Source organism: Boleophthalmus pectinirostris, unplaced genomic scaffold (assembly GCF_026225935.1).
Source record: "Boleophthalmus pectinirostris isolate CB_2022bp ecotype Guang Dong unplaced genomic scaffold, ASM2622593v1 HiC_scaffold_15, whole genome shotgun sequence".
Lineage (NCBI taxonomy): Eukaryota > Metazoa > Chordata > Actinopteri > Gobiiformes > Gobiidae > Boleophthalmus > Boleophthalmus pectinirostris.
The window spans coordinates 13,375,013-13,447,101 of NW_026571070.1; the positions used below are offsets into that span (position 1 = coordinate 13,375,013).

At 38.3% G+C, this 72,089-nt stretch overlaps 2 protein-coding genes across 2 annotated transcripts in view; both read left to right on the forward strand.

Annotated features, from left to right (window-relative positions):
- Positions 1–5,344: 5,344 nt before the first annotated feature.
- Positions 5,345–48,941, forward strand: ptchd1 (patched domain containing 1). Its single transcript, XM_020936655.2, has 5 exons — positions 5,345–5,692; positions 24,936–25,635; positions 41,034–41,436; positions 41,575–41,722; positions 47,835–48,941. The coding sequence occupies exons 1-5, from the start codon at positions 5,345–5,347 to the stop codon at positions 48,939–48,941; spliced, it is 2,706 nt and encodes a 901-aa protein (XP_020792314.1).
- Positions 48,942–63,281: 14,340 nt separating this feature from the next.
- Positions 63,282–72,089, forward strand: part of LOC110171013 (adhesion G-protein coupled receptor G2-like) — a 61,590-nt gene continuing 52,782 nt past the window's right edge. Inside the window, exons 1-2 of the mRNA XM_055151253.1 lie at positions 63,282–63,354; positions 63,618–63,910. The gene's annotated coding sequence lies outside the window, so the exon portion shown is untranslated. The remainder of the gene's footprint in view (positions 63,355–63,617; positions 63,911–72,089) is intronic.

Here is a 72,089-nt window from a genome sequence, read left to right on the forward strand (position 1 = left end):
TGGCCCAATGAAAGGTAATGAAAATCCCGGACATTTCCATCAAAAACAAAAAACAGGACACCCTACGTTAGCGGCGCATTACATACATCACGACCAAATAGCAGCGATTGGTTAAATTTAAAAAAAGTACCCACCTACCGTTGAGCTGTGTTGGGAAGGTTCCTTTTAAAATGTATTCCCCTACAGATTACATATTACATACCCCAAAATGTAGTTTGTAACAGAATCCATTAAATTACTTAAAGTGAGTAATGTAATCTGAATACTTTGGATTACTTGATTTGCTGTAGAGAAGCAAAGATGAGGATATCGTAACATAAGATGTTTTGTCTGATAAAAAAAATGAAAAGCCCAGACTTTACTCAACCAAATTAAAAATATTATTGATAGAAGACGAGGAGACACGGTCCACACGGCATGGTTTAGTCCTGTTAAACCCTGTTTGAGACATAGTTTAGACCTGGTTTTAGTCCTGGTTTAGACCTGGTTTAGACCTGGTTTAGTCCTGGTTTAGTCCTAGTTTAGACTGAGTTTAGTCCTAGTTTAGACCTGGTTTTAGACCTGGTTTAGACCTGGGGTTAGACCTGGTTTAGACCTGATTGAGTGTCTGGCAATGAGTGGAATTACCGAAAAAATCAAACAAACAAACAAAAACCAAAAAAAAAAAAACAACCTCTGTGTAATCCATTTATTTCAATAAAGTAACTGTAATCCAATTACAACTCACTGAAATGGTAACTGTAACCGAATACAGTTACTCATAATTTGTACTCTGATTACATAAGTCTGGTACATGTAATCTGTTACTCCCCACCACTGCCGTCGAGTGAATGAATCCTAATGCGGTTTCCACAAAGTGACACCGTCTGATGAATCAGACTACCTCTGTCTACAAGTTATTAAAACTATATTAGCCTCTCTGTGCAACAAACCAAATTCCATGTTTAACGAACCGCTCTGGAACACTGATACTAATAAAATAAAAATAAAAATATACCCCATAAAATATTCAATAGGCCTATAATCTATAAAAGGGGTCTGTTCAGTAAACTGTTGATTCACTGGATGGAACATATTCTCAATTAGACACGATCTTAGAGGGGTGCTTTACATTGGCTGCTTTGGGTAATGAATAGGGCTGGTCTTGTTGTCAGTGGATGTGCGGGTGCCATCACTTGTGGCGCTTGTTATCATCTGCATTGGAGCGGCGCGAGGAGCCCAGAGGCGGGGCTGGCGCGCTGCTCGTGAAGGCGGCGCTAAGCGGAGAGAGAAAGAGAGAGAGAGATAGAGGTGAGAACCGGAGAGAGGATCCAACAGTGACCGGGAGGTGGTAATTGAAAGCCGGTATCCCAAAAGAGCAGCGCATACCCGGCTTGCAGTCACCGGAGGAAGCGCCACTGGAACCAGTCCGGCGCTTTCCTCCGCCAAAACGCGCGGACGAGAATTCACAAACCAGAGCGATAAGATCATTTCTACAGACAGATTTTTGGGGTGACTGGAAGAAAGCAGGGTCTTGTTTTTGGTTCATACTGCGCACTAGGTATACGACCACCGGGTGAATTGTTTTGGGGACGCAGGGCGGAGCAGAAGCCGGCTGAAGAGCGCATGATGACGGGTGATTTCTCTCCGCGGTGGTCCCATGTCTCTACGTAAAGGTATGTGGGGAAAAAATGTGGTTTCAAGTTATGATTTCAGCCTGTATTCTGAGTTTCATTCACAAATTAATAGTTGCATTCAAGTCTGACTGCCTGGATGGGGCAAAACAAGCGTAGTGTAGCATATATTACGCTACTAACATGCATATTTTATTTAACCAGCAGTCTTGACACAGAGCAGTGCAGTGAAAATGTCTCTTTTTGTAATTAAAAGTGTTATATGTAGGAATACTGTGAATAAAATATACAAGATTAGTTTAATTAATGTATGTATTGATCTTAAAGGGGCTATATTACACACAATTGACTCATCCTCTTGTGAGCTTTAAGTTATTTTAGAATGTTTTTTTTTTAATCAAAAACAGACCTGGAGTTGTGTTTTGTTTCATTCACACATGTTTGAGTAATCCTTTATTATCAGTCTGTCTACATCTCCGAAGCTCAGAATGCTCTTTTACACCTTGTGACATCACAAAGCAGTAGTTGACAAGTTTACACCTGCATTTTACCTTTTAGTGCATTAGAGATTAGCAATTCCAGGTCTGAAATCATCTTAATGAGAGTGAAGGAGTTTAAAAACACAGTGGAGCACTTCGAGTATTTCCACATGACATCACAAGGTGGAATAGAGGGGTTTCTGTACAGAGAAAAACTCGGCCTAGGAGTTAAGGTTGTGCAAAAATATTTAAATATCAATATACTGTATTGTTAAATGCAGGGATCTTCAGCCTTTTTCCTTAGGTGAGCTACTTTTACAAAACAAAAATGCCAGAGAGCTACGAGTTTAATGGTCACAAGAAACTGAGTAAATATAAGAGCCATGGCGAGCCTTAGATGAGGTACAGTTAGATGCCTGTAAAACATAAACCTTTATCCATTTAAAAGTGTACGAAGTTAGACATCAGAATGATACATGTACAGTGGTAAAAGGCATTTAATTAATCAAATTTTACTTCTTCAGCACAATATGTGTAATTCAGAAATCCCTTGGCGAGCGACTTGGTTTAATGTGATGATACAGTATTGATATCGTGGGCTGCTGTATTGATATATCGCCAAGAGTATTTTTTGGTATATTTTACTAAATTATTTTGTTACAGTGCTACAGTTTTGTTGCTTGTTTAGTGAAAGGAAACTTGTTTATGCAACACATTTGATATTTTCACTGTTTTGCTGATTAAAATGTTTGTGTTTCATATTTACTTTGCACAAGAAGTGGTTTAACAAAGACTTTTAGTGTCAGAGCCATGACTTAGCCTTTATTTTTTATTGAACTGTATCAAATTGATTTGAAATGTATTGTATTGAATCGAAAGTGCACTGTTTCGAGGTATGTCTCGTATCGTGGTCTATGTATTGAGGTATGTATCGTACCGTGGCCTATGTATCAAGGTATGGGCAATTTCTTAATGATGCCCGGCCTTACTAGGAGTGGTGTGTTAAACATGTGTTAAACAAACAAAACACAATTCCAGGTATATTTGTGATGAGGAAACAACATTCATACACATAACAGGAAATATAGTATAATATGGCCCCCTTAATTTTATTTTGCCGAATGAAAATGAATGTTCCAGTAGCTCCAGTTTTCTGCAGTCATCCCTGAAATCCTGAAGCCACCGTTCTCCAGCAGGACCTTATTTGTCGCTCTGTGAAGGTCCAGGAACACGAGCCCATTATAATGAGTCATTCTCCCAGATAGACCTCATCAGAGAGCACTTTCAAACTATTTGCTCCATTTACACCTTTTCCACAGCTCCCTCGGCTCACACTGTCATTCATAAATATATATCGGCGATTCGGATTCACTACATTTTGTATCTGGATTTTTCAAAGAAGCTGAGTTACGCTATTTTCTGATCTGTGTTATAATCAATCAAAAACATGACAGGAGTGTTTTGTTTTGTTTCATTCACACATGTTTAACACACAAGCCCTGCACATTTAGGATTTGAGAAACACGAAAACACTCTGTTCCACCTTGTGATGTCATGTGGTAATACATGAAGTGCTCTACTATGTTTTTAAACTCCATACACCTTCACTAGAATCATTTGGATAATTTTAGCTCTGCAATGCGTGACAATGCAATGTAACAATATCTGAAATATCATGATATCGCATTGTCAAAGTTCTCACAATAATATCGTGGATCATCACAATATATCGAATTACAAGTCCCTGTGTTTAAATTAAGAGTTATGGTGCAGCAATAGCTAAAAAAAACAGAAGGAACTACATAGACCATGATCCTTTGCTCCATTGCAGTGCAGACTAGTACAAGAAATAACAGTTCTAAGCACTTTTAAGTCTTAGTTCTTTGGATTAAGTCTTGTCAAGGCATTTTAAGAGGAAAAAGTAGCATAGTCACAGTTTTGTCAGCCTCCACAAAATATTGTAATAAATATCTTATCGTGAAGGTGTATATTGTGAAAATGTTGTACCGAGAGATTTGGATATTGTTCCATCCCGAATTGTGAGCCTCCCCACCATATCACAATAAATATCGTACCCTGGGGTTGATACCGTGACAATATCGTATTGTGACACTTGGATATCATTAGACCCCTACATCACATGGTGGAACAGAGCGTTTTAAGCCTTGGAGACAGACCAGGATTATTTAAACATGTGTGACTGAAACAAAACACAACTCCAGGTATGATTTTAATGAGGTAACAGCATTATAACATGGCATAAATCTCACAAGAGTCAATTTTGCGTAATATAGGACCTTTAAAGATGCATTTTCTTTTCTCATGGTGGGTCCATCACCTGCTTATTTCTATGGATATTAAGGGTGTGCAAAATATTTAAATATCGATATATCGTATCGTTTAATGTGATGATACAGTATTTATGTCATGAGCTGCTGTATTGTTATATCACCAAGAGTATTTTTTGGTATGTTTTACAAAATTATTTTGTTACAGCACTGCAGTTTTGTTGCTTGTTTAGAGGAAGGAAACTCATTTATGCAACACATTTGACATTTTCACTGTTTTGATGATTAAAATGTTTGTGTTTCATATTAACTTTGCACAAGAAGTGGTTTAACAAAGACTTTTATTATCACAACCATGATTTAGCTTTAATTTTTATTGAACCATATTGAACATTTTTTAATATATCGTATCAAATCGAAAGTGCACTGCATTTCTTAGCGATATCCAGCCCTAATGGATATGTCATTTCTCTGGAATGTTCCACAGTATGATATGAAACAGCTCTGCCTTTATATTTTTTCAATTAAAGATGGTTTTATAGCTCACAAATACCTGAAAAAATCCCCAAATCTGACCTGTAATTTGGTCTGGTTTGGTCTTCATGAAGATAGAAAGGTTTAATACTGTGAACCATCCCAGACAAAGCAATAACATCTCCACCCGAAAAGTTACACAATGCACCTATAAAATTACATCAAAATCTAATCTTGTGTGAATTCTGTTTTGCTCCATCTCTGATATACAGTATGTCTCTTCTTGTTTACAGTGAATGGCTTCTTTTGTTGATTCGGGGCGCGTGTGTGACTGCCCCCTGTGACCTTGGCTTTCACCATCCGTCGCCACCTGCCCTCCGCCCCCCCGCCCGCCCCCCCATGCCTGCTCCAGCCCCTGATGCTCCGCAGTGTCCCGGGACGCTGCTCGGGAGGTCGCTGGGAGAGGCTAGAGCCCGCCCCGCGCGCTAGCATGCTGCGTCAGGTGCTCCACGCGGGGCTGAGGACCTCCTTCCACGCCCTGGGACGATTCGTGGCCAGTCATCCGGTGTTTTTCGCCTCGGGGCCGGTCCTGCTGGCGATCCTGCTGGGGTCTAGCTTCAGTCGGTACCGGGTGGAGGAGGGCGTGGAGGGGCTGCTGGTGCCCAAGCACAGTTTAGCCAAAATCGAGGGGAATCTGGTGGAGAGTTTGTTTCCGATCAACAGGTCCAAACATGCGCTGTACTCGGATCTGCAGACGCCGGGGAGGTACGGGCGCGTCATCATCACCACGAAGAAGGGCAGTGTGCTGGACCCTCTGCACATGGACGCCATACTCGAGGTAAACACTCGCTCCTTCTGATTACACTTTATTATAACTACTTTTTAATTAAGCATGAACAAATACTGAATTCATAATGAACACATGATTTATTAAGAAAGATTCAGGCTCAGTAGCTAATCAATTAATACAATTTTTTCCATGATGTCTTTGTTAATGTTTTATTATATCTACAGAAAGTTGTAAATTTCTGTTTGCTAGATATTCAGATTTATTCAAGAATATATATTTCAAAATATATTTGAGGTAAAGACGGGTTGGTTACGGGAAGTTAGACAAAATATTACAAAAATATGTTTTATTGAAGAAGTATGCCACTTTTTTGTCTTCATATAGAGGTGTTATTGCCTGGTCAAGGTTTATCACTTGTAGATCTACTACAGTTCTCATCTTAGTCCAGTCCTAGTCTAGTCTGAGTCTTATCCAGTCCTAGTCTAGTCTTACTCCAGCCCTGTTTAGTTCTAGTCTAGCCCTAGTCCAATCTTAGTCCCACTCCAGCTCTACTCTAGTCCCAGTCTAGTCCTAGTGTAGTCCTAGTTAAGTCCTAGTCTAGTCCTAGTTGTATTCTCGCCCTACTCTAGTCCTAGTCCAGTCCTAGTCTAGTCCTAATCTAGTCGTAGCCCTACTTTAGTCCAAGTCTAGTCCTAGTCCAATCCTAGTCTAGTCCTAGTCTAGTCCTAGTCGTATACTCGCCCTACTCTAGTCCTAGTCCAATCGTAGTCTAGTCCTAGTCTTATTCTAGTCCTATTGTATTCCTAGTCTAGTCCTATTCTAGTACTTGTGTAGTCATAGTGTAGTCCTAGTCCAGTCTTCGTCTAGTTCTGGTCTAGTCCTAATGTAGTCCTACTGTAGTCCTACTGTAGTCCTAGTCTAGTCCTAGTCCAGTCCTTGTCTAGTCCTATTCTAGTCCTTGTGTAGTTCTAGTCTAGTCCTAGTCCAATCCTAGTGTAGTCCTAGTGTAGTCCTTGCCCTAGTCCAGCCCTAGTCCAGTCCTTGTCCAATCCTATTCTAGTCCTATTCTAGTCCTAGTCCAGTCCTAGTCCAGTCCTTGTGTAGTCCTATTCTAGTCCTAGTCCAGTGTTAGTCCAGTCCTAATCTAGTCCTAATACAGTTTTAATCCAGTTTTAATCCAGTCCCAGACCAGTCCTAGTCTACATCTTTGGTAAATCATGTTTTCAAAAAAGAGATGAGCCTTTAAAAGTCTTGGACGTGCACTGCGGTCTGCACTTATCTCAAAATAACAGACTTTCACATAAATATCGTGCGACTTTTCCCTTTTAAAGAAAACCAAGAAAACAAATAATGACTTTTTTTTTCCCTTTTACAACAAATGTTTCACCAAATTACCTCTAAATTGATTCAATTGTGTTATGATTCACCCAGTATATGAAAACAAAAACACTATGAAGTTACGATTATGTTTTGTCTATTGTGCGTGTCTACCCTGGAGCTATAATGTGCATCTTCTCTGTTGTTTTCTCGAAATAAACAGCAGCTAATCAGTATTCTAGGTTTCTGAGCCCCAAAAACTATTAGCATATAAAGAGAAATTATTTAAGATTTGCCGGTCTATTTTTGTATTCTCTGTCTTGTTAGCCGAGGAGTGTGACTTTTTCCCTCAGACCTCAGATAATCACTAATTAAAGGTGCGGCGTTGTAAGTGTGGACTAACTTTGCTGATTGAGGAAAAAAGCATTTCGTGTTCTTCTTTGATTTCCCTGTAGAGAAGTTTTGTCAACAAACCCTCCAGAAGCAAAATGAGCCATCCCTAGACAGCAGTGCTCGAGCAGGTACAAGAGTCAACGATGTAAAACTTTATTACAAGCTTCGTTAAAAAGCTGTGTAAGCATCTATAGGCCCGGCGGTCACAATAATCGCTATAACAACAACTCTATCGTCCTATAAATGAAAGGAAGAGTTTTCATGTTTATGGAAAGTTGTATGCTACATTTTGAGTAACTTTTTCTATTTTTTTTCTTGATATTCTAATTTTGTATATCTCCAAAGCAGCAATTGTTATTTTATCTATGTTTATATATCTCCCTCTAATAGCATCTTATAATTTAAAGGTACACTGTGTAACTTTTGGTTGGGGGTCTGTCACTTGCTTGTTTCTATGGATATGTCATTGATCTACCTTACATTTATTCATCCTATTCTAGTCCTACTCTAGTCCTAGTACAAATCCAGTCCTAGTCTAGTCCTAGTCTAGTCCTACCCTACTCCTAGTCCAAGTCCAGTCCTATTCTAGTCCTAGTCTAGTCCTAGCCTTATTCTAGTCCTAGTCTAGTCCTACCCTACTCCTAGTCCAAGTCCAGTCCTATTGTAGTCCTAGTCTAGTCCTAGCCTTATTCTAGTCCTAGTCCTAGTCCAGTTCTAGTCTAGTTCTACTCCAGTCCTATTCTAGTCCCAGTCTACTCCTACTCTAGTCCTAGTCTAAATCCAGTCCTATTCTAGTCCAAGTCTAGTCCTACCCTACTCCTAATTCAAGTCCAGTCCTATTCTAGTCCTAATCTAGTCCTAGCCTTATTCTAGTCCTAGTCCTAGTCCAGTCCTAGTCTAGTTCTACTCCAGTCCTATTCTAGTCCTAGTGTAATCCTATTCTAAATCCAGTCCTATTCTAGTCCAAGTCTAGTCCTAGTGTAATCCTATTCTAGTCCTAATCTAGTCCTAGTCTAGTCCTAGTGTAATCCTATTCTAGTCCTAATCTAGTCCTAGTCTAGTCCTAGTGTAATCCTATTCTAGTCCTAATCTAGTCCTAGTCTAGTCCTAGCCTTATTCTAGTTCTAGTCCAGTCCTAGTCTAGTCCTAGTCCAAGTCCAGTCCTATTCTAGTCCAAGTCTTTATGTTTATTAGTTTTTATTTTTCTGTTTAAATAGTTGTATATATGGGGGGTATTGACATTTTTCTGTTGCATGTGAAGCACTTTGTGCTACATTTCAAATGTATGAAAAGTGCTATACAAATAAAGATTGATTGATTGATTGAAGTCTAGTCCTAGTGTAATCCTATTCTCCTAATCTAGTCCTAGTCTAGTCCTAGTCTAGTCCTAGTCCAAATCCAGTCCTATTCTAGTCCTATTCTAGTCCTAGTCTAGTCCTGGTACTTTTCCATGGAGAAAAGTAAAGAAAAAGAAAAAGACATTATTTTTTGCAGCAAATTTTGACAACTGCTGTTATTGTAACTTGAATAGCAGTCTTTTTTGATGTGATACAGACTATAGCTGTATTAAAGCTTCTGGCTCAGTCAAACCTGCTCCAAATGCAACATGTTGAATGATCGACGTTATTGTCCTGTATCTGTGTGTCTCTGCTCCATATCAGCTTTGAAATTTTTAAAGAGTATATTGAGAGAAGAGTTTACTGCAAGTGGCATTTTCAGAAACCACCATCAATATTTCAAAAAATTGTGACTGACAGGCCAATACGCACCTCACTGCACTTTAGCAACCAGGAGATTTGCTTTGCACAGGCCTGTCACAATCACATCTTCTGAAGTGTGATGTATTGTTGAAGAAAACAAACAAAAACGATAAAACTGAAACTAATCTATTCTACTGTTCCAACTATGGTTTACTGAATAAGTCGAATTTATAAGTATTTTTCGTGACAGGCCTAGTCTTACATGTAGCCCAACAGTTGAGAACAGTTGAAACCAGAGGGGAAAAATGTAGTACTCCAACTACAATTTTAGTAAATCATGATCCTGGTGGATATTCACTTTTCAGCACAGAAAATGGAAGTGCAGTTTCATTTCTGTTCGTCTGAATTGTTGGCTCTGTGAGACTCTGTGAGGCTCTGGGAGCCTCTGGGAACATGAACAAATATGATGTATTTTCCAGCCAGAAGCCTCATCACAGCGCAATCTCAAACTGTCCTATTTTGTTCAGCTGGAAAGTAACATTTTTCAGATTGGACGAGGATTTTGGGGGGAACGAAGCCTCTAGCTGGAGTGATGGGTCTTACTTCAACTTTCTTTTTTTATTCTCTCAGGAAAATTATACATCAGTTAGATAAACACATTTCATGTCTTCAGCCCTTTTTGCAACTTTTTTCTTATGTGCTAATCTGAATTTGCCTGGGATCCTGAACACACACTTCTTCTATTCAACTTATTCAAGAAGATGCCGTGGGCGCTGCCATCGTCTTTGGGGTTGTATTCGTTTGCTTGGGGCAGCCGATTTCACAAAGACTTTTAAAGTCTCCCAGAGAATCGGTCCAGTGTTGATTTTTTGGACACAGAAAAACTCTGCATTTTACACAAAGAAACCCAAATTCGCCATTGAAATGAATGGGATTCTTGCTTAAAGGTCCCATATGACACAGAATGGATTCTTGTGAGTTCAGTCATGTTATTGTCATGTTGTTTCCTCATCAAAAACTCTAATTTCTAACATAAAACATGTGGCAGAAGTGCTCCACTGTGTTTTTAATGCATTTTTAAACTCCATACACCTTGACTAAAATCATTTGGATAATTTCAGCCCTGGAATTTCTATTTTCTCCAATCTGAACAAAAGGTATAAAGGTGGCTGTTAACTTGAAAAGTACCACACCTCATGACATCACAAGGTGGAACAGAGCATTTTGATCTTTGGTGATGTAGACAGACTAATAATGAAGGATTACTCAAACATGTGAATGAAACAAAACACAACTCCAGGTCTGTTTTTGATGAGGTAACAACATTATAACATGGCTTAAAGCTCACGAGAGTCAATTTTAGGTAATATCAGACCTTTAAGCTCAGTACTTTAACAATAAAATATTTATAGTGTTTAACTAAATAGACAGTGAAGGACAAATGGGCTGCTATAATCATTCATAAGCAAACGGGAAGGCGTCAAAAAATGAAGTTCTTTTCTGATTAATTGCAAAATAAAACGTGTATTTATTACTAATGCCCCATCACTGGACCTTTCTCATTACAAAGCACATTTTAATCATATTGGATTTTGCTGAATCTGCAGCCTGTTTGTATTCATAAACCGACTGCCCCGTAAGTAATTGCCCCAATGAAATTATGCAAACTGAATGACAAGCTGAAAGGCGCTGGTGGGCTCAGATTTAAGATGTGTCCATATACAGTAAGTCCACAGACACTCACAGTGACCCATTTTCTCTGACACAGCATCGGCCCACAGAGAGAGGCCACTGGGACGAGCTGCTTTCTGCTGGAGATGCAAAACAACACTGCCTTTTATAATCACCCATATATAGGACTACTATTTGATTTTAATTGGCTAACATTTGGATATGGTCACCAGCTTGTTCCATGGAGACATTATTGATTGATATGTATGTAGTTCTTACTTTGGTCAGGCTCATCTCTCCATTTATCTGCTCTGTAACTTGTCTTGGTGGTTTCATCTGTTCGTCTCCAAGGGTATGGATACATTTAAAGGGACAGTCCAGAATTTTGGACCTCATTTCCAAGTGAGCCAGAGTGTTGGAGAAGCGTGGAGACACTTTTTAAAAATATTCCATCCAGTCCTGATCACTGGTGCTAGACTTGCGCATGTCAATGGCCATAGTTATCCTGCCACTAAAAACAGTCTTACCCACTCCACAAAACAACAGAAGCAAATGTATTATTACACCAGACTGTGGATGTGAATGTTTGTGTTGATAGAATATTTGAAATAAAACTAACCTTGCATTTTTGAAGGATTTATGTCTGAGCAGCAGCAGCAGCAGCAGCAGCAGTGAGTTGTACTTCCTGATAGAAAGATCGGCAGCGGCGGACTGATACATGAGAAAATAATCTCTCAACATGCGACGATTCATGTGATCCATGAACGAGAATGAAAATACATATACTGAAAATTTGAATAGCATAAAAAAGTAAAATATTTTTGGTCACTCATTTCAGAAAGTCAAACCGAAATAGTGTATCACATACAGACTCGTGACACATAGAGTGAAGTTTTGAAGTTTTTAATTTCTTGACATTTTGATAATTATGTCTTATAGATAATAAACTCAAAAAATGAACATACCTTTCCGAAGACTGATATTTCTGTTTAAAATGTAAATGTTTTAAATTGATCTTAACAAATATGCTAATTGAAACAGAATTTTGGGTTTTCATTATCTATTGGCCACAAGTATAAAAATTCAAGAAATAAACTTTATGTGTCATGAGCCTATATCATTTCTCAAAGACCGGGCCCCGACCCTCAGGTGAGTCGCAAGAGATTTTTTTTGGGTCGTCTTGTCACGATCTGTTAGCCAGGCTGGAACCACCTAGTGCCTCCACTGAATTTTATTTCTCTCCAGTGACTAGGTCAGGAATCAGAATACACTAAATGGTTCTCAAAAACCCCGAAGTGTGAGTTCGGGCACCAGCCAATCAGGGAAGAGCCATACATTCTGTGTTGCCAACGATTCCCGAGATCAAGGATTAAAAACCGGAACAAAGAGAATGTTTGGTGAATTTTATCAAGGGGAAAGACGTTATTGCCCTTCTTCCTACAGGATTTGGACAAAGCTTAATATACCAGTAGGCCCCATTAGCAAGACCAAATAGCAGCGACTGGTTAAATAAAAAAAAGTACCTGCCTACCGTTGAGCGAATGAATTCTAATGCTGCGAGGTCAGACGGTTTGTCACAAGAGAAACTGGCTGATGAGCCAGGCTAATGATCTGCATGTTGGTCTACAATATACAGTTCTGACACATGTTGAAATGTTAAGTTCTAATCTTTTTGTAATTATTGTAATGACTATTTTGTTCCACTATTGCTGGTTCAGTTGAATGTTGAAAAGAAAAAGAAACGGACTACATTTAATGTCCAAATTAGGTGACTCATGGATCCTTTTATTGCTGCTTTAATTACTGTTTTTCATTATTTAGTTGAGTAATACTAATTGTTCACAGAGACACGATCACTCAGTCAACAATAAAATATCCTCAATAAAATCCACCTTTATTTTGTGATTTACGATATAATGTCTGTTGTCTTGGGTCGCAAAGGCTTATGACTTTTAAAATATGGATCCCTAGGAAAAAAAAGTTTTGGAAACAGTGGTCTATATGATATATGTGTTTGACTTTCTGAAATGAGAGACAAATAAAACATTGAATATTTTCATGATATTAAATTTTTTTGAGAACATATTTTGGCTTCCCTCTTTCTCTTTTGAGTTTGTGATTTTCTTTAGTCGTGTACCATTTGGTTGGTGGACAAACGTTTATTCATCACTGCCCCTGCTCCCTTCCTAACGCAGTCATGCCAGTATTTATATTTAAGTACGTCTAAGTGGGGGCATTAGTAAATTAACATTGCCGACTGTATCTAATGATGTACTGCTCAGTCCAATTACCCTCAAGGTTAGAGCCATGTAATGCATAGAGCTGAACGCTGTGTGGACGTAGAGGACACGCTGAAGGTGTCCAGGAAAGAAACAAATTAAAGGTGCACTGTGTAACTTTTCTGGTGAAAGTTCCACCATCTGTTTATCTCACGGTGATGTCGACACTTTGCCTGGGATGTTCCACAGTACGGCATTAAGCAAATATAGCTTGTATTTATTAATTTACTACGGCAAAGACATGTGTTCTTACTGTGTGCGGGGAACACGTCTCCACAGATCTGACCTGTAACTTGGCCTGGTGATGTGGCCTGCTTGTATCCATGGAGATAGGTAAATTAAATGCCATACAGAAAAACTAACCAACCAAATAAATAAATAAATAAATAATATAAATAAATTAAAAAAAATACATACAAAACATCAGAAAAGTTACATAGTGCACCTAAAATAGTCAAAAATAGTGGTGTTTTTTGTATGTTCTTCTCCCCAACGTTCTGACAAATAGATGATAGATTTCCTGTACAGGTTTGAAGTGCACTGCAAGATTTTAGCAACTCACAAAAACTCCAATTTTTGAAGCACCGTAATTTTCTTCACAAAAACAAATTGCCCTGTCTTTTTCTGCCAAAAAAAAAAAAAAAAAAAAAAATCTAGTATTTTCAGTCCTTTTGTCAATTCTACTGGATGTGTTTATAATTTAAAGGTCCTATATTACACAAAACGGATTCTTGTGAGATTTAAGTCGTGTTATAATGCTGTTATCACCTCAAAAACATACCCGGAGTTGTGTTTTGTTCCATTCACACGTGTTGAATAATCCTGTGTTATCGGGCTGTCTGCATCTCCAAAGCTTCAAAATGCTGTGGTCCACCTTGTGATGTCATATAGTAGTTTGATTTTAAGATTTTATTGTTTGTTTTTAAAGCTTTGAATGGACTGGCCCCACAGAACATATCAGACCTCATCCAGATTTACACCCTCGCATGTGCACTGAGGTCAGAGGGACAACTCCAGCTCGTGGTGCCTAAAACGAGACTTAAAACCAGAGGGGACAGGGCCTTCTCTGTGACTCTGAAACGATCTGCCCCCCCTACGTCCGAACTGCCCCCACAGTGGAGTTTTTTAAGTCTCGTCTTAAAAGCCACCGAATAAAAGTTAGTCTTAACACTGTGTGAGTTGTGTGGTTCTCTGTGTCTTTTCTTTGTATTTTTTTTTTTTCTTTTCCGTTTCTTTTTTGTTTTATTTTGTTTTATTTTTATTATATATATTTTTTTTATTTTATTTTATGTATTTTATTTTATTGTATTATTTTTATTTTATTTATTTTTATTATTTATTATTTTTATTAATATATTATTATTTTATTTATTATTTTTTATCAATTTTATTTTTAGTACTGCTTTATGTATTGATTTTATTTTTTATTTTTTAAATTATTATTATTATTATTATTATTATTATTATTATTATTTTATTGACTGATTCTTTTAGTTTCCTCTTGACATTTCCAGGTCTGAAATCATTCATACTTCCTGTATTATCACATGACATCACAAAGTGGAACAGAGTGTTTTCAGTTTAAGAGATCCTAAATAAATATGCAGTGTTTGTGTGTTGAATGTGTGAATGAAACAAAACACAACTCCAGGTATGTTTGTGACGAGGAAACAACATAATATAGATCATAAAATAGCATAATATGGTCCCTTTGTTTTTCCATTAGGCTTGTTATTCAACTTGTCACAACTGTAATCTTGAATCGAAAGCTGTTTGCTGTCTGAGGTGGCGCAGTTTACTGATATAATATAATATTCGATACAAGGACATGCGGGATTTCCACTGGGACTCTACCCATTAAACCAAGGCAATGTAATAATAGACTTTAGTCCCTGTTCAAAAGGAGCTATTCATTTTGTGTCTCAAGTGTCTGTTTGGGTTATTACGACAAAAGTGGAAAGGAGCACTTTTGTATGACTAAAAATGTTAATAGAAAAGTTCTGCCAACCAGGGCTTACTGGGTTTCAGATCACATTCTAGTTGCCAGTCATATTTAAGGGAGTAAGTAAAGTAAATGTGATTAAAATACAGATTAAATACAGAGTTCCTGGCTCTAGTATCTAATAGAAATGATTAGGTTCAACATTTGTTAATTTATCTTTTGGATATTTCTTTTAATTTTAGTTTAAAATCTGAAAACCACAAATTAGTGTAACTGATTGTTTTGTAATTCTAGTAATCTGATACTATTGTTATACTGTCTCAAAGTACTCAGATAAAACTTAGAAATAAGTAAAATTTCATATGTCAATTATTAAGTTAAATAACTGAAAGTTGGAAAACTGCAAACTGGTAATAATTCGTTCCGTCCTCTGGCAGTTTTTCAAGTGGAATTGGGGCAGCATTTTAAGAGAAAATAATCCTTCTCAAAGTCCTGATTTTTGGTGGAAAATCTTCATATCTAAAGCCATCGGCGCTTGGAGTTTCTTTTTGTGTGTGAGAGAGAAAGGACGGGGCAGGTCTGTGTCACTGGAGGAGCGTTAGTTTCATAAATACAGTGGAAAATACTGGCCTGATTCATCAGCGGGTTTCACTTCGTGGAAACCGTCTGACCTCACAGCATTAGGATTTGTTCACTTGACGGTGGGTGGGTACTTTATTTATTCAACCAATCACTGCTGTTTGGTCATGACGTACGTAACGCACCAAATCCTGTAGGAAGAAGGGCAATAACATCTTTCCCCTTGATAAAATTCACCAAACATTCTCTTTGTTCTGGCTTTAAATCCTCGATCTCGGAAATCGTTGCCGACACAGAATGTATGGCTTCGTCTACATCCATCTCAATCGTTTTGTTTACTGTTGTGCTGTACCACAAAAGGGACCCAGACAGACACTTGACTTTGACGTCATGGCTTCACAGCTCTTCGTTGATTGGCCGGTGCACCGTCTACAACTTCCGGGGTTCTTGCAAACAGTCTAGTATATTCAGATTCCTGACCTAGTTGCTGGAGAGAAATGAAATTGAGTGGAGGCACTAGGTGGCCACAGCCTGGCTAGGAAAATACAGCCACGCCGTCCATTTTGCAGATTTTGGGCAATTTTTCAGATGCCCTTGTACAGATTTGGTCTCCTGGCAACCCTGTTCTCTGGTTAACTCTGCATGTTTCTAATAATCATGATTTTAATGGTGCACTTTTTACCTTTTGTATTTGAGGATTCTCCACCTGTTTGTCTCTATGGGGATGTTATTGCTTTGATGGGAATATTCCAGAGTATTGCATTACCTTGACCTTTTAGTCTTGCTGGAGATGTGTACATTTAATACTCTAGTGTGGAAAATTTCAGGCAATGCAATAATCTCCATGGAGACAAGCAAATGACGGACCCTCCACCAAAAAGAGTGCAGACAGAATGCAGCTTTAATTATGACCTAAATCTTTTCATGATCAAACAGTTCTGCAAGGAAATGTTAATGTTTTTTTGATCGCGCTTTTGATCTGTGTGCAAACGATCTTCAAATTCATATAATCAACATTTATTTTGGATAGTTTTATATAAATGAGTATACTTAAATAAATAAGTAAATAAATACAGAGATGGTAGAATAGCTGGATATATAGTTTATTTATGTTTTTCTGTGCCTTATTTCATGTTCAGAGTTTTATTCATTTTATGTTTTATACATCACAAAACTGCTCTTAGGTACATATTTGTAGCCTGAATTTATTTTCAATTTGAAAGTTTTGCATAAATTATCAATAACAAAGTGTTTTTTTGAGAAAGAAATGCTGAATAAATGTATCGTGTAACTAAAAAATAATCATTTGAATAATTGTGATTTCAATATTGATCAAAATAATCGTGATAAGGATTTTTTTTTTTTTTTTTTCCATAATCGAACAGCCCTACTTCATAGATTGGCATTAAACATTTCTATCTCCATGGAGACCAAACCAGATCAAGTTACAGGTCAGATCTGTGGAGAGGCAACCCCGCTCACAGTCAAAATGTCTGTTTTTCTAAGTATTTTTGAGCTGTAAAACCACCTGTAATTGAATAAATGTAAGGTAGGTCTGTTTAATTTTACACTGTGGAACATTCCAGGCAGAAGCAAGTGACGAGCCCACCACCAGAAAGTGACACAATACACCTTTACGCCTGAATGGAAGCAAATTTGATAGATCCTACTTAGAGGCAGGAAAAATAGTGTGGTAGCTCCAAATAGTGAAATCCTGTATAACCGAAGATAACACCAAAAGCAGGGTACATGTGCACTTAGCTGTTCTCTAAGGGAGGGAGTTCTCTACTTTCCTTTCTTCTCCCTTCGATGCTTTTCCAGATGCCCAGTCCATAATAACCACTGCTGCTGTGGCACAGACTGGCATCAGCCTGTTGCTAGGTAACCGCCTCTATGGACGGATGGCACCGTTTTGCAGCTTCAGAGAGACACCGCTATCAATGAAACACAAAGCTGAAATATTAATGTCCATTAACTGTGAAGTAAGGATGTCCCGGTATCAAATAATGTTCCACGGAGACAAGCACGTGGCGGAACCTGCACTAGAAATGTCCCATAGTGTGTCTTTAAAGGGCCCATGTTACGCTGTTTTTTTCTTATCTATGTTGTAATGCTTCCTCGTCACAAACAGACCTGGAGTTGAGTTTTGTTGCATTCAAACATGTTTAACACTCAAACACTGCATATTTATCATGTTCTTTTCTCAAACAGAAACTCCACTCCACCTTGTGATGTCATGTGGTGATACGGGAAGTGTTCAACTTTCATTAGAATCGTTCATCCATATACTTTCATTAGAATTAGTTGGATAATTTCAGCCCTGGGATTTACAATCTCTACTGAACTAAGACTACGTTTACACCGAAACGAATCCGCGTACCACCGCATCACTGTATCGGAAACGATCTGCATCCAAACACGTCGTTTCTGTGTCCGCAAGCCTTCCCTATCCACACAGTTTTGAGCATATTTGTTTACATTTTACAGAAACAAAACTTAAAACCGTATGGCTAATTTGCATAAACTAAGCGCTCAAAAAACAGCTCGCTATTGTGTGCTGATGCGGACTAAAGGACATGACTCAGTGGAATATGAGTGCTCTTTCTGTGACAGAGGGGTGTTCTGCTGATGGTGAGTTTGTTCTGTGCTTCTATCGCGTTGGAGAGATTTTTCAGAGATTATAGGTCTACAGGTCATACACACAGACCGTATATATGAATGGACATATATTCTAGCCTCTTAGCGTTTTGGCAGTGAGTTACTTCGCTGTGCATAGACCTACATCAGCGTATCAGCGTTTTCAGGCGTCTACTCAGTGTCGGATCAGATCTGTACTCAGATGAATTCGTGGGAGCTGGAGGCACCAGATCATTCTGTCTCTGTAGCCATTTTCAGTCGGATTAGTGTGGACGAACACTGCATCCACAAGAAAAACGACTCGAATACGTACTAGTGTGAATGGGGCCTAAAGATAAAAGGTAGCCGTTGACTTGAAAATTACCACTACATGACATCACAATGTGGAACGGGGTCCTTGTCCATTCTGGTCCTTGTACCATTTGTTCTTTTGAATTTCAATTAAGAATGAAAAACAATAAAATGGGTAAAAATAACATATGCTATTTCATTTTTCTGCTTTAGTGTCAAACTAAAAAAAAAAAATTAAAAAAAAGATTTCGACATCTATTTCCAATATTTAATTTGGTGTTATTTGAAATAAACTTTAGTTAAAAAAACTGTCTCTGTGCCTATTTTAATTTTGATATTTTATTCTCTCTGGTTTATTTGTCCTGGAAGTTATGCAGCGAGAAGGACTTAAGGAAAAATTGTTGCAATCTTTTACTTTTGCGTCTTAGAAAGTAATTATTTAACTCCAGGGCGAAAAACAGGAAGCAGCGAGGCGATAAACTCCTCTCCTTTGTTGAGTTGACGCTGAAGCTAAACAGCGTAACCTCCGCAGCAAATAAACCAGAGAGAATAAAATATCAAAATTGAAATAGACACCAAGACTGTTTTTGATTTGAAATGAACTTTAAATTAAATATTGGAAATAGAAGTCAGAATCTTTTTTTTGTTTGTTTGTTGTTTGACACTGAAACAGAATAATGAATCATTTTATTATTTTTAGTTCTTAATTGAAATTCAAAAGAACAAATGGTACAAAGACCTATTTGAAGCTTTGGAGATAGTAATAAGGATTAATAATGCAGGATTATTCAAACATGTGAATGAAACAAAACAGAACTCCAGGTATGTTTCTGAGGAGGTAACAGCATTATAACATGACTAAAAGATATAGAACGTTTATCACAAAAATAAAATCTCTAAAACGTCTTAATACTAATGAAAACCATAAAGTGGGTGGTGTTTTCTAATCCGTACTCTTCTATTACAGCATTATTATCTGTTGGTCCCACACAGACACAGTAAGAACATGCAAACTCCCACTTGTTTAAAGAGTCGCAGAGTTTAGTTTTGGCCGTGTTAGTGACAGTGCATGTATCATATTAAGTGTAATGAATTCCAGATGCCACAGTTTGAGTTACGCACGACTGACTTGCTCTGATGCAATGTTGTATTTTGTTATCATCATTTGAAATTTTCGGTTTTCAGAGCAAGAAAAATAGACTTGTCAAAATTGGACCAAGAGCAAAACAAGACCTAAATAAATAATTAAACAAATGCGCTCTTCTCGGTGAAGCTGACCTGAAATATTGGATAAGCTTGTTATGAAATGAATCATGAACTCATTTAAAGGCGTTGTACTTGATTTATGCTGTCTTATTAAAGGGCCCATGTTACGCTATTTTCTGACCTGTTATACTTGTTTGGAGGATAAGCCCCCTGAGATGTCGCACCATCTCGGTCTCATCGTCACAACAATAAAACACAGAAGGATACAATCATTCAAATAAACAGAGAAAACAAAACTACACAACCATACACTTACATTCACTCACACTTGACTTTTAGACACATAATAAATCAAATCTGAGCAAAAACTAAGTCAGAGTTCAAATATAGTCACAAAATACAACAAGATGGACAACAAAATGATCAAAAACAATGACACGGGTTATGTAAATACTGAACCAGAGCATTTTTAAATAAAGGGACAGAAGTTAATGTGCGAATCGATGACAGAAGATTGCTCCAGTGAGAGGAAGCTTTATATTTAAATGAGTGTTTTCCTATTTGTTAAACCAAAAAATATCTGATCTGCATGATGTAAACTGTAAGAGGATCTGAATGGAATTAAATACTGTTTAAGATATTCAGGATAACTGAGGCCCTGTCCACACTAGTACGTATTCGAATCGTTTTCATTGTGGATGTAGTGTTTGTCCACACTAATCTGACTGAAAATGGCTCTAGAGACGGAATGGTCTGGAGCCGCCACCTCCCACGAATTCATCTGAGTACAGCTCTGATCCAGCACTGATCTAGGTCTATGGGCCGTGAAGTTGCTTATTCACTGCCAAAACGCTAAGAGGCTAGTATATATTCATATATATGGTCTATGCGTGCGACCTGCAGACGTATAATCTCTGAAAAGTTTGACATGAACTAGGGGTGGGCGATATATCGATATTTTAAATATATCGAGATAGTTTTTAAACTCGATATGAATTCTGACATATCGTATATATCGATATAATGCTTATATTTAATTTTGATTTCACAGCTTCGCTTGTTTACCTTCTCTCTCGTCGCCTCCGCGCGCCTCGGCCTCCCTGATTTTGTTCGCTCGTGTCTCCTTCACTCCTCACTACCACCGTGAACGCCGAATGTTGGTGCCAGTGAAAAGCTTCAAGCACCACGAACCTTTTCCACCATTTACAGACAAAACCATCAGCAGCACATCCTCTTATTCCATCGAGTCGCGTCCTTTAGCCCGAAAGAAGCTAAACGAGCTGAGCTGCGTGAGAAGTGCGCTGTTTATGCAAATGAGCCATGCCCTTAAGTTTTGTTTCTGTAAAATGTAAACACACGTGCGCAAAACTGCATTAAACACATTATTATCGCAAACAGGCTGATGCGGCTCTAGACTCGTTATGCTTTATATATTGTAAAGTTTAGTCATGTAAAGTTTATTTATGCAGAATATTTTTATTCATAATCTGCTTCAGTGTCACTTGTACAATAGTGTTTGGAAACGTTGGGTTTGATCTGCAGTGGATTGTGGGATTAAACCTCAGAGCTCCTTACTGCTGGATAGGAACATGGATCTATTGAAATAAGGAACATCCTGAGCTTCTTCTGCTAAATGAACTCATGGTTATGGCCTGGATAACAGAGTTAATGCAAAGATGAGCTTGTGTTGAGTTGTTTTATTTATGAATGAAAAGAAGGAAATATGTATTATTTCTTTTATTTTACAGTTAAATTATTATTTATGTAATTAGGGTTTTTTGTAATCTTAAATGTTCCTATATGAACTGCCGACCTCTGACACTTTAATTTAAAAAAAAGGACCTTGTGGAATTGGCAGATTTGTTTTTGCAGTTTTCAATTTTAGGGGTTATTTTTTCTTGAACATATATCGAGATATATATCGTATATCGAGATATAGCAAAATATATCGAGATATATTTTTTGATCCATATCGCCCAGCCCTAACATGAACCATCTCCAACGCAACACAAGCACAGAACAGACTCACCATCACCTTCTGTCACAGAAGGAACACTCATAATCCACTGAGTCGTGTCCTTTAGTCCGACAGAAGGTGAACCGCATCAGCGCACAATAGTGAGCTGTTTTTTGAGCGCTCAGTTCATGCAAATTAGCCATGTGGTTTTAAGTTTCGTTTCTGTAAAATGTAAACAAATATGCTCAAAGCTGTGTGGATAGGGAAAGCTTGCGGACACAGAAATGACATGTCTGGACACAAATCGTTTCCGATGTGGTGATGTGGTGATACGGTGATACGTGGATTTGTTTCAGTGTAAATGGGGTCTAAGGTGAATGCATTTAAAGATAAATAATAACCAGTGAAGTTGACTTTGGGAGGACAGAGTGAGCAGGACGGCTGGTGGAACATCACCCAGTGGTGAGGTCTGAAGGGACAGCGGAGAATAAACCTGTACAGACTGTTCTAGATAACACTGAGTGGTTGTGTACAGTGTTTTGTTTCATTCACACATGTTTAACACACAAATCCTGCACATTTAGGCTGAATTCTTCTCTCTGACTAAAAACACTCTGTTCCACCTTGTGATGTCATGTGATAGTACTAGAAGTGCTCCACTGTGTTTTTAAACTCCACACACCTTCACTAGAATCATTTGGATGATTTCAGCCCTTCTTCACTGGACATAAAACAATATCTAGCTAAGTTAAAATGACTAAATTAAGAACATTTGACTTTATTTGTGTAGTTTCTACTTGACAAGTAAAATTATTTACCAGTGGAATGGAGTGTGTTTTTCTTAATTCAAGTAACATTACATTTTGTTTCTCATTTTAAGTGCAAAAAGTAGTTGTTTTTCTCATTTTAATTGTAGCAAGATGCATTTTCATATTTTAAGTATAAAAAGTCTTATTCCACTGGCAGATAATTTTACTTGCTAAATTTATTCAAATCGTGATAAAACTTTATTAATTCAAGCCATCTTAACTTGACTAGACTTTGCTTTTGCAGTGTTTAGTGAAATGTAGCTGTTAACTTGAAAAGTACTGCTTCATGACATCACAAGGTGGAGCAGAGCATTTTGATCTTTGGAGATGTAAACAGACCCATAATAAAGTGTTACTCAAACATGTGGATGAAGCAAAATGCAACTCCAGGTCTGTTTCTGAGGAGGTAACGAGATTATAACATGGCTTAAAGCTCACAAGAGTCAATTTTATGTAATAATAGAAAATGTAGAAATGTAGAAAACTTTTGACTTATGGCTTACCTTGTTTTAACCCTTCGTTTGAGACATCCACTCTGGTATAATCTAATCTAATATGTGGAGCACTCTGACATAGATTAGGTTAAAATGTTCTGTATTGCAGGGTCAGTACTATAATCTCTATAATCTATTTCAATAATAATAAATCTGCCTGTCTTGAGTCAGAGCTGTGAGCATGTGTCTCTGTCTGTGTAACCAAGTTTACTTTGACAAAACAAAAATATCCTACAGGGAGTCTAGCCAGTTACATCTTTGCTCTGACTTTTCTTTAGAGATCTGGGATTCTCCATGTATGGCATTCTTGGTATTTCATATTTTTTTCATAGCAGTATCAAAATTTTAGTTTTACCCATAGGCCACTGCCTTGTTTTTCTTTTTCTTTTGTTTTCTTCAACTACTATACAAGTGTATACAAGTGTACAAAATGTGATTGTGAATAGGGTGAAATGAAAATGTTACATTTTGTTGTCATCACTTATCACTTGGGATAAAGACTCTCTCCTCATTAGTATTAGTTTGATGATTTCTTTTGATTCATGTGGTTGTGAATTAGCCAGGCTGGTGCCACCTAGTGCCTCCATTCAATTTCATTTCTCTCCACCGACTAGGTCAGGAATCAGAATACACTGTTTGCAAGAACCGTCGGAAGTTGTAGACTGTGCACCGGCCAATCAGCAAAGAGCTGTGAAGCCATGACGTCAAACTCAAACTCCTGTCTGGGTCTCTTTGGTGGTACAGCACAACAGCAAACAAAGTGGTCCAGATGGATGTAGACGAAGCCATACATTCTGTGTTGGCAATGATTCCCGAGATCGAGGATTTAAAGCTGGAAGAAAGGGAATGTTTGGTGAATTTTATCTAGGGGAAAGACGTTTTTGCCCTTCTTCCTGCGGGATTTAGGAAAAGCTTAATATACCAGTTAGCCCCGTTAGCGGCACATTACATACCTCATGACCAAATAGCAGCGATTGGTTAAATAAAAAAAGTACCCACCTACCGTCGAGCGAACAAATCCTAATGCTGCGAGGTCAGACAGTTTCCACGAAGTGAAACCGTCTGATGAATCAGGCAAGTTGTGAATAGGTTATAATGGAAAGCACCAAGATCAATACTAAAACTAGTATGGAAAGTAGATACTCATTTGAACAAGTATTGAGACTCTAACACATAATTAGTGCAACAAATCTTTCTTGAATATTTAGAATGCTCTATTTAATAACTAGTATAAAACCACATGATACTATTTTAAAAACTACTTGTGTTGAAAAGTACATTGTTTTATCTTAGGATCAAATCATTGAGTTCTAAACTTCACTATCGTCGTGACAGTGGTCTACAAAGAGATGGAGAGACTGGTGATTCTGCTGGATCCGGAGATTTTGAGGAGGAAGGAGACTTTTATTTTTAGCAGTGATTGGTCGAGAGGCTAAAGAAAGAGGCTGTGATTGTGTGGTACTGATAGAGAAGTGACAAGAAGGAAGCAATCAGGTTGGAAATAGTTCCTGGTTGAATTTATGCCACTGTGCTGAAGAAAAAAAAATTATAAAAATGTATGAGTTTAAAATCCACCTTGTGATGTCATGTGGTAATACAGGAAGTGTTTCACTGTGTTTTTAGATTTCACTAAATCATTTAGATCATTTCGGCTCTGGAATTTCCCATATCTACTAAACAAAAGGTAATGGTTAACTTGAAAACTATCTCTTCATGGCATTAAAAGGTGGAAAAGAGCATTTTAAGCTTTGGAGATAGAAATAGAATAATAATAAAATGATTACTCAAACATCTGTGAATGAAACAAAAGGTCAGGTGTGTTTTTGTGAATATAACAGCATTCTAACATAGCTTAAAGAGTTTACTTTGCGTTATAAAGGTCTTTAAGTAGCTTTGTTCTGTAGTAATACCTGCTCAAATGAGTATCTAGCTTCGATATTAGTTTTAGTGTCTGATTCTCGATACTTTTGACAACCCTATGGACATGATTTGCTTTTTTTGTTTCTTTTCTTGCAGCTTCATCGTAGGATCTCCCAGATGCAGGTGACCGTCCCGGCTTCAGGCCTCAACAGCTTCAACTACACCTTCTCGTACCTCTGCCTGCGTGACGACAAAAACTTCTGCATCATCGACGACATCATCCGCGCCATGGAGGAGATCCAATCAGCTCGCAGCTCCAACAGCACACTTCCTGTTCTACGCTACCCCATCACCGAGCTAGCGGACGGACGGCAGGCGTACATCGGGCACCAGCTGGGAGGAGTAACCAATGGCGGGGCAGTCCAAGGTCTGGGGCTTAGAGGAGAAGGGGTGCGGTCAGCTAAGGCGCTCCAGCTCACGTACTACCTCCAATCACATGGCGGTTTGATGGACAGGGTGGCCAGCCAATGGGAGAAGGCGTTTTGCGAAGAGTTAAAGCAATTCACAGACCTACATCCTAAACTCACTGTGTACCCCTCCACTTCTTCATCGCTAAGGACAGATTTCCAGTTCTCGTCTGTGCTCGCACGGCACCCTCTCCTGGCCAGTCTGGGTGTGTGCGGAGTACTGGCGGTGCTGTGTTGTTCGATGAGGGACTGTGTCAGATCTAAACCCTGGTTAGGACTCCTGGCTCTGCTCTCCATCACATTATCTGGTCTCACAGCGGCGGGGATCCTCAACCTGACTGGAGCCACCTACAACTCCACCTACCTGGGCATACCGTTTGTCATGCTTGGTAAGTTTGATATACTTTTTAATAAATACACACAAGGCAGTAATAAGTATGATTAGCATCTGTATTGATCTACATGTATCTCTATTGGCGGAATTTTCAGGTGTTTCCATGGTGACACAATGCACACATAAGCAAATATAGGCAAAATGTTTTAAGATCATCTGAAAACTCAAGAAAAATACAAGATGGATGTAAACAGTATGTTTTCAAGAGCCTGTGGTCTATACGAGCGTTCATAGTGGTGTTTAGGTGTTTTATTTTCAATAAAAAGATGAGACTAACTAAAAAACTGGCAAAAGGAGAAATTCAATTTGTCAACTGTATAAAGGTTTATTTGAGCAAATACGTTGCTGCTTCTTCAGTTCTGGTCAGAATACTGGTGGATACTTCCTTATATCTACCTGAAGGGAGGAGCTAACTACAATGAAACTACTCTGAAACTAACACATCTACTTGTTTACAGTAGACCCCACATTCAGTGCAAGTTTTAATAGGCCAAGGTAACTAGTCTCTGGACACCTCCTGCCAGTGATCCATGTTCTGGTCAAAAAAACTACTCCAAAAGCTGCCATCCAAAATGAAATCCTACCACGACGCAGTAGTGCAGGCTCTGGAGAAGACCAGAGTCCAAGACCAGTTCAAAGTCCCATCTGATGTTTATATCAAACCCAAGAACATCAAGAAGCTGGGCAAATCGCAGCCAGAGACCTGATACACGAATATGGCTCTGCCTCCAAGCTCCTGGTGATGGCTTTGGGACCAGATCCTACAGACTTCCAGATAGTCAGTTGCATTAAATAGAGACAGCTTAATTAAACCGGTAATTTCACTAATGTCCTTAAATGTAGGTGGAGTCTTTAGTGAGTAATCCGTGAGTGATGGAGTGACTCATGTAGCCTCTGTTTGAGTGGAGCTGGATAACAATGAAACAATAATGTCAGAAAATGGCTCTGGAGAAGTGTGGGTCCTGCTCTTAATTAGATGCAAATGGACTTGAGTTTCAGACTATTACCTGAATTACCCACAATGCAGCAGTATAGACTTTTAGTTCCCTTTTAGATTAAATATGGATGTGAATAATCATTTCTTAATGTCAGGGTTAACAGTATTTTTATGATTATAATTTAATTTTAAATGTTGAATCATGTCTCTAAATGTTAAAAATGTCCCCATGATTAAAGAAAAAAAGCCCAAATGTATTTTCATTAGCCGTAGACGACAAAATATGTTTTCTTATGATTCATCCATTTCCGTTGGAAAATTTACAGGCTAATTGCATATTCAGGACGGTACATGATAATACTAGGAGATCTTCATTTAAAATTGAGAAAACCTCATAATCATTACTTCCGTAGTTTTCCTGGGATCCATTAAATGTAAAAAATCCAGTTCATATCCATCTCACGGTACAATATTTATTGCGATATTTTGTGAAGGCAAAAAATGTGAGTATGCTATTTTTCTCATCATAATCCAAATAATTACAGTTTCAAAGCACTTCATAAGTTATTTCAGTGTGTAGATTGAACTGAAAACAGCAAAGGATCATGGTCTATGTAGTTCTCTCAGTTTCTCTTAGACAACAATGGACATTCTACCATTTCCATTTTCACCACGTATAATAATTGTCGGTATGGATGACTAATTTTGTATTTGCTTGAGAAACTGTCAAATCAAAACACACACGTCAAACTGAGTGACGGAGCGTGTGGTGTTTGTACGAGTGGGTGGCCATGATAGACAGATGTGCAAACTGCAGCTGAAATTATAATAATACAGTCATATCAACAAGACTACACAATGTCATTTTTTAATTATTATTATTATTTATGTATTATTATTTTAATTATATATTTTTTTGTTTATTAATTCATTTTTGTCTAGTTTTGCGGAATGGGGTGGGGTGGGGGATGATTTGTTTTGTTTAGTTTTTTTTTTTAGTTTTTTTTAGTTTGTTTAGTTTGGGGTTTTTTGTTATGTAAAATATCAAAATTTGGGACAAGACTTTGCAATGTCAGTGTTTTTTTGTTTTGTTTTTTCTAGTTTTGAGTTGTGTGGAAAGGGGTGGGGGATGTTTTTTATATTTTATTTTATTTTATTAAATTTTTTTCTTTTTAGTTTGTTTTTTGTTATGTAAAATATCAACATTTTGGGGAAAAAAATTTAAAACAAGACTTCACTCTTTTCTTTTTTATGCTTTTTCCTTGTTTTGTGTAGTATGGAAAGGGATGGGGTGGGGGACTTTTTTGTTATATCAAATATTGAAATTGGAGAAAAAAAATAAAATAAAAACAAGACTTCATAATGTCAGAGTTTTTTTTATTTTTTTCTACTTTTGTGTAGTGTGGAAAGAGGTGAGGGTGTTTTTTGTTTGCTTTTGTTATGCAAAATCTTAACATTTTGGGAGAAAAATTAAAAACAAAACTTCACAATTTCCATTTTTTAAGCTTTTTCTCTTTTGTTGTTGTTGTTGTTTTTGGGCAGTTTGGAAAGGAGTAGGGGACTTCTGTTTTAGTTTTTGTTAGGTAAAATATCAAAATAAAGAAAATAATAATCATAATAAAAAATTTAATTAAAAACAAGACAACACAATGCCATTTTTAATTATTATTATTTTTTTGTTATGTAAAATCTCAAACTCAGGGGAACAATTTTAATCAAAGGCAAGTCTTCACAATGTGGCTATTTTACATTTATTCCTCACCAAACTTGGATGCTTAATTGGCTTCTGCGCGCCCGGGTTCACGCACGGTGCCAGTGCTAAAAGCGTTTGACATCTCTCTATCTTTAACAAGGAAAGAAACTGAGCTCCTCATTATGTTGGAATAATATGAAGAATACAGGCTCTACTGTTATACTTGATGGTGCCGGTGGGGGGTCTCCATGGAGATGTTACTGCTTTGCTTGAAATGTTTCACAGTATCGAATTAAACGCATTTTTCTCTATGGATGAGGCAAGTATGTGAAATTACTGGTGAGGTCTATGCGGAGGTGACCCAGCTACCAGTAAGAATGCATGTTTTTCAAGGTATTCAAGCATGTTATAGACAAAAAAATTATAAAAAATGCAAGAGATGTGAGTGTAATGGTATACTGTGGACAGTGTTAGCAAGGTTACCTTTAAAATGTATTCCCCTACAGATTACAGATTACATACCCCAAAATGTAGTTTGTAACATAATCCATTAAATTGCTTAAGGTAAGTAACATAATCTGAACACTTTGGATTATTTGATATTGTCATGCTTTTTAAAACTACATGGATGTAGCAAGCACATCCTGAAAATTCTTGTTTGTTCTCTTCAAATTGGCTGCTGAGCCCACGTCTCCATGAACAGACTTTTGTTTACTGTAGAGAAGCAAAGACTAGCATATCTGAACATAAGATGTTTTATCTGCTAAAAGACAATAAAAAACCCAGTCTTTCCTTAACCATATTAAAAAGATTATTGATAGAGAAATGCTTTCTATATGAGATCACTGCTGCCTTCAATTATGTGCACCCTACTGTTAGGTGTCATATTGTTTATTAAAGAAAAAAAAAATACTCACTTTCAGTACAAACATAAAGGTGCCACCCCAGTATAATATTGGATGTTTTTTACTCACAGTGATGCAGAATCAGATCATTATTAACGACGATTATTAACGACCTCATCCATTTTATGACTGACACCACCAGCGTTAACAAGACGTTTACAGAGCTCTTATTGTGCGTGGTCTATTTGGGTTTCCATCAATGACTGGAATTACTGAAATAAAATTTTAAAAATGGGATATATCTCAAAATGTGAAAACAAGAAAATGTCACCGTGTCATCCATTTATTTCAGCAAAGTAACTGTAATCCAAATACCACTCACTGAAGCAGTAACTGTAACCGAATACACTCATAATTTATATTCTGATTACGTAACGCTGGTACATGTAATCCGTTACTCCCCAACAGACTGTGGAACATTCCTGACAAAGCAATAACATCTCCTCAGACCCTTCACCAGAACTGGGTATTGGAGTATTTTCTGTGGCTTAAACATTTTAGTTTACCGTAAAATACCCTGCCACTAAAAATGTGATGCAAAATATATTTTCTGGATACTAAAACTCACAGGCAGTTGGCATAGATCCACATAATACTGGCTTGGATTTCTGTTGATCGTAAAACACGTCATGGTTGCAAATCTCTTATTGATATTTTGCTGCTGATGTGATAAACTTTCCCTGTGGGTGTGATTCCAACTGTAGGCACTGCTCTGTCTATTATGTAGTGAAGGCTTCCAAATCGATGACTGAGGTGGATTTCTTCATTGGAACATCGGTGTTTACATTTTTATTGAACACCGCAGCAACACAGTTAATTATTTATTAATATGTTTTTGAATAGTCAAGATGTCAAAATAGTCAAAATACATTGCTGTATACATGCTGTCCAGTTCCTTTCACAATAAAACACATCCGGTTTACCAAATTAAAACATTTTGGCCACATTTACAGTAGACACATCAAGAATCTCGGACTTCCGGTCATTGCGCAATGCATACTGGGAAGGATTTTCCGAAAAAGTGAGCATCAAACCGCCATGTTTGTTTTCTCAGTGGGATGTGTCTGTTGACAAAGCCAAACTTTACTAGTCTTTTGTTCCATATCACTTTTGTTTCTGGTTCTGATATTGTCACATTTTAGTTTTGGGATTCGAACATCGTAATTGTGTGGTTGTTGGATCCTAACAGCGGAAAACACCTCGAGAAATTTGTTTGCGAACTCCATAAATGCAAAAGGAATCAGATATGTGTGTCTGCAAACCTCTGTTCAAACTGTTTCCCTTCCTAACGGAATTGAAAAATAGTGCAAGGCGAAGAGCAGTATTGATCCACAGGAAGGACGTAACTAAACTTTGACTGCCTAAATCATCCCAAGTTTGCAGCGAACATTTTGTATGTGGAGCGCCATCAAAGCGGGATCCCAATCCCTCACTCCACCTCGGTTACGAATTTAAAAAGTCAATGCCAAAGCGAAAGGCATCAGCTGTTCACCAAGAAACACCTTCCACTGCAAAGCGACCAAGACGCGCACCACATACAAAATTAACAATGTACGAATCCCAAAACTAAAATATGACAATATCAGAACCAGAAACAAAAGTGATATGGTTCAAAAGACTAGAAAAGATCGGCTTTGTCAATAGATGCATCTCACTGGGAAATCAAACATGGCGGTTTGATGCTCACCTTTTCCGAGAATCCTTCCCAGTATGCATTGCGCATGTAGATCACCACCAGCATGAGGCCACCGCAACGTAATTCAAAGTGCAAAAGTAATTCAAAGTACAAAATAAAAAAAAATCATCAATATCACCAACATTCATACGTAGTCAAGGCTGGTGAAGTTTTTTTAAATGATTTTTTATTTGTTTATTTCATTCATAAGGTATAAAAATACATAAACAGTGACATAAAACATGGAAGAAATGAATGAAAAAGAGCAGAAAGAAGAGTAATCTAAGTGTCTTGTCTAAGGACACAACAGCAGTCCAGTTCTGAACCTAAGCCCAGACCTTACCCAACGCAAATATATCAAACTAAACTCCACAGATCTGCTAATAGACAGGACTTCCATCTCTTCCATGTGCCAGTTTCACACAAGTGCCTGTTGGTTCTTCACGTGGGAGCAATTAAAAAATGCTAAATCACTGTCCACTTCAAATCTTAATAACACTTCTGCCAACAAATAAATCCCCACAACAGATGCTGCTTTTCTTACAGAACAATTTAAGACTTAATTTTAATGTCAAGCCTCAAAATCATTCAATTTGACACTGTTCACTGGTGTATCTAGAGGAAAATCACACAATATTTACTCTTTCTTTGACATAACAATTAATAATACTGGTAGATAGAGGCATGGACATCCAATAAAAGTTGCGACTGTGTGCTGAGTCCAAAGACATTTATTTTTTCTTTTGCATAATAATTAAAAACGCCACTGCCTTTTGACATGCTTTATCGTCTGTTTAGTACAGGTTATGCTTATCAAAAATCAAAATCAGATACTAATCCATACTAAAACTAGTACTGAAACTATTGTAGACACTTATTTAAACAGGTATCAAAAAAGTCACATTCACAGGACAGAAATGAACCTTTCCTGAACAGTTTATGAATAATTTTGAGCTGTATCAGAACAAGTACAAGAGCACATAGGCTATGTTCAGACTGCAGGGCTTAATGATCAATGCAATTTTTTTTTCTGAAATGCGTTTTTTTTTTGCGAGGTCGTTCACATTTCAAATTAAATGTGTCCCATGCGCACTGGAGGACACAACGATGTCACACGGAGAAAGGATGCTCAGTATAGCCTAAACGCTGAGCTTGTCCACCAAAATACAATCCAGTTCTTCATAAAATGGACAGGTTACACGTCCAGGGCCGCTTCGTTTGTTTGAGCCTTTAACCTCCTTGTATTTGGCTCGCAGGCTCTTTATTTTTTGTTGACATTGGAGCCAGGACCGACTGTAGCCACGCTCGACCATTTCTTTGCCAATCATTTCAAAAAACGCCCGGTTCCGAAAAGATTCCTCCAATTTGGCCTGAATACAGTGATCCCCCCCAAATATGAATAAACTCGCAAACCTCACTTTCCCTTTATTGACTAGACTCTGAGCCTGACATGTAGGTGAGATGAATGTGACCTGGCCTTTCAGACTGAAGTCACATGTCAAAAGATCGGATATGTATTGGTTTTATGAGCACATATCCAAGTGGTCTGGGTCACATTTGAAGATCTGTATCATTCATTCATCGTGTCATTAAAAGATCAGACACAGGTCACATAGGGGCGGAAATATCGGATTAGGTCACTTCAGGCTACAGTCTGAACCTAATCTGAGCCATAGACTAGTATACGCTCATGGGGAACCTGGACAACACATATAAGCTCACATGGTAATATAAAAGGAACTACTATTATTTAATGTTGATAATGACGTTCTATTGTCTAAATAAAGAGGTTTTTTTTTATATCATTGTGGTATCAGAATTGAGTATCTGTTCCTTAGTATCAAAATCAAGTTTAGTCTAGATATTATGATCATTTTATTCAACTTGGTCACAGTTATTGCTATTAATAGCAGCAGCCCTAGTACTCCCATGATCTAAAATATATACATATAGATCTTTTCATTTGACACTGTATATATGTGTGTATATAAAGGTGATATGGGATTCTTTAGTCATTACCATTTTGCTGTATATTAAACCATCACTGTTGTGCAAATCCCTATACTCTGAAATGAAAACACAGCCGTAGACTAAATCAAAGTGGAAGTGTGTAGCTGTGGCATATGTGTGAAGGCGTCCACATGTAATTTTACAAAGCATGAATAATGTATCCAGGAGGAAGAGCTGAACCACTCTCAGACACATGTATATACCATAATTAGCCTGTATGTGGGGGAGGAAGGCTGCTGTGAGGCCCAAAATAACCACAGTCGTACAGTAGTAGAGAGAGGAGAGAGAGAGAGGCAGACTCACTGTAAAGCTACAGGATGAGATCATGTTCAAGAATAGTAGTATTATGACAAAATATTACAGGAAAGGGTGAATATTACAGACTTGAGTACTACTCACAAGAAAAAATAAATAAAATCCACAAAAGCTGAATGACATTAAAGGAGACATGTGAAAATGCATGTTGGAGTTATCTTTATTCTATATTTAAAGGTGCACTATGTAACTTTTTCATTGAGGGCCCATCACCTTAGCCAGGCTGGCGCCACCTAGTGCCTCACTCAATTTCATTTTTCTCTAGTGACCAGGTCAGGAATCGGAATACACTAGACGGTTTGTAAGCACCCCGGAAGTGCGAGTCCAGGAACCACCCAATCAGCGAAAAACCAAACATTCTGTGTTGGCAACGTTTCCCGAGATCGAGGATTTAAAGCCGGAACAAAGAAAATGTTTGGTGAATTTTATCAAAGGGAAAGACGTTATTGCACTTCTTCCTACGGGATTTAGGAAAAGCTTAATATACCAGTTAACTTCGTTAGTGGCACATTACATACGTGACTACCAAATAGCAGTGATTGATTAAATTAAAAAAGTACTTGCCTACCGTCAAGTGAACAAATTCTAACATTGCGAGATCAGACAGTTTCTACGAGGTGGAACTGACTGATGAATCAGGCTACCATCACCTGCTTGTTTCTTGGAAATGTCGCTGCTCTGCCTGGAATGTTGCATAGTATGACATTAAGCTGCTTTATCTCAAACTTCAGTTATGGTTTTATAGCTCAAAAACAGGCATTCTGACTGTGAGTGGGGTCACCTCTCCTGTAACTTGGCCTGGTTTGGTCTCCATGAAGATAGAAAGATTTAATATCATATTGTGAAACATTCCAGACCAAGGAACAACATCTCCATAGAGAAAAGCATTTAACGGACCATTCAACAGAGAAGTTACACAATGCACCTTTAAGACATCACTCCTCCAAAGACTTTCAGTTTAGATTTTTTTTTCTCCAACAGCGATAGGATTCATTTGCCAATCCAGACTGATCTGTCCCAGTGTTTTGTATACAGATTGAGATCAGTCTGGTCCCCACGCTCTCCACTGGGTTTCATGTCCAGTCAGACGTGCCCATCCAATCAGATAAAGTTTTTCAGTGAACCATGTGAAACAAAGGAGCTCATTGGTCACCATCAATTATAAATAAAATCTAGTTTATCTCACCTCAGACTAACAGAGTTTAGTGCTTCGCTCAGAAATCCCCTGTGATATTTAGTTTGTTTTATTTATCAGAACACAGTGGACCATTTCCCCACTTGGTTAATCCACCTGTCAATCACTCCCATTTGAAAACTGTAAGATTCACCAGTGATGTAAAGTATAGACCTTTTTCACAACGACCAGAAGTGCTGCGATGTAGGGTAAAACGTCACTTACTTTAAAGCTTTTCTATGACAAAATATCTGTGGAAAAGTCTTGCATATTTCCACCAGCTTCATAAATCTGCTCCATCACCAAATCTTCATCCAGCAAGGTCGACAAAGGACATGAAGAATTTATCCACAAGTATCAAGGTAAGAAAGACGAAAACATAAAGGCGAACAACAACGACACATTAGTGAACTACTTGTGAGCAAAACTAACATTGTGGTCATGAATAAAACATCTTTATTACCTTGATAATTGTGGATAAATTCTTCACGGACATAATATTTTGCCAGAGAAAAGCATTAACTGGAAGTGACATTTACGCTACAAAAGTGTGAAAAAGGTCTGTTGAAGAAGTGTGTATTCTGGATCTGAGGCATTCTAGATCAGTTTTGCTATCAAAATTTTAAAAGAAGATCTATTATTAGGTGAGAGCAGAAAGAACTTCTCTAAACATGCAGTATTTATCTCCACGGAACTGGCACCACTAGACCAAGCTACAGAAAACTGAATTGTTTTTATGCTCGGTTTGAGACTTCAGATTTTGATGATGAAGTTCAGGAGCTTAAACGTAAGCTCTGGGAAGATCGGCATTGTGACATTTCGCGGAGGCAAGTGGAAAGTGTATTTAGGACAACTAAGGTAAAAAAAAGAGTATGGGTCCAGATAATATCTGTGGTCATATTCTTAAAAATCATCAGATCATTTTTAATTTGTCTCTGCAAAAACAGCAAGTACCAAAGATCTGGAAAGACTCAGTGATTGTTCCAGTTCCTAAGACGAGCAGACCCAAAAACCTTAATGACTTTAGGCCTGTTGCACTAACGTCAATGGTTATGAAAAACTTTGAAAAACTGGTAAGGTCAGAAATTTTGAGGAAAACTGTGAGTGCGCTTGACCCCATACAGTTTGCCTATAGGCCTCAAAGAGGAGCAGAGGATGCCACAGTAACTTTACTCCACTTACTTTTTAAGCATTTAGAGGGGATTGGAACGCATGCAAGACTTCTTTTTATTGACTTTTCATCTGCGTTCAACACAATCCAACCTCATATTCTTTGTAAAAGACTTTTAGAAAATTTTAGCCTTGATTTTAATATTGTGGGGTGGATTCTTTTTAACACAGAGTAAAAGTAAGAGTGAATGGTGTTCTTTCTGACCAGATGGTGTCATCAACCGGATCACCGCAGGGATGTGTTCTTTCATCCCTATTGTTCATACTCTACACCAATAAGTGTCAGAGCACCTATGAGAATAGAACAGTAATAAAATATGCGGATGATTGTGTCATTGTGAGCTTGCTTCACAAAAATGAAAACCAACATGGGCCAATTGTTGAGGACTTTGTAAAATGGTGTGAAGAGTCAAATCTACACCTAAATGTATCCAAAACGAAGGATATGATTATCGACTTTTGAAAACAAGCGCCTCAGTGTGATGTCACAGAGATAAAGGGCAGTCAGTTGAGTGTGTGGACTCATATAAATATCTTGGAACACTCATTGATTCAAAATTGAGTTTTGACGATAATTGTTCTGGTGTGTGTAAAAGAGGCCACCAGCGCCTTCACTGTTTGAGAAAGTTGTCCTTTTACCGTGTAGACAGAACCATGATGACACTGTTTTATAAAACATTTATGGAATCAGTTTTAACGTTTTCATTGGTCTCGTGGTTTGGGAGTATTTCTGCTAAAAACACAACAACTCCCTGAATCAGTTGGTTAAATGGGCGAGTAAGGTGATTGGCCATCCTCAGAGCAGCCTGGACTCTCTGTACTCGAGACACTTACAGATGATGTCCCAGAGTATTTTGGGAGACGTGCAACATCCACTAAACTCAGAGTTTCAGCTGCTTCCCTCTGGTCAGAGGGTTTTAGTCCCAAGATCTAGAACGAATCGTTTTAAGAGGAGCTTCGTTCCGGCTGCTATCATACTTATGAATAAATTGTAATCTATTTATCTAAGATTGTGTGTTTTTAACATATCTGATTTTAGACAAGCGTGTTGGATGTTTTTAATTGGTTGTTTATGGAACAAACCATTCTGCACTGGAGCACTGTAACACTTTATTGTAACACTTTATTATGTTTTTATGTGTGTTTTGTGGATGAATGAAATGTGAAATGTGGAACCTGTCTCTTAAATCTGCAAAGCAAATTTACCTACGGGTACGAATAAAGCAACCTAACCTAACCTAAGATCAGATTGTTGGATCGTAAGAATGTAGGTTTCTTTCTTTTTTTTCCACAATTAAACCATCTGTAATTGAACAAAGATAAATAAATTGAATGTTATACTGTGGGACGTCTAGGCAAAGCGATAACATCTCCATGGAGACGATCAGGCGGCCTACACTCCAGAAAAAGCCAGAAAAATGACATAGCGCACTTTCATTGTCAATATAGCTCCAGAATTATTAACCAGGATTCAGGTCAATGACACTTCATGTATGGAGCAGGATTCACTTTTACCCTCTGTGTGATTTCCAGCCTTTTCAGGGATGAAATGAGACTTGCACTATCTGAAAAGGAAGTTAACAGCTTTAACAGATAGATCAGTTTTTCCCTTTTTCATTTGGCAGAGGGATGAAGGTGGGAGGAGTGACAGAAGATGTGTTAAAATCAAATGAAATGCGAAAGAACGAGGTGGCCCAGAGTTTGACATCTGCAGAGACTGTTTTTCAAATCACATTAGCACATCCACTGCAGTACAAGGCAATTTTTTATTTTACTAATGTAACTTTGTAAAGGTGATACAGTATATTACACAAAATTATTTCTGGTGAGCGTTTAGTCATGTTATGATGCTGTTACTTCATCAAAAACATAGAGAGTGGTGATTTGTGTAGTCTGTCTACATCTTCAAAGCTCAAAATTCTCTGTCCCAGCTTGTAATGTCATATACTGCTAGTTTTCAGTTTAACTTTGGCTATGTTTACACAGAGCCGAGTATGTTGAGAAACGAATATTTTTCTCCCTCTGTTTTCCAAAATAACACCGTGCACACAGCATCATTTTCAAAAAGAATTTCGTTTACATCAGCCCGCATAAATACACCATCGAGCATCATCATAACTACACCAAGCCTCTGGGCAGCAGGTGGATTAGATTCAAGCCTGTAGCATTTATTTTATTACAGTTGTAAGTATTACTCACAAATACACTGAAAAAACGTGCATTACTGAGCGGGCTCGCCTCTCTGGTTATGGTTATGAAACATTAGCTGTGTGTGCAAATACAAACACATGAAAAGCGTTTGCACCAGAAGAAATGTGACTGCTGCCCTGAATGCTTCATCATCATCAGAGCAAAAGAGAAACACTGATCACACTTTTGGTGCATCAGCTCCTAAAACTCCATTTATCTCACTTCACATGCAAACGCCAAACCGTAGTTTTCCAGAATCTCCACTGTAGCCGGAGTTTTTAGAAAGATTTGTTTTCAGAGGCAAATTCACCGTTTGTGTGTAACAGATGGATACAAATGAAGGGAAATGTCTCAGTTTTTAAAAATAACAATGTATGTGTAAACAGGCCTTAGACAAACTTTGCTCATGGATCAATACATTTTATTTATGTTTTTCTAAGAGCTTTTACCTTTAGTTCAGTAGAGATTGGCATTTCCAGGACTGAAATCTTCCAAATGATTCTAGTGAAGATGTATGGAGTTTTAAAACACAGTGGAGCCTAAGTGGCCTATTTGGACATTAAATGTAACTCATTTCTTTTTCTTTTCAACATTCAATTGAACCAGCAATATTGGAACAAAATAGTCAATAAAATAATTACAAAAAGATTAGAAATTATACAAAACATGTCTTAACATTTTAACATTTCTAGTGAGATAGGTGAACCTGTTGTGTTTTTGTAGCACGTTCCACTCCGGGTGCAGGAGGAGAGCTCAGCAGCAGATCAGGCGTACAGGCAGAGCTGTATATTGAGGACCTGCATTCAGATCGTGACATCGCGAACCAAAAAAAATCTCTTGCGACCCAGTCTTTGGGAAACAATGCTATAATGTACCTGAATTTGAGTTTGATATTACAAATGTGTTTGCATGTGTTTTTGTATTTCCATGGTGTTCAATTTCCTGTTTATAGGCACCATTTTGAGGACTCTTCAAAATTCAAAAAGCAGAATTTTTTTTTTTAATCCTTGCCATGGAAATAGTGCTAATTCTTCATCGTTTTGAAACCAATGGAAAGGTTTTAATTTTATATTTGAATTATAGAAGGGATTAATTTAAAGTCAGAGTTGTTATTAACGGGACAATATTTGGTCTAATATTAAAATAGCAAACTGTATTTTAGATTTCGCAATGTTATTTTGTTTATAGTTGCACACAATAGACCTTTAGGGACTATAAATGTAATGGGCTGTGACTTCGGCTCCAGATCAGGTCACAGGGGCAACTGGTGACTCACTGAAACCATGGCAACGCTGATATAAGACAAAGGCCAAAAAAACAGAACGAAATGTAAGTTTATCAATGTCTAACAGCACATTTTGGTGAGATGTAGTGAGATCATGGCGCTTTTTTGTGTTTTATCAACATAGACTTTTGGACAAGCAGGATTTTTATTTGTTTCTTTTTACATCGTCTGTGTTTTAGCCTAGTTTTTTTTCTTTTTTTATGGTCTACATTGGCTCTTGTGACCATGTTTGAATGCTGTTGCCTCATCAAAAACATACCCGGAGAAGTGTTTTGTTTCATTCTCACATGTTTCAGTAACTCTATTTATGTTTGTGATGAGGAAACATCATTATTGATCGAAAAGAGCGTAATGTAAGCCCTTTAACCATTTCAAAAATCGAGCGGTCCACCCCTCTGCTTAAACTGAAAGTAAATCTTAAAGAGCCAGGGACAAAACAGCCACAAACACATCAGTATTTGCCTCACGCCTCTGCAGCTTTTCACACTTCTGTAGTTTAGACAAGATTGAAACAAAACCCCACAGAGCACAGGACACTAGGAGCTGTGTACTTTTGCAACTTTGTTTTGCAACTCAACTTTGTGACAAACAATTTCACCAAATGGAAAAAGAACTTTAAAAACACAAAAATATATACAGTATGTGTGAGAACGTAGGTGAATGTTATAGCTCCATTATGCTAAAAAACGGTGAAGTGATTGAATATCATGTATTTGAATATAATCTTTCCAATTAATATCCTATTATGCAAAATAGAGCTTTTTACTATGTTATAGTTGTTACCGCCTCTCATTTACCCTCTTAAAGTTCTATTTAGTGTGATTCATGCATGTTCAAGTATTTTTTATAACCCTAAATTCAGAATGTCACTAGTCTACAATAGTATAAGAGTCTGTTTCTTAATCGATCAAAATCGAGTTTGAAATTTTAGTATCCTGTCAATTAGGGATACAATTTTTTTAATCGATCGTCGGAAGAAATAACGATCGATATTTGATTCATCATCAATGTTTTTATATTTAAATTATCATCATTATTATTACTATTACTAATCTACATAAATAAACTCAACTTTACAACATATAAACCATAACCACTCTAGAGCCACATCAGCCCATTTCAGATTATAATGTGTTTAATGCAGCTTTGCACAAATTTGTTTATGTTTTACTGAAACGAAACTTAAAACCGCATGGCTCATTTGCATAAACTATAAGCGCTGAAAAAAAAAAAAACATCTCTTTCCTTGTGCCCTGATGTGGTTCAGCTTCTGTCAGATTAAAGGACCCAATTCAGTAAAATATGAGTGTTCTTTCTGTGACAGAGGGATGTTGATGATGGTTACGGTGAGTCTGTTCTGTACGTACTGTTGGAAATGGTTCATGTTTTCAGAGATCAGACGTGTGCAGGTTTAGAGCAGCTCTTTATTTAACAGTCATTTCACTCACTATTTATTTTGGCTACTGTTGTGATGAAAAGCCTGAAAAGCGTTTGTTTTTTTTTGGACGCATGTGCACTCAACTTTATGTTGCAGTAACCGGGATACTGCGTATACATGCACCATGACAAAACCGGGATACTCAAAAAACCCAATCATACCCGGGACACTGATGCGCATGTAAACACACTCACTGACTGGTACAGTGATCTCCAAGGAGGTGCCAAAGCCAAAAAGTGGGACTGTGAGGTTGCAACTCCAGTGTTTGCAGCCTCGTCTCCTTGAGCTACACTATGCACAGCAAACTACATTTGGTTTGTCGATTAAAAATGAACATGACTGACTAAATTCTTAATGATCAGTTATCAATTAGTCAACTAATCATGCCCAATCCTAGAGACAACACTATTTTTAATTTGAATAGATTAGCTAGAACAGCAGAGTGGCCAAAACAGCTTCACAAAGAGCCCAGACATTTGTTTGTGCTCCAGTAAGTTCAAAAACATCTTGAAATTTAATTAGCGGAAATTTGAGCCAAGCTTTTAAGAAATTATAAGGTCAAAATCTGCTCATAACTCCCCCCTCCTCTCTCTCTCCTCAGGTCACGGTCTCTTTGGCTCCTTCGAGATGTTGTCGTCTTGGAGAAGGACCAGAGAGGATCAGCACGTGAAGGAGCGCGTGGCCAGCGTGTTCGAAGACGTCATGCTCCGCTTCTCCGGCTCCACCCTCATCCACCTCCTCACTCTGGGCCTGGCCGCCTCCCCCCTCACCAACATGGACGCCGTACGACTCTTCTGCCGCACCGCCACGCTCGCTGTGGCCGTCAGCTACATCTACACGCTCTCGTTCTACAGCTCCTGCCTTGTGTTCACGGGTTATCTCGAAACGGGGTATAGACACGGTTGTTTTTGCAGAAGAGTACCCAAACAAGATCGGCTAGACTCCAAACCAGCGTGGTATCGGTATCTCATGTACACTCGCTACCAAGATGAAACGCAAAACCCGCCTATGAGCAACAATTCAAATTTAAATCACATTAACTCCCACCCGCTGACCATGAATAACTCCACAGTGCACAGTGTGCATTCGCACCAATCGGCCAATCCGACGCACGTACCGCCCAACCCCATCCTCGCCCCGAGTCTGGACGGCCACCCCCAGGACTCCCACCTGTTACTGGGGTGCATGCGGCGTTGCTATGGAGACTGGATTACAAATACATACGTCAAGCCGTTTGTGGTGCTGCTCTACCTGGTTTACATTTCGTTCGGGTTAATGGGATTCCTACAGGTGAGGCTCAAATGTGTTATAAAGACAAAACAAGTGCAAATTTAAAGTTTTACAGTGTAACTTTTCTGGTGGAAGATCTGCAACCTGCTTGTCTCCTTGGTTTTTATTATTATTATTATTTTTTTTTTTTCCCACAATAGAGCAAGTATTTACCATATTTTTCAGACTATAAAGTGCATCAGATTATAAAGCGCAACATCAATAATGTTGAATTCTCTCGTCTATTTTCATACATAAGGTGCAACAGATTATAAGGCGCATTAAGCGAAACTAATGGACGATGCTTGAGACTGATCTCTTAGTCCAGGCGTCCATGATCCATTGGCAGATCAGAAATGTGTATTATGAATGTGAATGTGGGTGGATGATTAAGTTTTTATTATTATTTTTTATTTCTTACGAGGACGACTCAAATATACATTGAGTAATAATGTGTTTAATGCAGCTTTGCGCACATTTGTTTACGTTTTACAGAAACAAAACTTAAAACCACATTTCTAATTTGCATAAACTATAATCTCTGAAAAACACGCTCCTTGTGGCCTGATGTGTCAGCTTCCATCGGACTAAAAGACACGACTCACTTACTCCACGAGGCTCCTGACTACAGTAGCCGTAATGCTCCGACAATACATTAAGCTTTGCGGCTTTGTAGTTTACCAAAGTTGTACTAAAACATTTTTACAGATTATTTTACTACATAAAATCAGTTTGAAGTCTGTAAGCACAACCATAATTAATAGATAAGGCGCACTGGATTATAAGACGCACTGTCGATTTTTGACAAAATTAAAGGATTTTAAGAGCGCCTTACTTCCGAAAAATATGGTATTCAAGTACAGGTGCCTTTATTACTTAGAAATAGTTACATTCTTACTCTAAGCACAGTCACCTCTCCACAGATCTAACTTGTAACTTCTACTTTACTATCGTGCTTTTTCATGAGCGGAACAAATAAAATGAACATGAACCTGAACTGGGCCTGGTGGGTCCCACTACACCGCAAAAAACAAAATCTAGCCAAGTTAAGATGACTTGAATTAAGAAAGTTGTATCATGATTTGAGTAAATTTCACTTGACGAGTAAAATTATCTGCCAGTGGATCTGCCAGAGACTTTTTGTAGTGAAAATATAAAAAACACATCTTGCTACACTTAAAATAAGAAAAACAGCAACTTTTTTGCACTTAAAATAAGAAACAAAATCGAATGCTGCTTGAATTACGAAAAACACTTATTCCATTGGTGTGTTTTTTTGTGATTTACTTTTCAAGTTGAACCTACTCAAATAAAGTAAAACGTTCTTAATTTAAGTCATTTAAATTTAACTAGATTTTTTTCCCCAATGTTTTGTGTACACTGAGATAGTTTAATGCCATACTGTGGGACATTCAAGGCAAAGCAATAACATATCCATGGAGATAAGCTGGTGGCTGACTGCACATCTAAAAATGCACATAATTTACTAAAATAAAACTAAAAAGATTAAGAAAATAATAATACAATGGAGGAACTACTGCAACCTTTCCTCCAAAACAAATACAGGGGCAAAGCTTTATTTAATTAGCTGCTTAATCTGATTAGCCGTAGAACTGTATATCTCTTGAGACACATTATTGATCATTGCTTTTCTAATCAGTACAGAAAATCCTTTTACAGTTGCCTTTTAAAACCGTCTCTCAGTGATGTGTTTTTAGAGAAATAAATCTTGCTCCTCTTGATTTTAACAAGGGCAGTTGTGCTGAGGTTTGCAGAGGGGGCACAAAAGGACACGAAAACTCACTGTAAGGAAAAGTGTCTATATCGCACTATCTAAAGAGTTCGTTGAGTACAAGTCAGGATGATATAAAATACATAGCTGCTGGCTTATTCAAATATTAATGCCGACGGAAATTGAAATTTTGCTGCAGCAACATTTAAACTAAGCTTCTCCGTCTCAGTGCAGTTTAACAGGAGGACTGGTCAGGGAGGGTGAGCGGATCTGTGTCAGAGCAGTTTGAGGAGAGGAAGAGCCAAAAGTGTCTCTCCTCTGTGTCCTGCAGCATCACAACAGCCTGCAGGGGGCGCCAGGTGAACACAACAGGAAAAGCTTTGTCCTTAAACCGCTCTGTTGTTTCAGCTTGTAATGAAATGGGCCATTCCTTCTAAGTATTTCTTCTGGAAGGTTTCGGAGTGTTTTCTCTGTAAGCTCTTTTGCTGCCACATATAGTGTAAAAAGTCTGTAGCACAGGGGTCTCCAACCTTTTTCCTCCTCCTCTTTCCTTTCCTGAATGCTGAAGAATGCTCTATAAAGCGTCCTTGTGACATATGTCTGTGAAAAGCGCTATATAAATAAAAACTTACTTACTTACTACTTACTGTGAGCTACTTTTACAAAACGAAAATGCCACAGAGCTTTTAGTGGTGACAAGAAACTGAGTGAATAGAAGAGCCACTGCAAGCCTTAGATGAAGTACATAAACCAACAATCCAACAAACCAACAAAGATAAACCATTACCCATTTATGAGTGCACAAGTTAGGTATTAAAATTATACAAGTACTATGCATTTAAACTAGGGTGACCAAACGTCCGTTTTTCCCTGGACATGTCCTGTCCTGGGTGTCCGGGTGTTTTTTGTTTTTTTTTTTTTAAGTGATGGAAATGTCCGGGTTTTCATTATCGTTCATTGGGGCCATTAAATTGAGTTGGTCTCGTAGCTCTCTGTGACTCAGAAGGAGCGAGCAAACACAAACAGTTGGTCAGTCTGCAACATGCCGAAGTGCAAATATGTATTTAACAATGACTTGTACAAGAAATTCTCTGTTTTCCGGGTGTCCGGATTTTCACTAACTGAAATAAGGTCACCCTATTTAAACAATCAAATTTAATTATTCAGCACAATATGTATAATTCAGAAATCCCTTGGTGAGCTACTTGGAAGGGCTACTGGTAGAGAGCTACTGGTAGCTCCCAAGCTACAGGTTGGAGACCCCTGCTGCAGCATTTCAAAGGTTCATAACTAGCTCTTTAGTTAGCTCCTTAGCTAGCCTCTTGCAAAGTCTTTAAAGGTGCACTATGTAACCTTTCCGCCTGCTCCATGAAGATGTTATTGTTTTGCCTCGAATATTCCAAAGAGTCACATTGAATCTACACTACCGGTCAAAAGTGTTAGAACACCCTCATTTTTCCAGTTAATTATCGCACTTCAAGTTGTTCAAGTTCAATGAAGACCTTGAAATGGTACAAAGGTAAGAAGTGAACAGACAGAGGTTAAAAAAATATAAACAATAACAAAACACAAGTCCAAGCTCTGCCAAAACTACCTCAGGAAAGAAAGAAGAAGATGGTGAAGCTTGAAAACATGGAGTGTCCAGCACAGTCTCCAGACTTAAACCCCATCGAGCTGGTTTGGGATGAACTGGACAGAGGAGTGAAAGCCAAACAACCTACAAGTGCCACACATTTATGGAAACTTCTGCCACAGACTTGGGAAGAACTTTCTGAAGAATATTTGATCTTTCTTGTAAAAAGAACCAGCCACGAGTGTGTTCAGCTGTTATATCTGCCAAAGGTGGACACTTTGATGAATCAAAAGTTTAGAATGCGATTTGGTCAACAGTAAACAGTAAAAAACTGGAAAAAGTGTGGTGTTCTAAAACTTTTGACCGGTAGTGTATGTGCACTGAGATAAACAGGTGATGCCACCAGGGGAAGTTACGGGTCAGGTCTGTGGACCCACTCACGGTAAGAACACGTTTTCAAGGTACCACACCATAGGCTCTATTCACGCTTACGTCACAAACCAGGAAGACGTTTGAAAAGATGCGATTACAACTTCCAGTGTAGTTACCGACAATGGGCTCACCTAACATAGATCTATTAAAACAGACTGTGATAAAACCCACTGAAATGAATGTGATCAGAGGTAAATCATCTTGAATTTGGCGCCTTAGCTCTTCTAATCGCATGTAACCAGTGCGATTGGAGTTGTGTGTCAGTGGGAAAAAGATGAAAACTGAGGTCTGGTTGAAATTGTTGAAACATAACAGAACAATGACATGTAGATAAAGAAAATTGGGCCTGGAAAGTTGTAATTGCATCTTTCCAAACATCTTTCTGGTTTGTGACATAAACAATATCATCTTCATGAAGACAAGTCTGGACTCTCCACCAGAAAAGTTACATGGTGCACTTTTAAATACAAAACAACATTTTCTATTTCTTTTGTTAAAATGCAGTTAATCATCAGGCTGTCACTCGTCAACAATTTTGTGGAAAAGTGCAATATAATCAGTGTGGAGACTTGGCTCTTGTTGCATTTAGACAAAAAGAAAACCAGCCCACACAATCCTTTCATTGTATTTTCTCATAATTTCCAAGGATTTATCATGGTTTTTAATTTGCCATGAAGAGCCGTGTGTTTGCCTCTGTTTTAGATGCAGCTGAATGCCATAAAAGGTCATCGGAGCCTGTGGCCGTCACACTGCAGACCTCTTTAAACCGCTGTGGTCACCAGACTCATTTCACCTGTTTGAAATTCACCGCAGGTTCTGGGGCTACTTGACTTGCTAATTTGCCACCAGCTTCTTTGAGAATTGGCCCCGTGTTATGAATATTTTGATACATATTGATCGACTAGGTGGGGTGGTCTTTTTTTTTTTTCTTAACGCTAATGTCAAAGCTCAAATAGCTGGAGAAACATTTTACATTTTACTTTGGAGGTTGTTATATAAATTATTCCAAGCCTGAAGTGAAGAGGACTCCCTTTATAGCTTTTCTGTGCTCAAAATGAATTCAAAACAACAGCATTGATCGGATGTCGCTAGCTCTTTGTAGCTGGTTACTAAAAATACTGCCACTGCTTTTTTTTTTTTTTTTTTTTCTAACTTGGTTCATTCATACACATGCCAGCAGAGGGAGCAAACAGAGGCTACTAATGCAAAAACACAGGTTTAAAAGCCATTGTATTGATGCACTATGTGACTTTTCTGGTAAAGGATCTGCCATCTGTTTGTCTTCATGGAGATGTTATTGTTTTGCCTCGGATGTTTCACTATATGACATTTACATTAGTTATTTCCATTGACAAGTTATAGGTAAGATCTGTGTAGAGGAGAGAATAACAATGCATGCCAGGTATTTTAAAGCAATAAATAAAAACCCGTTGAATAAAAGCCAAACTTTTAGTGGCATACAGTGAAACATTTAATAGGACTAACCTTTAAGTGCACCTTTACGCCTCCTGCGCCCCTAGGTACACTTTTGTACATCACAACTTTTCTTTTAAATATAACTTTGGCCGCATTGCACCAAATAGCACCAAAAATGGCCAGTTTGTGTATTTTGTGATGTATTTTAAATTTCTGTGTGTGTTTTTTTCCCCAAGATCACATTAATAGTCTATCACCAAAATACTCACACCTGACTTCTATTCAAAATGGCTTTGTTCACTTTGCCAGTTTATTTTTACTTTTTGATTTATTTTTCATTGTTTGGTGTTGAAACCCCTTTAAATTTTTTAGTTTTAGTGTCTTTTTACATTTTTTGATATTTTTCGTTTTACTGTGTATCTTCCATTGCAAGATTATATCAATAGAAATACATTTGTACATATTAGTCCACACTGAAGGCCAGTGACGTAGATATTTGATGTAAACATGATATAAGCGTGTTCTAGAGGAGTCCTAGAGTGCACTGAATGTGTTTGTTTGGGAGTGTGTGTGAGTTTGTGTGTGTGCAAATTCAAAATGAGTTGGAAAATGTACCAAAAAATCTTTTTTTTTTTTCATTTTTTCGTGCACATAATTTGAGACTTTCCCAAACAAAACTGGCATTTAAAGTGTTCAAATTTCAAAATATTCTATAATATTTGTTATGTATGATTAGAGCAGAAGTAAAGGAAGACATTGATATAAAAAAGTTGAACAAAAAAATTGTACTGCATAAAAATATTGTGGTATTCTTTTTCAATGTACATTTTTGTCACAAAGGACCACAGGTGTATTTTTAAAGGGGTGCACAAAGGTTCAATTAAGTTTTATTGTTAATAAGAATTTGAAAGGAAATAGTTAGGCTAAATTTGAACTTGTATTGAATTAAATTTCTTCCTAATATTTTTTGTGCTTTGCAGGTGTCCCAGGGCTCCGACCCCAGTGCGCTGGTTGCCACGGACACCGCCACTGTTTTGTACACCCGAGCTCAGCAGCGCTACTTCAGCTCCTACTCCCCCGTCATCGGATTCTACATCTACGAGAGCGCCCCCTACTGGAACTCCTCCGTACAACACGACCTGCTCGAATACGCTAAAGGCTTCCAGAGAATCAGCTGGCTCGAAGCGTATCTCAGTTATCTATCAGACCGCAACGAAACCACAAGTCAACCACGAGAGAACTTCACGCACACGTTACGCCACTATTTCTTAAAAGAACCGGAGTTTGCGCATTTCGCCGATGATATCATTTTCGCCGAACGTGGGCAAGGCGAGGAACCGGATGTGGCTGCTTCCAGGATTTTCCTCGTCGCGAAAACTACGGAAAACAAGCGCGAGGAGATGTCAATACTTCTGGACACGCTGCGCCGTCTTTCTCTAACGTCAAGAGTGCGATTTCTGATCTTTAACCCATCTTTTGTTTATCTGGATCGCTACTCTACAGCCGTTAGCTCTCCTCTTAGACACTCCTTACTAGCTGTGATTTTTTTACTAGCTCTTTCTTCGTTAGCGCTAGTTGAACCTTTAGTCGTAATATGGCTCGGGCTAACAATTTTATCAGTACAATTCGGCGTGCTCGGATTCATGACGTTATGGGGGGTGGAGATGGACTGCATGTCAATTTTGTGCCTAATCTCAGCTATGGGGTACTCAGTGGACTGTAGCGCCCCCTTGCTGTGCTGTTTCGCATCAGGACGAGGTGAAAGTAGAACTCGCTGGGTTAGAGTTGCCCTAGAAAGACACGGCATCCCAAGTTTACAAACCCTAATCTGCTATAGCGCATCTTTAATCCCGCTCGGGTCTGTCCGTTCAAATTTGACAAGCACACTTTTTCGTTGCCTGATGATTACCGCTTGCTGTTCGGCCTTGCACACTCTCGCCTTCTTGCCCACGCTTCTTACGTTCTTGCCCCCTTCCAAAAACAAACCAGGGCACCATTCAGACTCCGAGGGGCACCACAGACAAGAGGTGGAGTGTGTGGAGATGAATGATAGTACAAGAGTGGTCGACCAGATTACTACAGTCTGAAGTCCAAAATACTCAATAAAAATCCAAGTAACGCTTAAAGGGCTCGTGTTACGCCATTTTCTGATCTACACTGCCAGTCAAAGGTTTTAGAACATCACACTTTTTCCAGTTTTTTCCAGTTTATTGTGTCATTGCACTCTGAAATGAAAGCATAGAATAAATTTGAGTTGAAAAATAAACCGTGGAATCAATTTATAGACCAAAACGTATTCTAAAGTGTCCACCTTTGGCAGATATAACAGCTGAACACATTTGTGGCTCTTTCATTCTACAATAGAAATCAAATATTCTTCAGAAAGTTCTTCCCAAGTCTGTTGCAGAAGTTCCCATAAATGTGTGGCACTTGTAGGTTGTTTGGTTTTCACTTTTCTGACCAGTTCATCCCAAAACCAGCTCGATGGGGTTTAAGTCTGGACACTGTGCTGGACACTCCATGTTTTCAAGCTTTACCATCTTGTTCTTTTTTCTTGAGGTAGTTTTGGCAGAGCTTGGAGTTGTGTCTTCATTGACTTCATTGGACTTGCACAACATGAATTGCAATAAATAACTGGAAAAAGGGTGTTTTAAAACTTTTGACCGGTAATGTATGGTCTAATGTTGTTTCCTCATCACAAACATACCTGGAGTTGTGTTCTGTTTCATTCACACGTTTAACGCACAAACCCTGCATTTTTAGGCTGTGTTCTTGTCTCCAACAGAAAACACTGACCTTGTAAACTCCATACACCTTCGTTAGGATCATTTGGATCATTTAAGACCTGGATTTGTCGTTCTCTACTGAACTAAGGCTGCGTTTATATGATGAAGTGTTTTCGGGAGGAAATCTGCGTGCATACGGTGCTGCAAAAGTGTGTAGAATTTGAGTCTGTATGCATGCCAGGTGGCTAGATGGTGACGCTAGATGGTGATGTATGTGCGTATGCAACGTGAGCAGATCTGACCAGAGTTTTGGGTCTTGGGCAGTGTAGACGGAAACGTTACAGCGGAGTGTATTCAACTTTTCCACTCTAGAGGGTGGTATCACATTTTTGTGTTTTTAAGCCCCAAAACGCTGTCACCGTCTAAACGAAAGGCACTTCCGATAACATATTTTGTTGTTTTTACCCGCAAGGGTTTGCATGTAAACAGGCCCTAAAGCTAAAAGGTGGCTGTTAACTTGAAAACCACTGCATGATATAACAAAGTGGAACATTTTGAGCTTTTGAGATGTAGACAGACTAATAATAAAGGGTTATTCAAACATGTGTGAATGAAACAAAACACAACTCCAGGTATGTTTTTGATGAGGGAACAGCATGGCTTAAAGCTCACAAGAGTCAATTTTGCGTAATATAGGACTTTTAAGGAAATGTTTGGAAGTATTCTAACCATCTACTATGTACAATCACCAAAGAGGCGACTATGAGCATGAATTTGATCTACAATATATCATTGTACTGGTTAAAAAAGGCTTGATATTTCATTGCTGAATGAAAAAGTATAGTATAAGGGAGGCCTAAAACCAAAATTTGACCAAAATTTGATCTGCACTAAAATGACATCTAGACTAGACCAGGGCTACACCAAGTTTAACCAGGTCTAAACCAGGATCACATCTGGTCTGCCACGGATGTTTGCTTTTGACTTAGCCTTTCAGATGCAGTCTCTCTCCAAATAGGATCAGATCATAGACTGCATAAAGGACAAAATACAAAGTAATATGGAGAAAATAGCAAATTAAAAACACAAGGATCATGTAGTGCATTTTTTTTCAGCGTAAAGCCTATTGGAGTCGATGGAGCTGGAAACACACCCATACTCACTTCCTATTTGGAACACAGCGGCTAGCGGGTTAGCTATGTCCATTTATATATACAGTCTATGGATCAGATCTGCTTCAGACTAACCTCGACTTCATGAGGAATAATACATGTAAGCCCCAGCTAAGCCTCTTTAATGACAACACTGGAGTATCGCTAGAAACAAAGACTAAATTAAGGATATAACAGGATTATTCCGGGTCTTATCTAGGGCTAAACCAGGTCTAAAAGTACAGTAACACCATTTGAGAAACAAAATTTAACCAAACAAAGACTAATTGGTCAGGACAAAACCACAATCTGAAAATATGTAAACCAGTGTATGCTGATATATGGTGCTAATCAATATGATCAATCTTTGAATGTACCGATAAACCCCAAAATTAGGTCAGTTTATAGCATCTGGAATTGGTGGTTTTCCAGTCATTGTTACAGATCGGGGGCAAGAGCCTGATTTTCCCATCGATTACGCTGTACTTTGCCATGAAATATCCAAAAGGTACACGCAAACTAGTGACCCAAGAACTTGCTGTATTACCAAAAAAATGTTAAGATGAACAAACTAAAATAAACAAATCCAAACAGTTGACTGACTTGATTGTCACAAAAGTCTTTATCAAAATCAGTACATTTGTAGCTTTAGAAGATATGTGTGAAATACTTTGACTTTTTACTCTTAGTACATTTTTTAACAGGTACTTTAATACTTTTATTTAAGTAGATTTTTTCAGGCGATACTTTAACATATGTAAGTTGCACCGGACTATAAGTCGCACTTTTTGAGGGAAATGTATTTCATAAAATCAGAGACCAGGAACGGACATTTCATCTTGAAAGGCAAGTTACAGTACTAACAATAAAACAGAGAACAACAGACTGTTAAAGTTACATATGAACAGTTATTCAGATAACTATAGCGAAAACAACACAATAAGTTTACCAAACTCTCCATCTCACTCCAAATCACTAAATCCATTGAGTTTTTCATCCTTAGAGTCGCTCCTGAGCAACTCCACGACCTTTGGAGGTAAAAGGAGCGCCACTGTCATCAGACTCAGCATCAGTTCCGTTTGAATTATTTTGGCCTATTTTGGCCATCTTGACAGGATGGTTTCGGTCGTCACTGAAGTCACTTAAATTTAAAATTTTCAGTGCTGTTAGTGTGAAAATTTTAAGATTTAAGTCACAAAATAGAATACGATGCAGGACCACCCAAATCATGAAAAAAGTGTGGCTTATAGTCTGAAAAATATGGTAAGTAACAAAATTGAGTACTACCACTGCCCAAGATTAAAATACATAACTTACTTAACCTTTCTAAATCAAATGAATCTTACTTACTTACAACTATATAAAAGTATATAACGAATCCCCCATTGTACCTGTAGCACATACTGAGAAGTCCTGGTCTGTGCTGGTTCGTCTCCAGATGATGCTGGTGTTCTGGACGGGGTCTCCATGGTGACGGCCAGATGGGATTGTGAGCTTACTGGAGTGGTCCGCGTGGAGGGGGGAAATGGAGATCTCGAGGAGAGCCGCAAATCCAATCATTACAGTGAGAGAATAGGCCTGAAGTCAAGTGGCTGTAAATGATACTGCTGTGGTTGAAATAGCTCTGATCAGGACTGCACTGACCAGAGACCAGTGACCCTCTGTGCAAGGAAAAACACATTTATACTGCAAAGAAGGAAGAACAAATACCTGTTTAAAGGCCCTATATTACACAAAATTGACTCTAGTGACAATTTATCCATGTTATAATATTGTTACCTCATCAAAAACATACCCATAGTGTGGTTTGTTTCATTCATGTTTATATTATTAGTCTGTCTACATCTCCAGTGGTGCAGTGGGGATTTCGTAAGTGGGGGTACACAATTCGTGACGTCATCGATGTGATGAATCCCGCCCACCTACCTAACTCACTTTCAGTACAAACATAAAGATGCCAGCCCAGTAAAAATCATTAATATTTGATGTTTTTTTTACTCAAAAGCAGTAAAATCACAATCACCTACAGAACATAAATCATAGACCTCAACACATGTGCCCAGGACTGAACCAGGAGGATTACACCAGGACTGAACCAGGAGGCCTGGGCACCTCCCTCGAGACGTGTTTCCGGGCATGTCCCACCAGAAGGAGGCCCCGGGGAAGACCCAGGACAAACTGGAGGGACTATGTCTCTCGGCTGGCCTGGGAACGACTCAGGGTCCCCCCGGAGGAGTTGGAGGACATGTCTGGTGTGATAAGCAGAAGAAAATGGATGCATGGTTGGATGAACCAGGACTAAACCAGGACTGAACCAGGACTAAACCAGGACTGATCTTGGATTTGAGAGCGAGGGAGCCTGTGGAGCTGGGTGTCCACAAAGTGCGATCAGATGACAACTGTGTTTAGCCTCATGGGGAGCGGAGCTCTGCGCCAATCCTTTCTCCTGCGGTTACCCAACGTTCTACGTGGGTGCAACTCCAGGCGCGACCCAACATTCAGTCCGGGTTCAGTGCTGGTTCAGTGCTGGTTTAGTCCTGGTTGAGTCCTGGTTCATTCCTGGTCCCTCATGTCACAGATCACTATAGGACAGTACTGCAGATATCTTGAGCCTATGCAGGTTGTTTTCAGCGTTGCTAATAGCTCTGGTTTGACATTTAAGTTGTAGGCAATTTTATATTAGTTTTTTTTTTTTAAATCTCACGTCAGGAGAAGTGGGTGGATAGCGTACCCCGCGTACCACGCCCACTACACCCCTGTACATCTCCAAAGGCCAAAATGCTCTGTATTGCCTTGCAGTGAATGACTAGTGAATGTGAAGGTTTAAAAACACAGTGGAGCACTTCCTGTATTACCACACGACATCACAAGGTGAGTTTGAGAGAAGAACACAGCCTAAATATGGGTTTGTGTGTTAAACATGTGCAAATGAAACAAAACAACTCCAGGCATGTTTTTGATGAGGAAACAACATTATAACAGATCAGAAAACAGTCTAATATAGACCCTTTAATTCAGATACTGGAGTTTTATTCACTGTGAAATTTTGAGGCCAAATGAAAGAAGAAGAAAAAAATATGCTCTCCTTTTATCTCTCCACACAAGCTTCAGGTCTGATTGCATTGTTTGGCTTTTGCTGCTCAAATCAAGCTGCACAACTTTATAGCTACAAACTCTTATTATGTATGACTCCAGTATTTATACTTTAATTAACAATGATCAAATAAAATCTCTTGAGTTAAGAGTCGTGTGATTATTGCCTTATTTGAATTGAGACCATGAATGCCTTTGCTGTATGTACAGAGCCAATCAGTATTGCTTATCCAATCTTTTCCAAGCATGTTATATCCTAGACATAATTCTGCTTTCAAACATATGGAAAAGAGTAATGAGGAGGCTCAAGGAGGATATTGTATTGAATTATTGTATTGGCCCACAAGGGAAATACTTGGGCACACTAGCTCATAGATTACAGGATAAAAAAAAAGTTCATAAAACAAAGAGAGAATAAATGAAAAATAAAACTTAAAGGTGCATTGTGTAACTTTTCTCGTGAAGGGTAGACGAAGCCATACATTCTGTGTTGGCAACGATTCTGAAGATCGAGGATTTAAAGCCGGAACAAAGAGAATGCTTGGTGAATTTTATCACCAAGCATTTTGGTTATTACGGGATTTGGGAAAAGCTTAATATACCAGTTAGCCCCTTTAGCGGCGCATTACATACGTCATGACCAAAAACCAGTGATTGGTTAAATAAAAAAACAACCCGCCAACTGTGAAGCAAATGAATCCTAATGCTGCGAGGTCAGACGGTTTCCACGAAGTGAAACTGGCTGATGAATCAAGCTATGTCCCCATGGAGATGTTATTGCTTTGTCTGGAATGTTTCACAGTACGATATTAAACCTTTCAGTCTTCATGGAGACCAAACCAGACCAAGTTACAGGTCAGATCTGTGGATAGGCAACCCTGCTCACAGTCAGAATGCCTGTTTCTGTTCTAGGTAGTTTTGAACTATAAAACCATATGTATTTGAATAAATTTAAGGTAGAGCTGTTTAGTGTCATATTGTGGAACATTCCAGGCAGAGTTTCTATTCCTAGAAACAAGCAGCAGATCTGTCACCTGTTTGTTTCCAACCAAAAAGTTACATAGTACACTTTTAAAATGACAGCGAAAATGACAAATAATATTTAGAATATAATATTTCTTCATGAACAAGTCAAATAAGATCAAACATAAGCAAATCTATGGGCTATATGCAAGAGGTGATAAGGAAGCAAATATTAAAACATCAAATAAATGGAGCTTTGACATTAGGTTATCTGTATTAAATTACATGGAGGGTATTACGTGGAGGGTTCTCAGAAATTTTACATTTGCCTCCCTAAAGGCGCTGTACTTGATTTTTACTGACTAGTTCATTTTAAAGGTGCACTGTGTAACTTTCTGGTTGAGGGTTTGTCAGTTGCTTGTTTCTATAGAGATGTCATTGCTCTGCCTGGTCTGGTTTGAGCTCCATGAAGACAGAAAGGTTTAATGCCATACTGTGAAACCTTCCAGACAAAGCAATAACATCTCCACGGAGAAAAGCATTTGACAGATCCTCCACCAGAAAAGTTACACAATGCACCTTTAAACTGTTATTCCTCACTTATCTTAGACAGTAGATAGGGCTGCTTGATTATGGAAAAATCATTATTATGATTATTTTGATCAATACTGAAATCACGATTATATGAATGATTATTTTTTAGTTAAACGATGCATTTATTCAGCATTTCTCTCTCAAAACACACTTAATTATTGATAATTTATGCAAAACTTTCAAACTGAAAATAAATATAGGCTACAGATGTGTACCTTAGAGCAGTTTTGCGATGTATAAAACATAAAATGAATAAAATATACTTTGAACATGAAATAAGGCACAGAAAAACATGTATCCAAAATAAACTATACGTATCCAGCTGTTCTACAATCTCTATATTTAAAAATGAAATGAATATAGTTATTTATATTAAAACATTCCAAAATAAACTTTGCTAAGCTAAATCATTTCAACTTGATTATGAGTTTGGAGATCGTTTGACACACAAATTTCAATCAAAATTCAATTAATTGCACAGCCTTAACAATACATCTAAGCATCCTGATGAGTTTATAAGGGCTTTTCACAACTTTCATCTAAGCACAATTTTGCTGTCACAGTAAATCTAATAACAACTAGCATGCTAACATGAAGTTCCTGATTATAACAATAAATGCAGGCAGAACAGCAGACTTATTTTGACCTCAAGAGCTGCTTATACAGTATATCTCTACTGGGGCAAGAGACACATTTTGAGCAAATACATGGAAAAAATCAGGTACAGGGCCTTTAACAATACTATACTTTAACAATATCATAACTTTTACATCAGTTTACATCATCTTAATTAGTTTATGTTACAGGGTTAGTCACTGACACCTGCTCTTCTGTCCCTGCTGCACCTACGAACGGCTGTATTGTTACCTCAGCTCCTCTTGTGTGAAAAACAGAAACATCCTGGTATCTCGGGCTCTTCCTGGATTGGTTGGTATGGTGATGTAGACTCTTTCTGCGTATGTGTGTGTGTGTTGTGTGTGTGTGGGGGTGGGTGGTTGTATTGTTCGTCTTGGCTCTGACATTTGGCTGAATGAATGCATTGTTCACTACAGTCAGCATCACAGGGCCACGGTCCACCATCAGCCTCCTACACAACCGCGGGGGGGGGTGGGGGGGGGGGGGGGGGGGGGGGGGGTGAGGGCATCTGCGTGGAGATCAATGAAATGTGTAGCAAAAGGGATGTTTAAAGGTGTACTACGTAACTTTTCTGGTAGAGGGTCCACCTGTACTCATAGACTGTATAAAAAAGTGAACTAAGGGAGTGTGACATCAACCGTAGCATTTGGCTCCAGTCAAATGAAGCTCATCGAGGTTTATGGTTATAGCTACCGAATTAGGAGCTGAGTTCGATATTGGGAAAAGGAATTTATTTACGTACAAAGAGCGAAATAAGAACACCAGGATCATGTAGAGTAGGTTAATACAAACATTTTAAGACCAAAATGACAAGTCTGACAGCAGCAGTTACAGAGAGAAGAGTGACATTTTTTCAAAACAAAGTGAACTGGAGTCAGAGTTGATGGAGCTGGATGTGCCCCCATGTTCACTTCCTATTTGTTTGGAACACAGCGGCTAGTGCAGGGATGTCAACTCACATTAACAAGGAGCCGAAATTAAAAACTTTGACTAAGTCGTGGGCCAAACTAAATATTTATTGTAAATTTTCAACAACATCTGCATGTTTTCTCGTCTTTCCAGATATGTAATGTTAAACTGTTTCTTATAAAAATAAATGTTTAATAATAGTTTTGCTTAAGTATAGAATCCAGAACAAGCATAATATATAATACTAACAACATTTTAAATAAATAATGTCTCTATAGCCTACCTGTAGCTGGTGGGCCAGCTCTAATACATACAGTATTTGACATGATCTCACCGGCCAAATATAATTATATCGTGGGCCAAATTTGGTCCCTGGGCCAAGTTTGACATGTCTGGGATAGTGGTTCAGCTATGTCCACTTATATATACAATAAACTACCACATGTTTATTTTACAGATGTTTTTATTGCCATGCTTTAAAAAACATGTCTTCTTGCTTGGCTCGGTGGCATCTCCTGTTTGTCTTCATAGATACTGTACATAAAGTTTAATGCCACACTGTGGAGCATTCCAGGCAGGGCAATAACTGTCATGATCCTCCAGATTCTTCCTTTCCCCCTCCCTTTATGTTTATGTGTCATTCACCTGGGAGCAGTTTTCCCACCTACCTGCAGGAGTCACCCCACCCACACCCGCTGCAGTTTGTTTCAATCACGCGCCTGAGATTCATCAAGTCCTTTTTTTATAAGTCCGGTTCCTCCCCCACTCACTGCAAGTTCGTCACTTATTACTCTTGGTTCCTTTTTGAAGGTCTTTGGAAAGTGTCGTCATATATTCTTACTCTTACATACCTACTAAGGATGTAACGATAACCAAAATATTGTGATATTGTATCATCAGGTCAGGACAATAATACTGTGGACCATCACAATATCTTCAATTACAAGTATCTTTGCTTAATTTAAGAGTTATGGTGCAGCAATTGCTAAAAAAAAAATAAATAAATAAATAAAAATAAAATACAGAGGGAACTACATAGACCATGATCCTTTGCTTCAATTCAGTGTAGATTACATGAAGAAATAACAGTTCTAAGCACGTTTAAGTCTTAGTTGTTTGGATTAAGTCTTGTCAAGGCATTTTAAAAAACTGGGACATTTTCTCATATTTCCTAGATTTTGTCAAACTTACTACCGCAAACAGAGCCTGCTGGAAGTTGTCATTGCATGTTTCCAAACGTCTTCCTGGTTTCTGACGTAAGCGTGAATAGAGCCGATTGACTCTTGTGAGCTTTAAGTCATGTTATAATGTTGTTACCTCCAGAGGCGGTACTATCATTAGACAAAAGTAGGTGGCCACTTAGGTCCCTGAACCTGGAGGGCCCCCAAACAATTGTCCTTGTCATTACCGTTAATGACCGAGGCCCTAGAGCAATTAGATTTTCTCTCAATATGGAATTAATCAAAATAGTATCTGATTGTCAAATCTATTTTCACTGTCAAAGCTTTCCCCCCTTCACATTAGAATGGATTAGTCATCTTGACCCTGATTTGAACACAATCATAACATAATCATAATCATATATAATGGATGTAAACAAAAATGTAATTGTACTAGCAAAAAATAAAACTACTTTCAGCTCTGGTTATTTAGTAGGTGACCTAATTAATAAGACAAGTTTCCAATCCACCCTAATTCAAATAGATATGTGTTTGTCTCAAGAACAATGGGGAAAAACAGATAATAAATATTTTAAAAATACAAAAAAAAAAAAAAAAGCCAACAACAAAACTGTGCACTTTTGTTAGGGCCCCAAACTCAGGTTCGTTAGGGCCCCCAAATAGTTAACTCCGCCACTGGTTACCTCGTCAAAAACATACCTGGAGTTGTGTTTTGATTCATTCACACAAGTTTGAGTAACCCTTTATTATTTGTCTGTCTACATCTCCAAAGCTCAAAACGCTCTGTTCCACCTTGCGATGTCATGAAGTGGTGGTTTTCAAATCAGCAGCTACATTTTACCTTTTGTTCAGTAGAGGCTGAAAATTCCAGGACTGAAATTATCCAAATGGTTCTAGTGAAGGTGTATGGAGTTTAAAAACACAGTGGAGCACTCCCTGTATCATCACATGGCATTGCAAGGTGGACCAGAGTGTTTTCTGTTTGAGAGAGCTCAGGGTTTTTGTGTTAAACATGTGTGAATGAAACAAAACACAACTCCAGGTATGTTTGTGATAAGGAAACATGATAACATAGATCAGAAAATAGTGTAACATGAGCCCTTTAATGGTGTGACAGTGACAGCATATTTGGAAATAGTTTGCTCATAATTCTGACCCAAAATACTGAGTTTTGTATTCCCCAAATCTGCTGTGTCACTTTGCTCTGCTTTGTCCGCTCCACTGAACTGTTGCTTTTTACTGCCTCTCCAATGAATCTCAATGGATACGTCTTTACTGCCCTCTGGTGGTTATTTTATAAAATACAACTCCACTCAGACGCTCGAGACTGAATACTTTTTGCCTGAGGGTGACTGTCTTGTTCATTTTCACTTCGCTATTGTACTCATGTCATTCCAGAGTCCAAGTCTGTTTATGTGGGAAGATGTCTGACTGGTTTTAACCACAAGAATCCTGAAGTCATTCGTGTGTTTGTTTTGACTTTAAGATGACGCATAAAGAGAGAAAAATGCTCTCACCGTGTTAGTAAAACCCCAGAGAATCCAGGAACTGTCTGGACCAACATCCTGGACACCAGCTGTTGCCCCCGAGTCAAAATCAGAAAGGTCAAGACTCCAAAATCTGTACTCAACCTGCAGATGGTAAAGGGGCTTATAAGATTTCCTAAGTGTTATCAGGCTTGTGAGGAAAAAAAACACCAAGATTTTCTTTTATTTTAACTCATTTGTCACAGTAATGAGTTTAATTAATGACATAATCTTACTTAAAGGTGATATTTACTGCAGAAAATCAAAAAAGTAATAGGCCTACTTACATACTATGTCACAATATCTTTTGCGAGGATTATTTTTTATTTTTTATGTTTTATATGATACTTTTACTTCAGTACTTCATCTACCTTGAATAAAACGATCTGACAGAAATGATTTGCGTCAGTCTTAATAGTATAATGTTTTAATTCGTCATTATCATCATCATCAGTCTCATTACTACAGTATTTATACATTACATACTTTTTGAAGTACTTAATGATAACAATTGTAATGGTTTAGTTGCTATAGCAGAAAAGGAAGCAAGACATGTGACTATAGAAGGACATGTAGTGCAAATAGCAACACATTATAAAACCATATGAAAACTAAATAGATGATACAGATTTATGGTGTTGGTACGTTGCAGCTGATCATCAACATTCCCTTGGGGTTTGACGCTAACTGTAGGCACTGCTCTGTCTGAAGCTCTGTGAGACTTTAATCCATGTTGTATTTTGACACAATCTGACCGTTAAGAACTGACTCAGGGCCTGTTTACACAAGAAAACAACTAAATATTTTATCGGAAATACCTTTTGTTTAGATGGTGACGGTGTTTTTGGGGCTTAAAAATGCAAAAATCTGACACCACCCTCCGGAGTGGAAAAGTTGAATACACTCCGCCGTAGCGTTTCTGTCTACACTGCTCAAGATGCAAAACTCTGATCAGATCTGCTCACGTCGCGTACGTGTTTAGGTCACATACATACAGTACACAGAAGCAAAGATATCAGATGGCATGCATACCCAAACGAATTCCAAACACTTTTGCGCCAACGTGTGCACGCAGATTTCCTCCCGAAAAGCGCTCGTCTAAACTCGGAATAATAGGAGAAGACGCGACGCCACTTTTGCATCTTCTGTTCAGACTGTCATCATATAAACGTAGCCTTACTTGAAACTACAACAGATGAGTTGATTTGTGTTGTTAAACTAGTCTCTCACAGTTTTTCACACTCTTACCATTTTTGTTGAAAATCAAACACCTAAACCGAACCTTGAACTCCCATATTTATCACAAGCTCTTGAAAATGTGCTGTTTAAATCTACTTTGTATTTTCTTTCTTCAGTTTTCAAGGCAATCCTAAAACTCTTTGTCAGTGTTTGCTAATGTGTACATTGTGTCACCATGGTAACTCCTAAACACTCCACCATTAGATGCATGTAAAACACCCCCTCAGTGATGTCACTACAAAATATCAGTATCAATTATCAGTTGTAGTTCTTGTTATGCACTTTCAAACAAGATATTTGTCTATATACGTTAAATTGAATTATTTTTTTTTAACTTTATTTTGCTCATGCTATAGCAAGTATTTATACTGACAATCAAAAATGAATGATTGCTGATAACTGTAGGAGCATAAAGTATCAAGAATCAAAAGTACTGCTAAAGTATTAGTTTCTGTGTACTAACAATAGCAACAGTTGCTTTAGACTCAACACCAACAGCAATAGAAATGTAACTTGATACTTTGCGGTGACATGACGCTGGGGGTGTCCTACATGTATGTGTAATGTAGAATGTTCAGAAGTTACCATGGTGATACAATACACACATTTGCAAATACAGACCGAAAAGTTTTAAGATTACCTGACATCTCAAGAAAAAAATAGATAAAATAAATAGATTTAAACTCCAAATTTCCAGGAGTCTGTGATCATTACGAGTGTTTATGGTTCTGTTTAGGAGTTTGATTTTCAACAAAAACGTGAGTGACTAAGTGAAAAACTGCTGACTAATCCTAGCCAGCTTGTGACTAATATTATTTGAGACAGACTTGTTTAACAGCACAAATCAGCTGACAGGTCATAGTTCCAACTAAGTCAGTTCTTTCTGGTCAGATTGCATTAAAACAAAGATCAGATAAAAATCTAACATGAGTAACAGTTTCAGACAGAGGAATGCATCAAGTTAGCATCACACCCCCAGGGATTGTTGAAGACTGATGCTACACTAGGGCTGGGTATCATTAAGAAGTTGCCGATACGATACATACCTCGATACATAGGCCACGATACAATACATACCTCAATACATAGGCCACGATACGATACATACCTCGATACATAGGCCGCGATACGATACATACCTCGATACATAGGCCGCGATACGATACATACGATACATACACGATACATACCTCAATACATACGATACGATACATACCTCGATACATAGGCCGCGATACGATACATACCTCAATACATAGGCCGCGATGCGATACATAGGACGTGACACGATACATACCTCAATACATAGGCCACTATACGATACATACTTCGATACATATTCCACGGTACGATACATACCTTGATACATAGGCCACGATACAATACATACCTCGATACATTGGACATGATACGATGCATACCTCGGTACACAAGACACGATACAATACATACCTCGATACACTGGCCACAAAACGATACATACCTCGATACACAGGACACGGTATGATACATACCTCGATACATAGAACACGATACGATACATACCTCAATGCATAGGCCACGATACAATACATATCTCAATACATAGGCCACAATATGATACATACCTCGATATGTAGGCCACGATACGATACATACCTCGATACATAAGACACGATATGATACATGCCTCAATACACAGGCCACGATACGATACATACCTCGATATGTAGGCCACGATACGATACATACCTCGATACATAGGACACGATATGATACATATGACACGATACGATACATACCTCACTACACATGCCACGATACGATACAGACCTCGATACATAGAACATGATATAATACATATCTTGATACTTGATACTTTCGATTTGATATGATATATTTTAAGTCTGTTAAATCACTTCCTGTGCAAATTTCATATGAAACACAAACATTTTAATTATCAAAACAGTGAAAATGTCAAATGTGCTGCATAAATGAGTTTCCTTCCTCTTAACAAGCAGCAAAACTGTAGCTCTGTAGTAAAATAATTTAGTAAAATACACCAAAAAAATACTCCATACATTAAGCGATACCATATTTTGATATTTTTACACACCCCTATACTACACTATTTTTCGATACATGATACAATGTTGTTTTCTCATTAAAAACATGCCCAAAGTTGTGTTTTATTTAATTCATTAATGTTTAACACACACAGTTTTAGTTCCTCTCTCAAACAGAAAACACTTCTGGTATAATGTGGGAATACAGGAAGTGCTCCACTGTGTATTTTACTTCATGCCACTTCGCTAGAATCATTTGAATAATTTCTTCACTGGAATCGCCTGTCTGTACTGAAAAAAAGGTAAAAGGTGACTTGAAAACTACCGCTTCATGACATGACAAGTTGGAACAGAGCATTTTGAGCTTCGGAGGTGTAGACAGACTAACAATAAAGGGTTACTCAAGCATGTGTGAATGAAACAAAACGCAACTCCAGGTACGTTTGTGAATGAGGTAAGAGCATTAGAACATGGCTAAATGCTCACAGGAGTCAGTTTTCCGTAATATATAGGACGTTGAAGCCCAGTAGACAGTACATATACAATGCATGTTTACAATCTATGTATTTTTATTACTTGTTATTCTTATTTACTTCTTCTTCCTCATTATTTATAAAGTGGTATTACCGATAAGTCTTTATTGTCTAACTTAGCGCGCTCCGGTTTCATTCATGGGTGTGTCATCTTCTATCTCCTAAAGGCATTTTCAAACAGTGATTTCCTGAACACGCAAAGGGAAGATCGGACGAATGACAGAAAGAGACAGAGAGACGGAGGAAGAGTAAGAGAGCGAGAGGGGGAGCAGGTGAACTCAACACACAAGAGCAGATAAGGACAAGAAGGAAGGAGCTATGTCTTTATTACTAAAACTGAATTGAAATTGGACATAATGAGAAAGATGGAAAAGCATTTTGAGAATATATTTGAGGAAACAAGCCCACCGTGTTAAGAAGAGGAACTCAACGCACTCTGGAGGCTGCCACAAGACATCAGGTAAGATTTGTACGTACTTTTTGCTTTGGTTATTAATAATTTTACAAACAATTAAGTTATACACAGGGGATTACCAGTGACCTAAATACTTTACAATGCTCAGTAAATGTTTTGCAAGAGAAAGAAGTAGCCAAATACAAATGTTAACACTGATAGACATTAAACTGGGCAATAAAAATACTTTAAAGGGTCCATATTATGCTATTTTCTGGTTTATGTTATAATGTTTCCTCACCAAAAATATACCTGGAGTTTTGTTTGGTTTCATTCACACATATTTAACTCACAAACCCTTCATATTTAGGCTGAGTTCTTCTCTCAAACTGAAAAAGCTCTTTTCCATCTTGTGATGTCATGTGGTAATACAGGAAGTGCTCCACTGTGTTTCTAAACTCCACACATCTTCACTAGAATCATTTGAATGATTTCAGCCAATTTCTTCGGTTAACTTGACAGCTACTACGACATGACATCACAAGTTGGAACAGAGCGTTTTGAGCTTTAGAGATGTAGACAGACCAATAATAAAAGTTTGCTCAAACGTGTAAATGAAACAAAACAAACTCCAGGTATGTTTTTGATGAGGTAACAACATTATAACACAGATCAAAGCTCACAAGAGTTCATTTTTAGATATATAATATACAAAATTTAAGGACCATTCTGTCCACAACTTTGCGCAATATTGCAGCATGTTCTTTCAAGGAATGAACTGTTTATTCAGACTCATATGAAACAAGAAATATGCCCACCAAACAATGACTTTGTAAAGATTATTTTTTTTATTTATTTTTTTATTTTAAGGTGCACTATGTAACATTTCTAGTGGGGATATGCTGTTAACTGCTTGTGTCCATGGAGATGCCACTGCTTTAGATCTATCTTGTGTTTATTTAATTTACAGATGTTTTTTTTATAACCATAATACCTTCTTAAACCTTCTGCTTTCTTTGAGTGGGCTTGCCTCTCCACTGATCTGACCTATAACTTGGCCTAATAGTACCTGCTTGTCTTCATGGAGATGCTATTACTTTGGCTCTATCTTGCATTTATTTAATTTACAGATGTTATTTACAGCCTTAATACTTTTGAAAACCTTATGCTTTCTTTGAGTGGGCTTGCCTCTCCATTGATCTGACTTATAACTTGCTCTAATTGTGCCATCTGCTTGTCTCCACTGAAATAAATATTTATTTTTATAAAAGTTTAATTCTTAAACCCTCCACTAGAGAAGTTACAAACAAAAATCATTTAACAAAAACACATGTAAGAATTTAAGATTTTGTTTAAAAAAAAAAAAAAAAAATCACTTTTTATTCCAGTTTTGACCTTTTTTAGATTAAAAATTGTACTTCCTGATTAGAAATGATGACATCTCATTAAGAGATTCCATAACTTTTACCTAGCAACCACTGTAAATCGCTTCCTGATTGGTGTAAAACCATAATTTATATTCATATTTTTTTAGACCGTCAAATTAGAGCATAATATAAACATCTCTTAGACACTTTATGTATAGGCTGACCTGTGTTTCCAACCGTTTACAATGGGAATGTGACTAACGACAATACCTGGAGTTTACGTAGCCTTAAGGTGCAGAGATACTGTTTCAGATGCCTGCACCATTACAACCATTTATCAACAAGCCTATAGGTCTGACAGCTTTCACACACTCTGTTTAGTTTAGTTAGTTGTGGGAAAAAAAAAAACATGGAAAAAGCAGAAAATTATGTTTAAACTATCTAAGAACCATTTGGCGTGATCTATGTTTAAAGGTGCATTGTGTAACTTTACGTGAAATGCTTTTCTTCATGGAGATGTTATTGCTTTGCCTGGAATGCAAACCTTTCAATCTTCATGGAGACCAAACCAAACCAAGTTACAAGTCAAATCTGCGGAGAGGCGATCGCGCTCACGGTCAGAATGTATTTTTGAGCTCTATAATCACCTGTAATTGAGTGAATGCAAGGTGGAGCTATTTAATGTCATACTGTGGAATATTCCAGCTAAAGCAATGACATATCCACAGAAACAACCAAAATGTTACACAATCCACCTTTAAACTGAAAGAGCCTGTGTAAATGAATGTATAAGCAGCTGAGTAGTTCTTAGATTGTCTAGTGTAAACATCTGTAACCAAAGCGAAAGTTGTTTAAAATAGGTCAGAAAATATGTCCTCGAAGTAAAAGGAGTGATAATTGGATCTTTTATGCAGGCAAATCCTACCAGTAAAACCACATTGTTAGTCACGCCCTATTGTATTAAAGACTCTGATTAAAGGTTCTATTACACAAAATGGACTCTTGTGAGCTTTAAGTCATGTGATAATGTTGTTACCTCCTCAAAAACATACTGGAGTTATTATTAGTCCTTTTATTATTACTATCCAAAGCTCAAAATGCTCTGTTCCCAGCTTGTGAACAGAGCATTTTGAGTGGTAGTTTTCAAGTTAATAGCTGCATTTTACATTTAGTTCAGTAGTGACGGGCTATTCCAGAATCCGTGCATCATTTGTTCATTCGTTTTTCAATGTAAAACCAAAAATAAGAAAATGAAAATAACAACTGTCTTCTTTATTAATTGTCTACAAAATCAAAATGAAAAAACAGATAACGATTAGTATTATTCAGTTTTTGATTTTGTGTTTAAATGAATAATGGAAAAAAGGGATAACAGCCATTTCCTGTTTCTGTGGAGTAACTCAGCAAAACAGGTTAAAGAGTGAACACTTAACGGGACTATAGCACATGTCGGGACGAACAACTGAGGCGGGATAGGACCCACAATTAATCCCAGATCGTGTGAGAGAAATCGAGAAGAGGATATCTCAACTATTCATAATGAAACAGGAGACCTTTATGTATTGGGCAGTGGAACCTCAGTCCCACAGTTTATAGCTCCAATCGATCTTTATGGTAAATAGTATTAACTGCACTGTGTTTGCAACATTCAAAATGTGTAGAGAAGAGCAGACAGAAGGGCGCAAAGCAACCAAAGACAGAGAGTGATACTGATAATTTGATGTCACTCATGTGTTGTACAAGTTAAGTGGCAGGCTTTGGGTGGTAGTGAGGAATCTCGCCCATCCCTAAAGACACATATTATGCCGAATGGGGGAATGACCATTTCTGAGCTTACATCATTTATCATTGTTCTCTTACAAATACGAGACCAACACACAAAAGGGCTGGAGGAATCGTATCTCCTGAGTTTCCTTATTCACACTTGGTTTCAGAATAACTCTCTTGCGCTACGTAAAAAGTCCATTGCCGAGTTGTTAAGTCCTCAGGTGAACAATTACAGTCACCAGATGAATTTTCCCCAGTGATGCGACTATATGTTATAGATAGAAACAGTGGTTGTCTGAGAGCTAGTGCATAAGCCCGAATTAAAAATATGGAGAGAAGAGACGGCGCACAGACCTCCAAAAACTCACGGCTCCAACATACTCTTCTGTTCAGCTTTATAACTGACAACACCAATGAGCAACCTACAAATTGCTGCATGTAAACCTAACGTCACTGTCACGCATCATACGTCTATCACATACTAGTGAGCCATAAACCAGAGAGGACGATGTATACAACGTGATCGTAGAATGAGCAATATTCCTAAACATCTGAGCCGAATAATATCAGTGGCGATCTAGACTCCGAGATGTATACCAACGTACGGAGATCACACAAAACTGCATGTAATCAACTGGAGAAGAGTGAAAATGAAGAACGTACGGAGATATGGGGACCCGCCTCACATGTCCACTCCCCCCCGACACCTTCCCAAGGAGCGCATCTCTACAACCACTCAGTATTCTATGAGAGAGATATTTTTATTAAAGACTTATTAAACTGTTTAATCAAATATCACACTATACAGAAACGCTAAAAGTAAGAGCGTATTACTCTTATACTAACTCCCATCTGATTTACAATTTATTCTTCCTATTCGATATGAGTATATTAACAAATATGTGCCTACCAAGACACCATTTGACGAAACCAGCCAGCGAGCTTACTCTTTCGCACTTCAAGAGTTTGTTGACATCCCGCTATAACCCCCAGCTTTCCTCTTAGTCTGTTCGATGAATGTTGGTTTGTCGAGGTACTGGCCTGTGATGTAGTGTATTCGCACTATTTTCGAGCAGTATGATACGTCCGGGATCTGACAGGGCTGGTATCTGAAGAAGCTACGCCATGTAATTGATGCTAGTAGAGACGTGCCGACGAGATTCCAGCACCTGCCTCTCTCTCTTCCTAGGAGCAGAGAATCGCTGATGCGAGGGAGGAAGCACGAGGATACTGGCAGTGACATCACGCACACGGGCGTGGAAAACACATCAGTGATATAAACAGATGATCATAATTGGGCTCCATGCCTATATATTGTAGAAGTCGTTCAGCAGGAAGTTATTCCATATCACTAAGCTCAAGATCACCTAGTGAGTGGTGTCGCATCTGGGTCTTCAGTGTACAGTGTGGGTCTGTGGTTCAGGTATCGCGCACAGAGAGCATTATTCTGTCTTCATACAGTCAGAGAGCAGTCGCAATTGCAAGTGAGACGTAATTCCCCATGGAGAGCAGCTCTATACAGTATGTAAGCGTAGGAGGTATGTTGGATTTGGGCAGTTAAGAGCGAGTAGTGACTGAGAGATGTTGTAGTTCCTGCAGAGCTATAAACGTAATGAGCTTTCGAGCGTAACTTTCGGACGTCACGTCGTCGTATAAGACTAATAGATACAGATACTTAGCTTGTAAAGAGGTGATGACTGTTTAAATGAAACATCTAATAGTACACGACAAGCATGCACTAGAGTGATATAGAGTAGTGCTATCTTGCTCAGTGTGTGATAACTCATTTCCTTACCTTCTTGTTGTTCGTTCTACGCTCTTTCGCTCTTCAATCACAAAGTTGGTCGCGGTGTGGACTGCGTCGGTGCATACTGTCACTGCTAGTGACTCACCACTACTGCACGCCCGAACGTGGCACGCGCTCTCTGTTTGTGACTCACCACTGTAGTCCAATAGTGTATCATCACTGTTGGGACGGAATGCTGTTAGAGTCGACGTAGTGGAGTTACACACGCAGCTCGTGTCCTCTCCGTTATTTCTTGGCGAGGAGCGCCCACTACGCTCATGAAGGACATCGACAACCACTCGCAGAGATAATTGTTTGAAGACTCTAGATATATCCATCACAGAGGGCGGGTCGCGACTCTCTGTCGAGTATCAAAAAACACACTCTTGTGAGTTATATCACACATAGACATAACATCTCAGTTCACCCTCTAACATTAGCATCCTATCAAATAACACAATCAAAAAAAGTAAAGGGTTAACAGATGCACTATGTAACTTTTGGTCATTGGTCTGTCACTTGCTTGTTTCTGTGTATACTATATCATGTTCTACCTTACATACTGTATATTCAATTACAGGTGGTTTTATAGCTTAAAAATACCTAGAAAAACAAACATTATGACTGTGAACGGGGTCACCTCTCCACAGATCTGAACCATAACTTGGTCAGGTTTAGTCTCCATGAAGATAGAAAGGTTTAATGCAGGGGTGTCAAACTCATTTTGGTCCGGGGGCTGTATCCAGCCTACTTTGATCCAAAGGGGCCAGAAAAAATATATGTACCCCAAAAATAGCAATAAGTTCAAAATATTTGTGCAGAGAAACACTATTACAAATTTTTTTTTCTTAATTGATGAACTCTTTCTTACAAAATATTATAATATCGTGAAACAACCCGAAACTTTAAGAAACATGCAATTTCAACACAATGTTTTTAACATGAACTTGTATGTAAATAGGAATAAGTACATCTTTGTTGTAAAATCCTGCACTCGGCTCCACTTTCTCATGTTGTTTGATGAGGGTGTCACGGTCAACAGTCAAAACGATCGTCCTTTAAGAGCGTTTTGAAAGAGACAAGTCTTCATTTGTGCTGTTCTGGTGGGAGGGGCCACGTACAGAGACGCTGGAGACACTGCTGTGATAAACACCACAGAAAATTAACTATATTTTAATAGAAAATATAATATTTTAGTAGAAAATCAGTCGATTGCCGAATAAAAGGCCTTGGAGGGCCGGATCTGGCCCCTGGGCCGTATGTTTTGACCCCTGGTTTAATGCCATACTGTGAAAACATTCCAGACAAAGCAATACAAAGCAACATCTCCAGGGAAAGAAGCATTTGAATGGGCTCTCCACCAGAAAAGTTACAAAATGCACCTTTAATGACAAGCTTCAAGTGCAGCGGAGAGAAAGTATGTTTTTGTTGGCATTGGCACATGATTGTAGGATTTTGGAAATTTGATATTTAAGTTAGTGTTCATAGAAATGCAGTACAAGTTGGAGCTAAAATACTGCAAGTATTACAAATGTATTTATTTACTTTCTAACTGCATGTCCCGCCGGGAGGAGGCCCCGGGGAAGACCCAGGACACGCTGGAGGGACTATGTCTCTCGGCTGGCCTGGGAACGCCTCGGGGTCCCCCTGGAGGAGCTGGAGGACGTGTCTGGGGTGAAGGAAGTCTGGGAGTCCCTGCTTAGGCTGCTCCCCCGCGACCCGGCCCCGGATAAGCGGACGAAAAATGGATGGATGGATGGATACTTTCTAACTTCTGGTGGTTTGCACAGTTTCCAAGCAGAAGGTCAGAGGGTCCATTCCCACTCAGACCAAGTTTTGCCATTGTGTCCTTAGGCAAGACACTTCACTAACCTTGCCTAATATGAAAGTGATATGCATCAGTCTGACCCAGGGCAGGGGCAAAATCTGAAATAATAATAATTTTCACAATAAAAGTGGGTTCGGGGGTTATACAAAGATCTTCTCAATACCAAAATGGAACAGAACTTGTGTGATAACGAACATTTTTTTGGTTCAGATTTGGTCCTCTCTCTAAACCCAGGCTGGTTTTGACTAGAAAGCTCCAGCAAAAGCAAAAAACAAAAGTATTATTTTTCTGAAATAAGATAATTAATTTCTCAGGTTGCAAGATTAAAGGTTGTAAAGTTACACTGTATTTCATTTGAAGAAAGCTTTTGTAGTTGATCTTTTCTTAACTTTTACCAAATTAAAATGTGGAAAGTGAAAAATTAAAAACCCACACTATAATTATGAGGAAATGATGAACTTTTCATGTTCACTAGCCACTGTTTTTTAAGAATATCTGTCAAAAAATTATAACTACAATATTCAGAAGCTAATAAATCGATCTGATTTTTGTGTGTTTTCATCGCAAACAGAAATCTGATCATTAAAAATACCTTGTGACATGTGTCAGTAAATCAGTTGATTTTTAGAGTACAGTGATCCCTCGTTTATCACAGGAGTTATGTTCTAAAAAATAACCCGTGATAGGTGAAATCCGTAAAGTAGTCAACTTTATATTTTACAATTATTGTATCTGTTTTAATGCTGTAAAACCCCTCAGCACACACTTTAGACACTTTTTTCAGACAGGACAGTTACAACACTTTTTACACCCTTCTTAAAACTTATTGCTGTTGTCGTCCTTATGTTATTTTCGTCCTTCTTTATGTAACGAATCAAAGACTCATTTATTCCTTAATGGAGCCCTACAGAGAACGGGCCCATTTTCTGGAGACCCGTGCAGTACGACACCGCAGTACGACACGCAGTACGACACCGTACGACACCGCAGTAGTACGTACACACCGCAGTACGACACCGCAGTACGACACCGCAGTACGACACCGCATGTGCCCGTTAACCCGAGATTATATCAAACTTTTGCACTGCTTATACCACGGACTGAACCAAGACTAAACCAGGACTAACCCAGAACTAATCTAGAACTGATTCCAAGACTGAAGAGGAGGAATAAACTAGGACTAAAGTAGCAGTAAACCAGGACTAACCCAGGACTAATATAGAACTGATTCCAGGACTGAAGAGGAGGAATAAACCAGGACTAAAGTAGCAGTAAACCAGGACTAAACCAGGACTAAACCAGAACTGAAACAGGACTCACTGTTGGGATGGGCTTGGAGGTGACTGCAGGAGCAAAGGACCGAGGGAGAGCTCCACAGCTCAAGGAGGTAAATGCGGCAATTGCCCGACCGACACCCTGCTCGGGGTTCTTTCTCTTAAGTCCAAGATTAGTCCCGGTTTAGACCTGGTTTAGTCCTGACCCACCCGTGTGTAATTA

Bases quoted from the DNA above. Each gene is read 5' to 3' on its own strand.
- ptchd1 (XM_020936655.2), top strand. From the start codon at position 5,345: ATGCTGCGTCAGGTGCTCCACGCGGGGCTGAGGACCTCCTTCCACGCC. The intron at 5,693-24,935 runs GTAAACACTCGC...CTTTTCTTGCAG, and splicing joins ACATGGACGCCATACTCGAG to CTTCATCGTAGGATCTCCCA. The intron at 25,636-41,033 runs GTAAGTTTGATA...CTCTCTCCTCAG, and splicing joins CATACCGTTTGTCATGCTTG to GTCACGGTCTCTTTGGCTCC.